General features: G+C 45.4%; 1 protein-coding gene across 1 annotated transcript; it reads left to right on the top strand.

Annotated features, from left to right (window-relative positions):
• Window positions 1-32,566: 32,566 nt before the first annotated feature.
• On the top strand, window positions 32,567-36,882 carry LOC308702583 (uncharacterized protein). The gene is made up of 2 exons (XM_081385540.1): window positions 32,567-32,883; window positions 35,456-36,882. Exons 1-2 carry the CDS (start codon window positions 32,881-32,883, stop codon window positions 36,536-36,538), a joined length of 1,086 nt encoding a protein of 361 aa, XP_081241666.1. The 5' UTR covers window positions 32,567-32,880; the 3' UTR covers window positions 36,539-36,882.
• The last annotated feature ends 34,967 nt before the right edge of the window (window positions 36,883-71,849 follow it).

Genomic DNA, 71,849 nt, shown 5'->3' on the forward strand with positions numbered 1-71,849 from the left:
TTTGTCTCCTCTCAGTAGTGACACATCTCCAAAACCGGTCCAGTGTGCGTCTTTGTCTCCTCTCAGTAGTGACACAGCTCCAAAACCGGTCCATTGTGCATCTTTGTCTCCTCCCAGTAGTGACACAGCTCCAAAACCGGTCCAGTGTGCGTCTTTGTCTCCTCAGAGTAGTGACACAGCTCCAAAACCGGTCCAGTGTGCGTCTTTGTCTCCTCAGAGTAGTGACACAGCTCCAAAAACAGTGCAGTGTGCGTCTTTGTCTCCTCAGAGTAGTGACACAGCTCCAAAAACAGTGCAGTGTGCGTCTTTGTCTCCTCAGAGTAGTGACACAGCTCCAAAGATGGTCCAGTGTGCGTCTTTGTCTCCTCAGAGTAGTGACACAGCTCCAAAACCGGTCCAGTGTGCGTCTTTGTCTCCTCAGAGTAGTGACACAGCTCCAAAAACAGTCCAGTGTGCATCTTTGTCTCCTCAGAGTAGTGACACAGCTCCAAAACCGGTCCAGTGTGCGTCTTTGTCTCCTCCCAGTAGTGACACAGCTCCAAAACTGGTCCAGTGTGAGTCTTTGTCTCCTCAGAGTAGTGACACAGCTCCAAAACCGGTCCAGTGTGCGTCTTTGTCTCCTCAGAGTAGTGACACAGCTCCAAAACCGGTCCAGTGTGCATCTTTGTCTCCTCAGAGTAGTGACACAGCTCCAAAACCGGTCCAGTGTGCGTCTTTGTCTCCTCAGAGTAGTGACACAGCTCCAAAAACAGTGCAGTGTGCGTCTTTGTCTCCTCAGAGTAGTGACACAGCTCCAAAAACAGTGCAGTGTGCGTCTTTGTCTCCTCAGAGTAGTGACACAGCTCCAAAGATGGTCCAGTGTGCGTCTTTGTCTCCTCAGAGTAGTGACACAGCTCCAAAACCGGTCCAATGTGCGTCTTTGTCTCCTCAGAGTAGTGACACAGCTCCAAAGATGGTCCAGTGTGCATCTTTGTCTCCTCCCAGTAGTGACACAGCTCCAAAACCGGTCCAGTGTGCGTCTTTGTCTCCTCCCAGTAGTGACACAGCTCCAAAACTGGTCCAGTGTGCGTCTTTGTCTCCTCAGAGTAGTGACACAGCTCCAAAACCGGTCCAGTGTGCGTCTTTGTCTCCTCAGAGTAGTGACACAGCTCCAAAACCGGTCCAGTGTGCATCTTTGTCTCCTCAGAGTAGTGACACAGCTCCAAAACCGGTCCAGTGTGCATCTTTGTCTCCTCAGAGTAGTGACACAGCTCCAAAAACAGTCCAGTGTGCATCTTTGTCTCCTCAGAGTAGTGACACAGCTCCAAAACCGGTCCAGTGAGCATCTTTGTCTCCTCAGAGTAGTGACACAGCTCCAAAACCGGTCCAATGTGCGTCTTTGTCTCCTCAGAGTAGTGACACAGCTCCAAAACCGGTCCAATGTGCGTCTTTGTCTCCTCAGAGTAGTGACACAGCTCCAAAGATGGTCCAGTGTGCATCTTTGTCTCCTCCCAGTAGTGACACAGCTCCAAAACCGGTCCAGTGTGCGTCTTTGTCTCCTCCCAGTAGTGACACAGCTCCAAAACTGGTCCAGTGTGCGTCTTTGTCTCCTCAGAGTAGTGACACAGCTCCAAAGATGGTCCAGTGTGCGTCTTTGTCTCCTCAGAGTAGTGACACAGCTCCAAAGATGGTCCAGTGTGCGTCTTTGTCTCCTCCCAGTAGTGACACAGCTCCAAAACCGGTCCAGTGTGCGTCTTTGTCTCCTCCCAGTAGTGACACAGCTCCAAAACCGGTCCAGTGTGCGTCTTTGTCTCCTCAGAGTAGTGACACAGCTCCAAAGATGGTCCAGTGTGCGTCTTTGTCTCCTCCCAGTAGTGACACAGCTCCAAAACCGGTCCAGTGTGCGTCTTTGTCTCCTCCCAGTAGTGACACAGCTCCAAAACTGGTCCAGTGTGCGTCTTTGTCTCCTCAGAGTAGTGACACAGCTCCAAAACCGGTCCAGTGTGCGTCTTTGTCTCCTCAGAGTAGTGACACAGCTCCAAAACCGGTCCAGTGTGCATCTTTGTCTCCTCAGAGTAGTGACACAGCTCCAAAACCGGTCCAGTGTGCATCTTTGTCTCCTCAGAGTAGTGACACAGCTCCAAAACCGGTCCAGTGTGCATCTTTGTCTCCTCAGAGTAGTGACACAGCTCCAAAACCGGTCCAGTGTGCATCTTTGTCTCCTCAGAGTAGTGACACAGCTCCAAAACCGGTCCAGTGTGCATCTTTGTCTCCTCAGAGTAGTGACACAGCTCCAAAAACAGTCCAGTGTGCATCTTTGTCTCCTCAGAGTAGTGACACAGCTCCAAAACCGGTCCAGTGAGCATCTTTGTCTCCTCAGAGTAGTGACACAGCTCCAAATCCGGTCCAATGTGCGTCTTTGTCTCCTCAGAGTAGTGACACAGCTCCAAAGATGGTCCAGTGTGCGTCTTTGTCTCCTCCCAGTAGTGACACAGCTCCAAAACCGGTCCAGTGTGCGTCTTTGTCTCCTCAGAGTAGTGACACAGCTCCAAAACCGGTCCAGTGTGCGTCTTTGTCTCCTCAGAGTAGTGACACAGCTCCAAAGATGGTCCAGTGTGCATCTTTGTCTCCTCAGAGTAGTGACACAGCTCCAAAAACAGTGCAGTGTGCGTCTTTGTCTCCTCAGAGTAGTGACACAGCTCCAAAGATGGTCCAGTGTGCGTCTTTGTCTCCTCAGAGTAGTGACACAGCTCCAAAACCGGTCCAGTGTGCGTCTTTGTCTCCTCAGAGTAGTGACACAGCTCCAAAAACAGTCCAGTGTGCATCTTTGTCTCCTCAGAGTAGTGACACAGCTCCAAAACCGGTCCAGTGTGCGTCTTTGTCTCCTCCCAGTAGTGACACAGCTCCAAAACTGGTCCAGTGTGCGTCTTTGTCTCCTCAGAGTAGTGACACAGCTCCAAAACCGGTCCAGTGTGCGTCTTTGTCTCCTCAGAGTAGTGACACAGCTCCAAAAACAGTGCAGTGTGCGTCTTTGTCTCCTCAGAGTAGTGACACATCTCCAAAAACAGTGCAGTGTGCGTCTTTGTCTCCTCAGAGTAGTGACACAGCTCCAAAGATGGTCCAGTGTCATCTTTGTCTCCTCAGAGTAGTGACACAGCTCCAAAACCGGTTCAGTGTGCGTCTTTGTCTCCTCAGAGTAGTGACACAGCTCCAAAAACAGTCCAGTGTGCATCTTTGTCTCCTCAGAGTAGTGACACAGCTCCAAAACCGGTCCAGTGTGCGTCTTTGTCTCCTCCCAGTAGTGACACAGCTCCAAAACCGGTCCAGTGTGCGTCTTTGTCTCCTCCCAGTAGTGACACAGCTCCAAAACTGGTCCAGTGTGCGTCTTTGTCTCCTCAGAGTAGTGACACAGCTCCAAAACCGGTCCAGTGTGCATCTTTGTCTCCTCAGAGTAGTGACACAGCTCCAAAACCGGTCCAGTGTGCGTCTTTGTCTCCTCAGAGTAGTGACACAGCTCCAAAACCGGTCCAGTGTGCATCTTTGTCTCCTCAGAGTAGTGACACAGCTCCAAAGATGGTCCAGTGTGCGTCTTTGTCTCCTCCCAGTAGTGACACAGCTCCAAAACCGGTCCAGTGTGCATCTTTGTCTCCTCCCAGTAGTGACACAGCTCCAAAACCGGTCCAGTGTGCGTCTTTGTCTCCTCCCAGTAGTGACACAGCTCCAAAACCGGTCCAGTGTGCGTCTTTGTCTCCTCAGAGTAGTGACACAGCTCCAAAGATGGTCCAGTGTGCATCTTTGTCTCCTCAGAGTAGTGACACAGCTCCAAAGATGGTCCAGTGTGCGTCTTTGTCTCCTCCCAGTAGTGACACAGCTCCAAAACCGGTCCAGTGTGCATCTTTGTCTCCTCCCAGTAGTGACACAGCTCCAAAACCGGTCCAGTGTGCATCTTTGTCTCCTCCCAGTAGTGACACAGCTCCAAAACCGGTCCAGTGTGCGTCTTTGTCTCCTCAGAGTAGTGACACAGCTCCAAAACCGGTCCAATGTGCGTCTTTGTCTCCTCAGAGTAGTGACACAGCTCCAAAGATGGTCCAGTGTGCGTCTTTGTCTCCTCCCAGTAGTGACACAGCTCCAAAACCGGTCCAGTGTGCATCTTTGTCTCCTCAGAGTAGTGACACAGCACCAAAGATGGTTCAGAGTGCATCTTTGTCTCCTCAGAGTAGGGACACAGCTCCAAAGATGGTCCAGTGTGCGTCTTTGTCTCCTCCCAGTAGTGACACAGCTCCAAAACCGGTCCAGTGTGCATCTTTGTCTCCTCAGAGTAGTGACACAGCTCCAAAGATGGTCCAGTGTGCGTCTTTGTCTCCTCCCAGTAGTGACACAGCTCCAAAACCGGTCCAGTGTGCATCTTTGTCTCCTCAGAGTAGTGACACAGCTCCAAAGATGGTCCAGTGTGCATCTTTGTCTCCTCAGAGTAGTGACACAGCTCCAAAACCGGTCCAGTGTGCATCTTTGTCTCCTCAGAGTAGTGACACAGCTCCAAAACCGGTCCAGTGTGCGTCTTTGTCTCCTCCCAGTAGTGACACAGCTCCAAAACCGGTCCAGTGTGCGTCTTTGTCTCCTCAGAGTAGTGACACAGCTCCAAAACCGGTCCAGTGTGCGTCTTTGTCTCCTCCCAGTAGTGACACAGCTCCAAAACCGGTCCAGTGTGCGTCTTTGTCTCCTCAGAGTAGTGACACAGCTCCAAAGATGGTCCAGTGTGCATCTTTGTCTCCTAAGAGTAGTGACACAGCTCCAAAACCGGTCCAGTGTGCGTCTTTGTCTCCTCCCAGTAGTGACACAGCTCCAAAACCGGTCCAGTGTGCATCTTTGTCTCCTCAGAGTAGTGACACAGCTCCAAAACCGGTCCAGTGTGCGTCTTTGTCTCCTCCCAGTAGTGACACAGCTCCAAGACCGGTCCAGTGTGCATCTTTGTCTCCTCAGAGTAGTGACACAGCTCCAAAACCGGTCCAGTGTGCGTCTTTGTCTCCTCAGAGTAGTGACACAGCTCCAAAACCGGTCCAGTGTGCGTCTTTGTCTCCTCAGAGTAGTGACACAGCTCCAAAAACAGTCTAGTGTGCATCTTTGTCTCCTCAGAGTAGTGACACAGCTCCAAAAACAGTCCAGTGTGCATCTTTGTCTCCTCAGAGTAGTGACACAGCTCCAAAACCGGTCCAGTGTGCGTCTTTGTCTCCTCAGAGTAGTGACACAGCTCCAAAGATGGTCCAGTGTGCGTCTTTGTCTCCTCCCAGTAGTGACACAGCTCCAAAACCGGTCCAGTGTGCATCTTTGTCTCCTCCCAGTAGTGACACAGCTCCAAAACCGGTCCAGTGTGCATCTTTGTCTCCTCCCAGTAGTGACACAGCTCCAAAACCGGTCCAGTGTGCGTCTTTGTCTCCTCAGAGTAGTGACACAGCTCCAAAACCGGTCCAATGTGCGTCTTTGTCTCCTCAGAGTAGTGACACAGCTCCAAAGATGGTCCAGTGTGCGTCTTTGTCTCCTCCCAGTAGTGACACAGCTCCAAAACCGGTCCAGTGTGCATCTTTGTCTCCTCAGAGTAGTGACACAGCTCCAAAGATGGTTCAGAGTGCATCTTTGTCTCCTCAGAGTAGGGACACAGCTCCAAAGATGGTCCAGTGTGCGTCTTTGTCTCCTCCCAGTAGTGACACAGCTCCAAAACCGGTCCAGTGTGCATCTTTGTCTCCTCAGAGTAGTGACACAGCTCCAAAGATGGTCCAGTGTGCGTCTTTGTCTCCTCCCAGTAGTGACACAGCTCCAAAACCGGTCCAGTGTGCATCTTTGTCTCCTCAGAGTAGTGACACAGCTCCAAAGATGGTCCAGTGTGCATCTTTGTCTCCTCAGAGTAGTGACACAGCTCCAAAACCGGTCCAGTGTGCATCTTTGTCTCCTCAGAGTAGTGACACAGCTCCAAAACCGGTCCAGTGTGCGTCTTTGTCTCCTCCCAGTAGTGACACAGCTCCAAAACCGGTCCAGTGTGCGTCTTTGTCTCCTCAGAGTAGTGACACAGCTCCAAAACCGGTCCAGTGTGCGTCTTTGTCTCCTCCCAGTAGTGACACAGCTCCAAAACCGGTCCAGTGTGCGTCTTTGTCTCCTCAGAGTAGTGACACAGCTCCAAAGATGGTCCAGTGTGCATCTTTGTCTCCTAAGAGTAGTGACACAGCTCCAAAACCGGTCCAGTGTGCGTCTTTGTCTCCTCCCAGTAGTGACACAGCTCCAAAACCGGTCCAGTGTGCATCTTTGTCTCCTCAGAGTAGTGACACAGCTCCAAAACCGGTCCAGTGTGCGTCTTTGTCTCCTCCCAGTAGTGACACAGCTCCAAGACCGGTCCAGTGTGCATCTTTGTCTCCTCAGAGTAGTGACACAGCTCCAAAACCGGTCCAGTGTGCGTCTTTGTCTCCTCAGAGTAGTGACACAGCTCCAAAACCGGTCCAGTGTGCGTCTTTGTCTCCTCAGAGTAGTGACACAGCTCCAAAAACAGTCCAGTGTGCATCTTTGTCTCCTCAGAGTAGTGACACAGCTCCAAAACCGGTCCAGTGTGCGTCTTTGTCTCCTCCCAGTAGTGACACAGCTCCAAAACCGGTCCAGTGTGCGTCTTTGTCTCCTCAGAGTAGTGACACAGCTCCAAAAACAGTCTAGTGTGCATCTTTGTCTCCTCAGAGTAGTGACACAGCTCCAAAACCGGTCCAGTGTGCGTCTTTGTCTCCTCAGAGTAGTGACACAGCTCCAAAGATGGTCCAGTGTGCGTCTTTGTCTCCTCCCAGTAGTGACACAGCTCCAAAAACAGTCCAGTGTGCATCTTTGTCTCCTCAGAGTAGTGACACAGCTCCAAAACCGGTCCAGTGTGCGTCTTTGTCTCCTCAGAGTAGTGACACAGCTCCAAAGATGGTCCAGTGTGCGTCTTTGTCTCCTCCCAGTAGTGACACAGCTCCAAAACCGGTCCAGTGTGCATCTTTGTCTCCTCAGAGTAGTGACACAGCTCCAAAGATGGTCCAGTGTGCATCTTTGTCTCCTCAGAGTAGTGACACAGCTTCAAAGATGGTCCAGTGTGCGTCTTTGTGTCCTCCCAGTAGTGACACAGCTCCAAAACCGATCCAGTGTGCGTCTTTGTCTCCTCCCAGTAGTGACACAGCTCCAAAACCGGTCCAGTGTGCGTCTTTGTCTCCTCAGAGTAGTGACACAGCTCCAAAACCGGTCCAGTGTGCGTCTTTGTCTCCTCAGAGTAGTGACACAGCTCCAAAAACAGTGCAGTGTGCGTCTTTGTCTCCTCAGAGTATTGACACAGCTCCAAAAACAGTGCAGTGTGCGTCTTTGTCTCCTCTCAGTAGTGACATAGCTCCAAAACCGGTCCAGTGTGCGTCTTTGTCTCCTCAGAGTAGTGACACAGCTCCAAAAACAGTGCAGTGTGCATCTTTGTCTCCTCAGAGTAGTGACACAGCTCCAAAACCGGTCCAGTATACGTCTTTGTCTCCTCCCAGTAGTGACACAGCTCCAAAACCGGTCCAGTGTGCGTCTTTGTCTCCTCAGAGTAGTGACACAGCTCCAAAAACAGTCTAGTGTGCATCTTTGTCTCCTCAGAGTACTGACACAGCTCCAAAACTGGTCCAGTGTGCGTCTTTGTCTCCTCAGAGTAGTGACACAGCTCCAAAGATGGTACAGTGTGCGTCTTTGTCTCCTCCCAGTAGTGACACAGCTCCAAAAACAGTCCAGTGTGCATCTTTGTCTCCTCAGAGTAGTGACACAGCTCCAAAACCGGTCCAGTGTGCGTCTTTGTCTCCTCAGAGTAGTGACACAGCTCCAAAGATGGTCCAGTGTGCGTCTTTGTCTCCTCCCAGTAGTGACACAGCTCCAAAACCGGTCCAGTGTGCATCTTTGTCTCCTCAGAGTAGTGACACAGCTCCAAAGATGGTCCAGTGTGCATCTTTGTCTCCTCAGAGTAGTGACACAGCTTCAAAGATGGTCCAGTGTGCGTCTTTGTGTCCTCCCAGTAGTGACACAGCTCCAAAACCGATCCAGTGTGCGTCTTTGTCTCCTCCCAGTAGTGACACAGCTCCAAAACCGGTCCAGTGTGCGTCTTTGTCTCCTCAGAGTAGTGACACAGCTCCAAAACCGGTCCAGTGTGCGTCTTTGTCTCCTCAGAGTAGTGACACAGCTCCAAAAACAGTGCAGTGTGCGTCTTTGTCTCCTCAGAGTATTGACACAGCTCCAAAAACAGTGCAGTGTGCGTCTTTGTCTCCTCTCAGTAGTGACACAGCTCCAAAACCGGTCCAGTGTGCGTCTTTGTCTCCTCAGAGTAGTGACACAGCTCCAAAAACAGTGCAGTGTGCGTCTTTGTCTCCTCTCAGTAGTGACACATCTCCAAAACCGGTCCAGTGTGCATCTTTGTCTCCTCTCAGTAGTGACACAGCTCCAAAACCGGTCCAGTGTGCATCTTTGTCTCCTCCCAGTAGTGACACAGCTCCAAAACCGGTCCAGTGTGCGTCTTTGTCTCCTCAGAGTAGTGACACAGCTCCAAAACCGGTCCAGTGTGCGTCTTTGTCTCCTCAGAGTAGTGACACAGCTCCAAAAACAGTGCAGTGTGCGTCTTTGTCTCCTCAGAGTAGTGACACAGCTCCAAAAACAGTGCAGTGTGCGTCTATGTCTCCTCAGAGTAGTGACACAGCTCCAAAGATGGTCCAGTGTGCGTCTTTGTCTCCTCAGAGTAGTGACACAGCTCCAAAACCGGTCCAGTGTGCGTCTTTGTCTCCTCAGAGTAGTGACACAGCTCCAAAAACAGTCCAGTGTGCATCTTTGTCTCCTCAGAGTAGTGACACAGCTCCAAAACCGGTCCAGTGTGCGTCTTTGTCTCCTCCCAGTAGTGACACAGCTCCAAAACTGGTCCAGTGTGCGTCTTTGTCTCCTCAGAGTAGTGACACAGCTCCAAAACCGGTCCAGTGTGCGTCTTTGTCTCCTCAGAGTAGTGACACAGCTCCAAAACCGGTCCAGTGTGCATCTTTGTCTCCTCAGAGTAGTGACACAGCTCCAAAACCGGTCCAGTGTGCGTCTTTGTCTCCTCAGAGTAGTGACACAGCTCCAAAAACAGTGCAGTGTGCGTCTTTGTCTCCTCAGAGTAGTGACACAGCTCCAAAGATGGTCCAGTGTCATCTTTGTCTCCTCAGAGTAGTGACACAGCTCCAAAACCGGTTCAGTGTGCGTCTTTGTCTCCTCAGAGTAGTGACACAGCTTCAAAGATGGTCCAGTGTGCGTCTTTGTCTCCTCAGAGTAGTGACACAGCTCCAAAGATGGTCCAGTGTGCATCTTTGTCTCCTCAGAGTAGTGACACAGCTCCAAAACCGGTCCAGTGTGCATCTTTGTCTCCTCAGAGTAGTGACACAGCTCCAAAACCGGTCCAGTGTGCGTCTTTGTCTCCTCCCAGTAGTGACACAGCTCCAAAACCGGTCCAGTGTGCGTCTTTGTCTCCTCAGAGTAGTGACACAGCTCCAAAGATGGTCCAGTGTGCATCTTTGTCTTCTCAGAGTAGTGACACAGCTCCAAAACCGGTCCAGTGTGCGTCTTTGTCTCCTCCCAGTAGTGACACAGCTCCAAAACCGGTCCAGTGTGCGTCTTTGTCTCCTCAGAGTAGTGACACATCTCCAAAACCGGTCCAGTGTGCGTCTTTGTCTCCTCAGAGTAGTGACACAGCTCCAAAACCGGTCCAGTGTGCGTCTTTGTCTCCTCAGAGTAGTGACACATCTCCAAAACCGGTCCAGTGTGCGTCTTTGTCTCCTCAGAGTAGTGACACAGCTCCAAAACCGGTCCAGTGTGCGTCTTTGTCTCCTCAGAGTAGTGACACAGCTCCAAAAACAGTGCAGTGTGCGTCTTTGTCTCCTCAGAGTAGTGACACAGCTCCAAAAACAGTGCAGTGTGCGTCTTTGTCTCCTCTCAGTAGTGACACAGCTCCAAAACCGGTCCAGTGTGCGTCTTTGTCTCCTCAGAGTAGTGACACAGCTCCAAAAACAGTGCAGTGTGCGTCTTTGTCTCCTCTCAGTAGTGACACATCTCCAAAACCGGTCCAGTGTGCGTCTTTGTCTCCTCTCAGTAGTGACACAGCTCCAAAACCGGTCCATTGTGCATCTTTGTCTCCTCCCAGTAGTGACACAGCTCCAAAACCGGTCCAGTGTGCGTCTTTGTCTCCTCAGAGTAGTGACACAGCTCCAAAACCGGTCCAGTGTGCGTCTTTGTCTCCTCAGAGTAGTGACACAGCTCCAAAAACAGTGCAGTGTGCGTCTTTGTCTCCTCAGAGTAGTGACACAGCTCCAAAAACAGTGCAGTGTGCGTCTTTGTCTCCTCAGAGTAGTGACACAGCTCCAAAGATGGTCCAGTGTGCGTCTTTGTCTCCTCAGAGTAGTGACACAGCTCCAAAACCGGTCCAGTGTGCGTCTTTGTCTCCTCAGAGTAGTGACACAGCTCCAAAAACAGTCCAGTGTGCATCTTTGTCTCCTCAGAGTAGTGACACAGCTCCAAAACCGGTCCAGTGTGCGTCTTTGTCTCCTCCCAGTAGTGACACAGCTCCAAAACTGGTCCAGTGTGAGTCTTTGTCTCCTCAGAGTAGTGACACAGCTCCAAAACCGGTCCAGTGTGCGTCTTTGTCTCCTCAGAGTAGTGACACAGCTCCAAAACCGGTCCAGTGTGCATCTTTGTCTCCTCAGAGTAGTGACACAGCTCCAAAACCGGTCCAGTGTGCGTCTTTGTCTCCTCAGAGTAGTGACACAGCTCCAAAAACAGTGCAGTGTGCGTCTTTGTCTCCTCAGAGTAGTGACACAGCTCCAAAAACAGTGCAGTGTGCGTCTTTGTCTCCTCAGAGTAGTGACACAGCTCCAAAGATGGTCCAGTGTGCGTCTTTGTCTCCTCAGAGTAGTGACACAGCTCCAAAACCGGTCCAATGTGCGTCTTTGTCTCCTCAGAGTAGTGACACAGCTCCAAAACCGGTCCAATGTGCGTCTTTGTCTCCTCAGAGTAGTGACACAGCTCCAAAGATGGTCCAGTGTGCATCTTTGTCTCCTCCCAGTAGTGACACAGCTCCAAAACCGGTCCAGTGTGCGTCTTTGTCTCCTCCCAGTAGTGACACAGCTCCAAAACTGGTCCAGTGTGCGTCTTTGTCTCCTCAGAGTAGTGACACAGCTCCAAAGATGGTCCAGTGTGCGTCTTTGTCTCCTCAGAGTAGTGACACAGCTCCAAAGATGGTCCAGTGTGCGTCTTTGTCTCCTCCCAGTAGTGACACAGCTCCAAAACCGGTCCAGTGTGCGTCTTTGTCTCCTCCCAGTAGTGACACAGCTCCAAAACCGGTCCAGTGTGCGTCTTTGTCTCCTCAGAGTAGTGACACAGCTCCAAAGATGGTCCAGTGTGCGTCTTTGTCTCCTCCCAGTAGTGACACAGCTCCAAAACCGGTCCAGTGTGCGTCTTTGTCTCCTCCCAGTAGTGACACAGCTCCAAAACTGGTCCAGTGTGCGTCTTTGTCTCCTCAGAGTAGTGACACAGCTCCAAAACCGGTCCAGTGTGCGTCTTTGTCTCCTCAGAGTAGTGACACAGCTCCAAAACCGGTCCAGTGTGCATCTTTGTCTCCTCAGAGTAGTGACACAGCTCCAAAACCGGTCCAGTGTGCATCTTTGTCTCCTCAGAGTAGTGACACAGCTCCAAAACCGGTCCAGTGTGCATCTTTGTCTCCTCAGAGTAGTGACACAGCTCCAAAACCGGTCCAGTGTGCATCTTTGTCTCCTCAGAGTAGTGACACAGCTCCAAAACCGGTCCAGTGTGCATCTTTGTCTCCTCAGAGTAGTGACACAGCTCCAAAAACAGTCCAGTGTGCATCTTTGTCTCCTCAGAGTAGTGACACAGCTCCAAAACCGGTCCAGTGAGCATCTTTGTCTCCTCAGAGTAGTGACACAGCTCCAAAACCGGTCCAATGTGCGTCTTTGTCTCCTCAGAGTAGTGACACAGCTCCAAAACCGGTCCAATGTGCGTCTTTGTCTCCTCAGAGTAGTGACACAGCTCCAAAGATGGTCCAGTGTGCATCTTTGTCTCCTCCCAGTAGTGACACAGCTCCAAAACCGGTCCAGTGTGCGTCTTTGTCTCCTCCCAGTAGTGACACAGCTCCAAAACTGGTCCAGTGTGCGTCTTTGTCTCCTCAGAGTAGTGACACAGCTCCAAAGATGGTCCAGTGTGCGTCTTTGTCTCCTCAGAGTAGTGACACAGCTCCAAAGATGGTCCAGTGTGCGTCTTTGTCTCCTCCCAGTAGTGACACAGCTCCAAAACCGGTCCAGTGTGCATCTTTGTCTCCTCAGAGTAGTGACACAGCTCCAAAAACAGTCCAGTGTGCATCTTTGTCTCCTCAGAGTAGTGACACAGCTCCAAAACCGGTCCAGTGAGCATCTTTGTCTCCTCAGAGTAGTGACACAGCTCCAAAACCGGTCCAATGTGCGTCTTTGTCTCCTCAGAGTAGTGACACAGCTCCAAAACCGGTCCAATGTGCGTCTTTGTCTCCTCAGAGTAGTGACACAGCTCCAAAGATGGTCCAGTGTGCATCTTTGTCTCCTCCCAGTAGTGACACAGCTCCAAAACCGGTCCAGTGTGCGTCTTTGTCTCCTCCCAGTAGTGACACAGCTCCAAAACTGGTCCAGTGTGCGTCTTTGTCTCCTCAGAGTAGTGACACAGCTCCAAAGATGGTCCAGTGTGCGTCTTTGTCTCCTCAGAGTAGTGACACAGCTCCAAAGATGGTCCAGTGTGCGTCTTTGTCTCCTCCCAGTAGTGACACAGCTCCAAAACCGGTCCAGTGTGCGTCTTTGTCTCCTCCCAGTAGTGACACAGCTCCAAAACCGGTCCAGTGTGCGTCTTTGTCTCCTCAGAGTAGTGACACAGCTCCAAAGATGGTCCAGTGTGCGTCTTTGTCTCCTCCCAGTAGTGACACAGCTCCAAAACCGGTCCAGTGTGCGTCTTTGTCTCCTCCCAGTAGTGACACAGCTCCAAAACTGGTCCAGTGTGCGTCTTTGTCTCCTCAGAGTAGTGACACAGCTCCAAAACCGGTCCAGTGTGCGTCTTTGTCTCCTCAGAGTAGTGACACAGCTCCAAAACCGGTCCAGTGTGCATCTTTGTCTCCTCAGAGTAGTGACACAGCTCCAAAACCGGTCCAGTGTGCATCTTTGTCTCCTCAGAGTAGTGACACAGCTCCAAAACCGGTCCAGTGTGCATCTTTGTCTCCTCAGAGTAGTGACACAGCTCCAAAACCGGTCCAGTGTGCATCTTTGTCTCCTCAGAGTAGTGACACAGCTCCAAAACCGGTCCAGTGTGCATCTTTGTCTCCTCAGAGTAGTGACACAGCTCCAAAAACAGTCCAGTGTGCATCTTTGTCTCCTCAGAGTAGTGACACAGCTCCAAAACCGGTCCAGTGAGCATCTTTGTCTCCTCAGAGTAGTGACACAGCTCCAAATCCGGTCCAATGTGCGTCTTTGTCTCCTCAGAGTAGTGACACAGCTCCAAAGATGGTCCAGTGTGCGTCTTTGTCTCCTCCCAGTAGTGACACAGCTCCAAAACCGGTCCAGTGTGCGTCTTTGTCTCCTCAGAGTAGTGACACAGCTCCAAAACCGGTCCAGTGTGCGTCTTTGTCTCCTCAGAGTAGTGACACAGCTCCAAAGATGGTCCAGTGTGCATCTTTGTCTCCTCAGAGTAGTGACACAGCTCCAAAGATGGTCCAGTGTGCGTCTTTGTCTCCTCCCAGTAGTGACACAGCTCCAAAACCGGTCCAGTGTGCATCTTTGTCTCCTCCCAGTAGTGACACAGCTCCAAAACCGGTCCAGTGTGCATCTTTGTCTCCTCCCAGTAGTGACACAGCTCCAAAACCGGTCCAGTGTGCGTCTTTGTCTCCTCAGAGTAGTGACACAGCTCCAAAACCGGTCCAATGTGCGTCTTTGTCTCCTCAGAGTAGTGACACAGCTCCAAAGATGGTCCAGTGTGCGTCTTTGTCTCCTCCCAGTTGTGACACAGCTCCAAAACCGGTCCAGTGTGCATCTTTGTCTCCTCAGAGTAGTGACACAGCTCCAAAGATGGTTCAGAGTGCATCTTTGTCTCCTCAGAGTAGGGACACAGCTCCAAAGATGGTCCAGTGTGCGTCTTTGTCTCCTCCCAGTAGTGACACAGCTCCAAAACCGGTCCAGTGTGCATCTTTGTCTCCTCAGAGTAGTGACACAGCTCCAAAGATGGTCCAGTGTGCGTCTTTGTCTCCTCCCAGTAGTGACACAGCTCCAAAACCGGTCCAGTGTGCGTCTTTGTCTCCTCAGAGTAGTGACACAGCTCCAAAACCGGTCCAATGTGCGTCTTTGTCTCCTCAGAGTAGTGACACAGCTCCAAAGATGGTCCAGTGTGCGTCTTTGTCTCCTCCCAGTTGTGACACAGCTCCAAAACCGGTCCAGTGTGCATCTTTGTCTCCTCAGAGTAGTGACACAGCTCCAAAGATGGTCCAGTGTGCGTCTTTGTCTCCTCCCAGTTGTGACACAGCTCCAAAACCGGTCCAGTGTGCATCTTTGTCTCCTCAGAGTAGTGACACAGCTTCAAAGATGGTCCAGTGTGCGTCTTTGTCTCCTCAGAGTAGTGACACAGCTCCAAAGATGGTCCAGTGTGCATCTTTGTCTCCTCAGAGTAGTGACACAGCTCCAAAACCGGTCCAGTGTGCATCTTTGTCTCCTCAGAGTAGTGACACAGCTCCAAAACCGGTCCAGTGTGCGTCTTTGTCTCCTCCCAGTAGTGACACAGCTCCAAAACCGGTCCAGTGTGCGTCTTTGTCTCCTCAGAGTAGTGACACAGCTCCAAAGATGGTCCAGTGTGCATCTTTGTCTTCTCAGAGTAGTGACACAGCTCCAAAACCGGTCCAGTGTGCGTCTTTGTCTCCTCCCAGTAGTGACACAGCTCCAAAACCGGTCCAGTGTGCATCTTTGTCTCCTCAGAGTAGTGACACAGCTCCAAAACCGGTCCAGTGTGCGTCTTTGTCTCCTCCCAGTAGTGACACAGCTCCAAGACCGGTCCAGTGTGCATCTTTGTCTCCTCAGAGTAGTGACACAGCTCCAAAACCGGTCCAGTGTGCGTCTTTGTCTCCTCAGAGTAGTGACAAAGCTCCAAAACCGGGCCAGTGTGCGTCTTTGTCTCCTCAGAGTAGTGACACAGCTCCAAAAACAGTCCAGTGTGCATCTTTGTCTCCTCAGAGTAGTGACACAGCTCCAAAACCGGTCCAGTATGCGTCTTTGTCTCCTCCCAGTAGTGACACAGCTCCAAAACCGGTCCAGTGTGCGTCTTTGTCTCCTCAGAGTAGTGACACAGCTCCAAAAACAGTCCAGTGTGCATCTTTGTCTCCTCAGAGTAGTGACACAGCTCCAAAACCGGTCCAGTGTGCGTCTTTGTCTCCTCAGAGTAGTGACACAGCTCCAAAGATGGTCCAGTGTGCGTCTTTGTCTCCTCCCAGTAGTGACACAGCTCCAAAAACAGTCCAGTGTGCATCTTTGTCTCCTCAGAGTAGTGACACAGCTCCAAAACCGGTCCAGTGTGCGTCTTTGTCTCCTCAGAGTAGTGACACAGCTCCAAAGATGGTCCAGTGTGCGTCTTTGTCTCCTCCCAGTAGTGACACAGCTCCAAAACCGGTCCAGTGTGCATCTTTGTCTCCTCAGAGTAGTGACACAGCTCCAAAGATGGTCCAGTGTGCATCTTTGTCTCCTCAGAGTAGTGACACAGCTTCAAAGATGGTCCAGTGTGCGTCTTTGTGTCCTCCCAGTAGTGACACAGCTCCAAAACCGATCCAGTGTGCGTCTTTGTCTCCTCCCAGCAGTGACACAGCTCCAAAACCGGTCCAGTGTGCGTCTTTGTCTCCTCAGAGTAGTGACACAGCTCCAAAACCGGTCCAGTGTGCGTCTTTGTCTCCTCAGAGTAGTGACACAGCTCCAAAAACAGTGCAGTGTGCGTCTTTGTCTCCTCAGAGTAGTGACACAGCTCCAAAAACAGTGCAGTGTGCGTCTTTGTCTCCTCTCAGTAGTGACACAGCTCAAAAACCGGTCCAGTGTGCGTCTTTGTCTCCTCAGAGTAGTGACACAGCTCCAAAAACAGTGCAGTGTGCGTCTTTGTCTCCTCTCAGTAGTGACACATCTCCAAAACCGGTCCAGTGTGCATCTTTGTCTCCTCAGAGTAGTGACACAGCTCCAAAACCGGTCCAGTGTGCGTCTTTGTCTCCTCTCAGTAGTGACACAGCTCCAAAACCGGTCCAGTGTGCATCTTTGTCTCCTCAGAGTAGTGACACAGCTCCAAAACCGGTCCAGTGTGCGTCTTTGTCTCCTCAGAGTAGTGACACAGCTCCAAAACCGGTCCAGTGTGCGTCTTTGTCTCCTCAGAGTAGTGACACAGCTCCAAAAACAGTTCAGTGTGCGTCTTTGTCTCCTCAGAGTAGTGACACAGCTCCAAAAACAGTGCAGTGTGCGTCTTTTTCTCCTCAGAGTAGTGACACAGCTCCAAAGATGGTCCAGTGTGCGTCTTTGTCTCCTCCCAGTTGTGACACAGCTCCAAAACCGGTCCAGTGTGCGTCTTTGTCTCCTCAGAGTAGTGACACAGCTCCAAAGATGGTTCAGAGTGCATCTTTGTCTCCTCAGAGTAGGGACACAGCTCCAAAGATGGTCCAGTGTGCGTCTTTGTCTCCTCCCAGTAGTGACACAGCTCCAAAACCGGTCCAGTGTGCATCTTTGTCTCCTCAGAGTAGTGACACAGCTCCAAAGATGGTCCAGTGTGCGTCTTTGTCTCCTCCCAGTAGTGACACAGCTCCAAAACCGGTCCAGTGTGCATCTTTGTCTCCTCAGAGTAGTGACACAGCTTCAAAGATGGTCCAGTGTGCGTCTTTGTCTCCTCAGAGTAGTGACACAGCTCCAAAGATGGTCCAGTGTGCATCTTTGTCTTCTCAGAGTAGTGACACAGCTCCAAAACCGGTCCAGTGTGCGTCTTTGTCTCCTCCCAGTAGTGACACAGCTCCAAAACCGGTCCAGTATGCGTCTTTGTCTCCTCCCAGTAGTGACACAGCTCCAAAACCGGTCCAGTGTGCGTCTTTGTCTCCTCAGAGTAGTGACACAGCTCCAAAAACAGTCCAGTGTGCATCTTTGTCTCCTCAGAGTAGTGACACAGCTCCAAAACCGGTCCAGTGTGCGTCTTTGTCTCCTCAGAGTAGTGACACAGCTCCAAAGATGGTCCAGTGTGCGTCTTTGTCTCCTCCCAGTAGTGACACAGCTCCAAAAACAGTCCAGTGTGCATCTTTGTCTCCTCAGAGTAGTGACACAGCTCCAAAACCGGTCCAGTGTGCGTCTTTGTCTCCTCAGAGTAGTGACACAGCTCCAAAGATGGTCCAGTGTGCGTCTTTGTCTCCTCCCAGTAGTGACACAGCTCCAAAACCGGTCCAGTGTGCATCTTTGTCTCCTCAGAGTAGTGACACAGCTCCAAAGATGGTCCAGTGTGCATCTTTGTCTCCTCAGAGTAGTGACACAGCTTCAAAGATGGTCCAGTGTGCGTCTTTGTGTCCTCCCAGTAGTGACACAGCTCCAAAACCGATCCAGTGTGCGTCTTTGTCCCCTACCAGCAGTGACACAGCTCCAAAACCGGTCCAGTGTGCGTCTTTGTCTCCTCAGAGTAGTGACACAGCTCCAAAACCGGTCCAGTGTGCGTCTTTGTCTCCTCAGAGTAGTGACACAGCTCCAAAAACAGTGCAGTGTGCGTCTTTGTCTCCTCAGAGTAGTGACACAGCTCCAAAAACAGTGCAGTGTGCGTCTTTGTCTCCTCTCAGTAGTGACACAGCTCCAAAACCGGTCCAGTGTGCGTCTTTGTCTCCTCAGAGTAGTGACACAGCTCCAAAAACAGTGCAGTGTGCGTCTTTGTCTCCTCTCAGTAGTGACACATCTCCAAAACCGGTCCAGTGTGCATCTTTGTCTCCTCAGAGTAGTGACACAGCTCCAAAACCGGTCCAGTGTGCGTCTTTGTCTCCTCTCAGTAGTGACACAGCTCCAAAACCGGTCCAGTGTGCATCTTTGTCTCCTCAGAGTAGTGACACAGCTCCAAAACCGGTCCAGTGTGCGTCTTTGTCTCCTCAGAGTAGTGACACAGCTCCAAAACCGGTCCAGTGTGCGTCTTTGTCTCCTCAGAGTAGTGACACAGCTCCAAAAACAGTGCAGTGTGCGTCTTTGTCTCCTCAGAGTAGTGACACAGCTCCAAAAACAGTGCAGTGTGCGTCTTTGTCTCCTCAGAGTAGTGACACAGCTCCAAAGATGGTCCAGTGTGCGTCTTTGTCTCCTCAGAGTAGTGACACAGCTCCAAAACCGGTCCAGTGTGCGTCTTTGTCTCCTCAGAGTAGTGACACAGCTCCAAAAACAGTCCAGTGTGCATCTTTGTCTCCTCAGAGTAGTGACACAGCTCCAAAACCGGTCCAGTGTGCGTCTTTGTCTCCTCCCAGTAGTGACACAGCTCCAAAACTGGTCCAGTGTGCGTCTTTGTCTCCTCAGAGTAGTGACACAGCTCCAAAACCGGTCCAGTGTGCGTCTTTGTCTCCTCAGAGTAGTGACACAGCTCCAAAAACAGTGCAGTGTGCGTCTTTGTCTCCTCAGAGTAGTGACACATCTCCAAAAACAGTGCAGTGTGCGTCTTTGTCTCCTCAGAGTAGTGACACAGCTCCAAAGATGGTCCAGTGTCATCTTTGTCTCCTCAGAGTAGTGACACAGCTCCAAAACCGGTTCAGTGTGCGTCTTTGTCTCCTCAGAGTAGTGACACAGCTCCAAAAACAGTCCAGTGTGCATCTTTGTCTCCTCAGAGTAGTGACACAGCTCCAAAACCGGTCCAGTGTGCGTCTTTGTCACCTCCCAGTAGTGACACAGCTCCAAAACCGGTCCAGTGTGCGTCTTTGTCTCCTCCCAGTAGTGACACAGCTCCAAAACTGGTCCAGTGTGCGTCTTTGTCTCCTCAGAGTAGTGACACAGCTCCAAAACCGGTCCAGTGTGCATCTTTGTCTCCTCAGAGTAGTGACACAGCTCCAAAACCGGTCCAGTGTGCGTCTTTGTCTCCTCAGAGTAGTGACACAGCTCCAAAACCGGTCCAGTGTGCATCTTTGTCTCCTCAGAGTAGTGACACAGCTCCAAAGATGGTCCAGTGTGCGTCTTTGTCTCCTCCCAGTAGTGACACAGCTCCAAAACCGGTCCAGTGTGCATCTTTGTCTCCTCCCAGTAGTGACACAGCTCCAAAACCGGTCCAGTGTGCGTCTTTGTCTCCTCAGAGTAGTGACACAGCTCCAAAGATGGTCCAGTGTGCATCTTTGTCTCCTCAGAGTAGTGACACAGCTCCAAAGATGGTCCAGTGTGCGTCTTTCTCTCCTCCCAGTAGTGACACAGCTCCAAAACCGGTCCAGTGTGCATCTTTGTCTCCTCCCAGTAGTGACACAGCTCCAAAACCGGTCCAGTGTGCATCTTTGTCTCCTCCAAGTAGTGACACAGCTCCAAAACCGGTCCAGTGTGCGTCTTTGTCTCCTCAGAGTAGTGACACAGCTCCAAAACCGGTCCAATGTGCGTCTTTGTCTCCTCAGAGTAGTGACACAGCTCCAAAGATGGTCCAGTGTGCGTCTTTGTCTCCTCCCAGTAGTGACACAGCTCCAAAACCGGTCCAGTGTGCATCTTTGTCTCCTCAGAGTAGTGACACAGCTCCAAAGATGGTTCAGAGTGCATCTTTGTCTCCTCAGAGTAGGGACACAGCTCCAAAGATGGTCCAGTGTGCGTCTTTGTCTCCTCCCAGTAGTGACACAGCTCCAAAACCGGTCCAGTGTGCATCTTTGTCTCCTCAGAGTAGTGACACAGCTCCAAAGATGGTCCAGTGTGCGTCTTTGTCTCCTCCCAGTAGTGACACAGCTCCAAAACCGGTCCAGTGTGCATCTTTGTCTCCTCAGAGTAGTGACACAGCTCCAAAGATGGTCCAGTGTGCATCTTTGTCTCCTCAGAGTAGTGACACAGCTCCAAAACCGGTCCAGTGTGCATCTTTGTCTCCTCAGAGTAGTGACACAGCTCCAAAACCGGTCCAGTGTGCGTCTTTGTCTCCTCCCAGTAGTGACACAGCTCCAAAACCGGTCCAGTGTGCGTCTTTGTCTCCTCAGAGTAGTGACACAGCTCCAAAACCGGTCCAGTGTGCGTCTTTGTCTCCTCCCAGTAGTGACACAGCTCCAAAACCGGTCCAGTGTGCGTCTTTGTCTCCTCAGAGTAGTGACACAGCTCCAAAGATGGTCCAGTGTGCATCTTTGTCTCCTAAGAGTAGTGACACAGCTCCAAAACCGGTCCAGTGTGCGTCTTTGTCTCCTCCCAGTAGTGACACAGCTCCAAAACCGGTCCAGTGTGCATCTTTGTCTCCTCAGAGTAGTGACACAGCTCCAAAAACAGTGCAGTGTGCGTCTTTGTCTCCTCAGAGTAGTGACACAGCTCCAAAAACAGTGCAGTGTGCGTCTTTGTCTCCTCTCAGTAGTGACACAGCTCCAAAACCGGTCCAGTGTGCGTCTTTGTCTCCTCAGAGTAGTGACACAGCTCCAAAAACAGTGCAGTGTGCGTCTTTGTCTCCTCTCAGTAGTGACACATCTCCAAAACCGGTCCAGTGTGCATCTTTGTCTCCTCAGAGTAGTGACACAGCTCCAAAACCGGTCCAGTGTGCGTCTTTGTCTCCTCTCAGTAGTGACACAGCTCCAAAACCGGTCCAGTGTGCATCTTTGTCTCCTCAGAGTAGTGACACAGCTCCAAAACCGGTCCAGTGTGCGTCTTTGTCTCCTCAGAGTAGTGACACAGCTCCAAAACCGGTCCAGTGTGCGTCTTTGTCTCCTCAGAGTAGTGACACAGCTCCAAAAACAGTGCAGTGTGCGTCTTTGTCTCCTCAGAGTAGTGACACAGCTCCAAAAACAGTGCAGTGTGCGTCTTTGTCTCCTCAGAGTAGTGACACAGCTCCAAAGATGGTCCAGTGTGCGTCTTTGTCTCCTCAGAGTAGTGACACAGCTCCAAAACCGGTCCAGTGTGCGTCTTTGTCTCCTCAGAGTAGTGACACAGCTCCAAAAACAGTCCAGTGTGCATCTTTGTCTCCTCAGAGTAGTGACACAGCTCCAAAACCGGTCCAGTGTGCGTCTTTGTCTCCTCCCAGTAGTGACACAGCTCCAAAACTGGTCCAGTGTGCGTCTTTGTCTCCTCAGAGTAGTGACACAGCTCCAAAACCGGTCCAGTGTGCGTCTTTGTCTCCTCAGAGTAGTGACACAGCTCCAAAAACAGTGCAGTGTGCGTCTTTGTCTCCTCAGAGTAGTGACACATCTCCAAAAACAGTGCAGTGTGCGTCTTTGTCTCCTCAGAGTAGTGACACAGCTCCAAAGATGGTCCAGTGTCATCTTTGTCTCCTCAGAGTAGTGACACAGCTCCAAAACCGGTTCAGTGTGCGTCTTTGTCTCCTCAGAGTAGTGACACAGCTCCAAAAACAGTCCAGTGTGCATCTTTGTCTCCTCAGAGTAGTGACACAGCTCCAAAACCGGTCCAGTGTGCGTCTTTGTCTCCTCCCAGTAGTGACACAGCTCCAAAACCGGTCCAGTGTGCGTCTTTGTCTCCTCCCAGTAGTGACACAGCTCCAAAACTGGTCCAGTGTGCGTCTTTGTCTCCTCAGAGTAGTGACACAGCTCCAAAACCGGTCCAGTGTGCATCTTTGTCTCCTCAGAGTAGTGACACAGCTCCAAAACCGGTCCAGTGTGCGTCTTTGTCTCCTCAGAGTAGTGACACAGCTCCAAAACCGGTCCAGTGTGCATCTTTGTCTCCTCAGAGTAGTGACACAGCTCCAAAGATGGTCCAGTGTGCGTCTTTGTCTCCTCCCAGTAGTGACACAGCTCCAAAACCGGTCCAGTGTGCATCTTTGTCTCCTCCCAGTAGTGACACAGCTCCAAAACCGGTCCAGTGTGCGTCTTTGTCTCCTCCCAGTAGTGACACAGCTCCAAAACCGGTCCAGTGTGCGTCTTTGTCTCCTCAGAGTAGTGACACAGCTCCAAAGATGGTCCAGTGTGCATCTTTGTCTCCTCAGAGTAGTGACACAGCTCCAAAGATGGTCCAGTGTGCGTCTTTGTCTCCTCCCAGTAGTGACACAGCTCCAAAACCGGTCCAGTGTGCATCTTTGTCTCCTCCCAGTAGTGACACAGCTCCAAAACCGGTCCAGTGTGCATCTTTGTCTCCTCCCAGTAGTGACACAGCTCCAAAACCGGTCCAGTGTGCGTCTTTGTCTCCTCAGAGTAGTGACACAGCTCCAAAACCGGTCCAATGTGCGTCTTTGTCTCCTCAGAGTAGTGACACAGCTCCAAAGATGGTCCAGTGTGCGTCTTTGTCTCCTCCCAGTAGTGACACAGCTCCAAAACCGGTCCAGTGTGCATCTTTGTCTCCTCAGAGTAGTGACACAGCACCAAAGATGGTTCAGAGTGCATCTTTGTCTCCTCAGAGTAGGGACACAGCTCCAAAGATGGTCCAGTGTGCGTCTTTGTCTCCTCCCAGTAGTGACACAGCTCCAAAACCGGTCCAGTGTGCATCTTTGTCTCCTCAGAGTAGTGACACAGCTCCAAAGATGGTCCAGTGTGCGTCTTTGTCTCCTCCCAGTAGTGACACAGCTCCAAAACCGGTCCAGTGTGCATCTTTGTCTCCTCAGAGTAGTGACACAGCTCCAAAGATGGTCCAGTGTGCATCTTTGTCTCCTCAGAGTAGTGACACAGCTCCAAAACCGGTCCAGTGTGCATCTTTGTCTCCTCAGAGTAGTGACACAGCTCCAAAACCGGTCCAGTGTGCGTCTTTGTCTCCTCCCAGTAGTGACACAGCTCCAAAACCGGTCCAGTGTGCGTCTTTGTCTCCTCAGAGTAGTGACACAGCTCCAAAACCGGTCCAGTGTGCGTCTTTGTCTCCTCCCAGTAGTGACACAGCTCCAAAACCGGTCCAGTGTGCGTCTTTGTCTCCTCAGAGTAGTGACACAGCTCCAAAGATGGTCCAGTGTGCATCTTTGTCTCCTAAGAGTAGTGACACAGCTCCAAAACCGGTCCAGTGTGCGTCTTTGTCTCCTCCCAGTAGTGACACAGCTCCAAAACCGGTCCAGTGTGCATCTTTGTCTCCTCAGAGTAGTGACACAGCTCCAAAACCGGTCCAGTGTGCGTCTTTGTCTCCTCCCAGTAGTGACACAGCTCCAAGACCGGTCCAGTGTGCATCTTTGTCTCCTCAGAGTAGTGACACAGCTCCAAAACCGGTCCAGTGTGCGTCTTTGTCTCCTCAGAGTAGTGACACAGCTCCAAAACCGGTCCAGTGTGCGTCTTTGTCTCCTCAGAGTAGTGACACAGCTCCAAAAACAGTCTAGTGTGCATCTTTGTCTCCTCAGAGTAGTGACACAGCTCCAAAAACAGTCCAGTGTGCATCTTTGTCTCCTCAGAGTAGTGACACAGCTCCAAAACCGGTCCAGTGTGCGTCTTTGTCTCCTCAGAGTAGTGACACAGCTCCAAAGATGGTCCAGTGTGCGTCTTTGTCTCCTCCCAGTAGTGACACAGCTCCAAAACCGGTCCAGTGTGCATCTTTGTCTCCTCCCAGTAGTGACACAGCTCCAAAACCGGTCCAGTGTGCATCTTTGTCTCCTCCCAGTAGTGACACAGCTCCAAAACCGGTCCAGTGTGCGTCTTTGTCTCCTCAGAGTAGTGACACAGCTCCAAAACCGGTCCAATGTGCGTCTTTGTCTCCTCAGAGTAGTGACACAGCTCCAAAGATGGTCCAGTGTGCGTCTTTGTCTCCTCCCAGTAGTGACACAGCTCCAAAACCGGTCCAGTGTGCATCTTTGTCTCCTCAGAGTAGTGACACAGCTCCAAAGATGGTTCAGAGTGCATCTTTGTCTCCTCAGAGTAGGGACACAGCTCCAAAGATGGTCCAGTGTGCGTCTTTGTCTCCTCCCAGTAGTGACACAGCTCCAAAACCGGTCCAGTGTGCATCTTTGTCTCCTCAGAGTAGTGACACAGCTCCAAAGATGGTCCAGTGTGCGTCTTTGTCTCCTCCCAGTAGTGACACAGCTCCAAAACCGGTCCAGTGTGCATCTTTGTCTCCTCAGAGTAGTGACACAGCTCCAAAGATGGTCCAGTGTGCATCTTTGTCTCCTCAGAGTAGTGACACAGCTCCAAAACCGGTCCAGTGTGCATCTTTGTCTCCTCAGAGTAGTGACACAGCTCCAAAACCGGTCCAGTGTGCGTCTTTGTCTCCTCCCAGTAGTGACACAGCTCCAAAACCGGTCCAGTGTGCGTCTTTGTCTCCTCAGAGTAGTGACACAGCTCCAAAACCGGTCCAGTGTGCGTCTTTGTCTCCTCCCAGTAGTGACACAGCTCCAAAACCGGTCCAGTGTGCGTCTTTGTCTCCTCAGAGTAGTGACACAGCTCCAAAGATGGTCCAGTGTGCATCTTTGTCTCCTAAGAGTAGTGACACAGCTCCAAAACCGGTCCAGTGTGCGTCTTTGTCTCCTCCCAGTAGTGACACAGCTCCAAAACCGGTCCAGTGTGCATCTTTGTCTCCTCAGAGTAGTGACACAGCTCCAAAACCGGTCCAGTGTGCGTCTTTGTCTCCTCCCAGTAGTGACACAGCTCCAAGACCGGTCCAGTGTGCATCTTTGTCTCCTCAGAGTAGTGACACAGCTCCAAAACCGGTCCAGTGTGCGTCTTTGTCTCCTCAGAGTAGTGACACAGCTCCAAAACCGGTCCAGTGTGCGTCTTTGTCTCCTCAGAGTAGTGACACAGCTCCAAAAACAGTCCAGTGTGCATCTTTGTCTCCTCAGAGTAGTGACACAGCTCCAAAACCGGTCCAGTATGCGTCTTTGTCTCCTCCCAGTAGTGACACAGCTCCAAAACCGGTCCAGTGTGCGTCTTTGTCTCCTCAGAGTAGTGACACAGCTCCAAAAACAGTCTAGTGTGCATCTTTGTCTCCTCAGAGTAGTGACACAGCTCCAAAACCGGTCCAGTGTGCGTCTTTGTCTCCTCAGAGTAGTGACACAGCTCCAAAGATGGTCCAGTGTGCGTCTTTGTCTCCTCCCAGTAGTGACACAGCTCCAAAAACAGTCCAGTGTGCATCTTTGTCTCCTCAGAGTAGTGACACAGCTCCAAAACCGGTCCAGTGTGCGTCTTTGTCTCCTCAGAGTAGTGACACAGCTCCAAAGATGGTCCAGTGTGCGTCTTTGTCTCCTCCCAGTAGTGACACAGCTCCAAAACCGGTCCAGTGTGCATCTTTGTCTCCTCAGAGTAGTGACACAGCTCCAAAGATGGTCCAGTGTGCATCTTTGTCTCCTCAGAGTAGTGACACAGCTTCAAAGATGGTCCAGTGTGCGTCTTTGTGTCCTCCCAGTAGTGACACAGCTCCAAAACCGATCCAGTGTGCGTCTTTGTCTCCTCCCAGTAGTGACACAGCTCCAAAACCGGTCCAGTGTGCGTCTTTGTCTCCTCAGAGTAGTGACACAGCTCCAAAACCGGTCCAGTGTGCGTCTTTGTCTCCTCAGAGTAGTGACACAGCTCCAAAAACAGTGCAGTGTGCGTCTTTGTCTCCTCAGAGTATTGACACAGCTCCAAAAACAGTGCAGTGTGCGTCTTTGTCTCCTCTCAGTAGTGACATAGCTCCAAAACCGGTCCAGTGTGCGTCTTTGTCTCCTCAGAGTAGTGACACAGCTCCAAAAACAGTGCAGTGTGCATCTTTGTCTCCTCAGAGTAGTGACACAGCTCCAAAACCGGTCCAGTATACGTCTTTGTCTCCTCCCAGTAGTGACACAGCTCCAAAACCGGTCCAGTGTGCGTCTTTGTCTCCTCAGAGTAGTGACACAGCTCCAAAAACAGTCTAGTGTGCATCTTTGTCTCCTCAGAGTACTGACACAGCTCCAAAACTGGTCCAGTGTGCGTCTTTGTCTCCTCAGAGTAGTGACACAGCTCCAAAGATGGTACAGTGTGCGTCTTTGTCTCCTCCCAGTAGTGACACAGCTCCAAAAACAGTCCAGTGTGCATCTTTGTCTCCTCAGAGTAGTGACACAGCTCCAAAACCGGTCCAGTGTGCGTCTTTGTCTCCTCAGAGTAGTGACACAGCTCCAAAGATGGTCCAGTGTGCGTCTTTGTCTCCTCCCAGTAGTGACACAGCTCCAAAACCGGTCCAGTGTGCATCTTTGTCTCCTCAGAGTAGTGACACAGCTCCAAAGATGGTCCAGTGTGCATCTTTGTCTCCTCAGAGTAGTGACACAGCTTCAAAGATGGTCCAGTGTGCGTCTTTGTGTCCTCCCAGTAGTGACACAGCTCCAAAACCGATCCAGTGTGCGTCTTTGTCTCCTCCCAGTAGTGACACAGCTCCAAAACCGGTCCAGTGTGCGTCTTTGTCTCCTCAGAGTAGTGACACAGCTCCAAAACCGGTCCAGTGTGCGTCTTTGTCTCCTCAGAGTAGTGACACAGCTCCAAAAACAGTGCAGTGTGCGTCTTTGTCTCCTCAGAGTATTGACACAGCTCCAAAAACAGTGCAGTGTGCGTCTTTGTCTCCTCTCAGTAGTGACACAGCTCCAAAACCGGTCCAGTGTGCGTCTTTGTCTCCTCAGAGTAGTGACACAGCTCCAAAAACAGTGCAGTGTGCGTCTTTGTCTCCTCTCAGTAGTGACACATCTCCAAAACCGGTCCAGTGTGCATCTTTGTCTCCTCTCAGTAGTGACACAGCTCCAAAACCGGTCCAGTGTGCATCTTTGTCTCCTCCCAGTAGTGACACAGCTCCAAAACCGGTCCAGTGTGCGTCTTTGTCTCCTCAGAGTAGTGACACAGCTCCAAAACCGGTCCAGTGTGCGTCTTTGTCTCCTCAGAGTAGTGACACAGCTCCAAAAACAGTGCAGTGTGCGTCTTTGTCTCCTCAGAGTAGTGACACAGCTCCAAAAACAGTGCAGTGTGCGTCTATGTCTCCTCAGAGTAGTGACACAGCTCCAAAGATGGTCCAGTGTGCGTCTTTGTCTCCTCAGAGTAGTGACACAGCTCCAAAACCGGTCCAGTGTGCGTCTTTGTCTCCTCAGAGTAGTGACACAGCTCCAAAAACAGTCCAGTGTGCATCTTTGTCTCCTCAGAGTAGTGACACAGCTCCAAAACCGGTCCAGTGTGCGTCTTTGTCTCCTCCCAGTAGTGACACAGCTCCAAAACTGGTCCAGTGTGCGTCTTTGTCTCCTCAGAGTAGTGACACAGCTCCAAAACCGGTCCAGTGTGCGTCTTTGTCTCCTCAGAGTAGTGACACAGCTCCAAAACCGGTCCAGTGTGCATCTTTGTCTCCTCAGAGTAGTGACACAGCTCCAAAACCGGTCCAGTGTGCGTCTTTGTCTCCTCAGAGTAGTGACACAGCTCCAAAAACAGTGCAGTGTGCGTCTTTGTCTCCTCAGAGTAGTGACACAGCTCCAAAAACAGTGCAGTGTGCGTCTTTGTCTCCTCAGAGTAGTGACACAGCTCCAAAGATGGTCCAGTGTGCGTCTTTGTCTCCTCAGAGTAGTCACACAGCTCCAAAACCGGTCCAGTGTGCGTCTTTGTCTCCTCAGAGTAGTGACACAGCTCCAAAAACAGTCCAGTGTGCATCTTTGTCTCCTCAGAGTAGTGACACAGCTCCAAAACCGGTCCAGTGTGCGTCTTTGTCTCCTCCCAGTAGTGACACAGCTCCAAAACCGGTCCAGTGTGCGTCTTTGTCTCCTCCCAGTAGTGACACAGCTCCAAAACTGGTCCAGTGTGCGTCTTTGTCTCCTCAGAGTAGTGACACAGCTCCAAAACCGGTCCAGTGTGCGTCTTTGTCTCCTCAGAGTAGTGACACAGCTCCAAAACCGGTCCAGTGTGCATCTTTGTCTCCTCAGAGTAGTGACACAGCTCCAAAAACAGTCCAGTGTGCATCTTTGTCTCCTCAGAGTAGTGACACAGCTCCAAAACCGGTCCAGTGTGCATCTTTGTCTCCTCAGAGTAGTGACACAGCTCCAAAACCGGTCCAGTGTGCATCTGTGTCTCCTCAGAGTAGTGACACAGCTCCAAAAACAGTCCAGTGTGCATCTTTGTCTCCTCAGAGTAGTGACACAGCTCCAAAACCGGTCCAGTGTGCATCTTTGTCTCCTCAGAGTAGTGACACAGCTCCAAAACCGGTCCAATGTGCGTCTTTGTCTCCTCAGAGTAGTGACACAGCTCCAAAACCGGTCCAATGTGCGTCTTTGTCTCCTCAGAGTAGTGACACAGCTCCAAAGATGGTCCAGTGTGCGTCTTTGTCTCCTCCCAGTAGTGACACAGCTCCAAAACCGGTCCAGTGTGCATCTTTGTCTCCTCCCAGTAGTGACACAGCTCCAAAACCGGTCCAGTGTGCGTCTTTGTCTCCTCCCAGTAGTGACACAGCTCCAAAACCGGTCCAGTGTGCGTCTTTGTCTCCTCAGAGTAGTGGCACAGCTCCAAAGATGGTCCAGTGTGCATCTTTGTCTCCTCAGAGTAGTGACACAGCTCCAAAGATAGTCCAGTGTGCGTCTTTGTCTCCTCCCAGTAGTGACACAGCTCCAAAACCGGTCCAGTGTGCATCTTTGTCTCCTCCCAGTAGTGACACAGCTCCAAAACCGGTCCAGTGTGCATCTTTGTCTCCTCCCAGTAGTGACACAGCTCCAAAACCGGTCCAGTGTGCGTCTTTGTCTCGTCAGAGTAGTGACACAGCTCCAAAACCGGTCCAATGTGCGTCTTTGTCTCCTCAGAGTAGTGACACAGCTCCAAAGATGGTCCAGTGTGCGTCTTTGTCTCCTCCCAGTAGTGACACAGCTCCAAAACCGGTCCAGTGTGCATCTTTGTCTCCTCAGAGTAGTGACACAGCTCCAAAGATGGTTCAGAGTGCATCTTTGTCTCCTCAGAGTAGGGACACAGCTCCAAAGATGGTCCAGTGTGCGTCTTTGTCTCCTCCCAGTAGTGACACAGCTCCAAAACCGGTCCAGTGTGCATCTTTGTCTCCTCAGAGTAGTGACACAGCTCCAAAGATGGTCCAGTGTGCGTCTTTGTCTCCTCCCAGTAGTGACACAGCTCCAAAACCGGTCCAGTGTGCATCTTTGTCTCCTCAGAGTAGTGACACAGCTTCAAAGATGGTCCAGTGTGCGTCTTTGTCTCCTCAGAGTAGTGACACAGCTCCAAAGATGGTCCAGTGTGCATCTTTGTCTCCTCAGAGTAGTGACACAGCTCCAAAACCGGTCCAGTGTGCATCTTTGTCTCCTCAGAGTAGTGACACAGCTCCAAAACCGGTCCAGTGTGCGTCTTTGTCTCCTCCCAGTAGTGACACAGCTCCAAAACCGGTCCAGTGTGCGTCTTTGTCTCCTCCCAGTAGTGACACAGCTCCAAAACCGGTCCAGTGTGCGTCTTTGTCTCCTCAGAGTAGTGACACAGCTCCAAAGATGGTCCAGTGTGCATCTTTGTCTCCGCAGAGTAGTGACACAGCTCCAAAACCGGTCCAGTGTGCGTCTTTGTCTCCTCCCAGTAGTGACACAGCTCCAAAACCGGTCCAGTGTGCATCTTTGTCTCCTCAGAGTAGTGACACAGCTCCAAAACCGGTCCAGTGTGCGTCTTTGTCTCCTCCCAGTAGTGACACAGCTCCAAGACCGGTCCAGTGTGCATCTTTGTCTCCTCAGAGTAGTGACACAGCTCCAAAACCGGTCCAGTGTGCGTCTTTGTCTCCTCAGAGTAGTGACACAGCTCCAAAACCGGTCCAGTGTGCGTCTTTGTCTCCTCAGAGTAGTGACACAGCTCCAAAAACAGTCCAGTGTGCATCTTTGTCTCCTGAGAGTAGTGACACAGCTCCAAAACCGGTCCAGTATGCGTCTTTGTCTCCTCCCAGTAGTGACACAGCTCCAAAACCGGTCCAGTGTGCGTCTTTGTCTCCTCAGAGTAGTGACACAGCTCCAAAAACAGTCCAGTGTGCATCTTTGTCTCCTCAGAGTAGTGACACAGCTCCAAAACCGGTCCAGTGTGCGTCTTTGTCTCCTCAGAGTAGTGACACAGCTCCAAAGATGGTCCAGTGTGCGTCTTTGTCTCCTCCCAGTAGTGACACAGCTCCAAAAACAGTCCAGTGTGCATCTTTGTCTCCTCAGAGTAGTGACACAGCTCCAAAACCGGTCCAGTGTGCGTCTTTGTCTCCTCAGAGTAGTGACACAGCTCCAAAGATGGTCCAGTGTGCGTCTTTGTCTCCTCCCAGTAGTGACACAGCTCCAAAACCGGTCCAGTGTGCATCTTTGTCTCCTCAGAGTAGTGACACAGCTCCAAAGATGGTCCAGTGTGCATCTTTGTCTCCTCAGAGTAGTGACACAGCTTCAAAGATGGTCCAGTGTGCGTCTTTGTGTCCTCCCAGTAGTGACACAGCTCCAAAACCGATCCAGTGTGCGTCTTTGTCTCCTCCCAGTAGTGACACAGCTCCAAAACCGGTCCAGTGTGCGTCTTTGTCTCCTCAGAGTAGTGACACAGCTCCAAAACCGGTCCAGTGTGCGTCTTTGTCTCCTCAGAGTAGTGACACAGCTCCAAAACCGGTCCAGTGTGCGTCTTTGTCTCCTCAGAGTAGTGACACAGCTTCAAAAACAGTGCAGTGTGCGTCTTTGTCTCCTCTCAGTAGTGACACAGCTCCAAAACCGGTCCAGTGTGCGTCTTTGTCTCCTCAGAGTAGTGACACAGCTCCAAAACCGGTCCAGTGTGCATCTTTGTCTCCTCAGAGTAGTGACACAGCTCCAAAAACAGTGCAGTGTGCGTCTTTGTCTCCTCTCAGTAGTGACACAGCTCCAAAACCGGTCCAGTGTGCGTCTTTGTCTCCTCAGAGTAGTGACACAGCTCCAAAACCGGTCCAGTGTGCGTCTTTGTCTCCTCCCAGTAGTGACACAGCTCCAAAGATGGTCCAGTGTGCATCTTTGTCTCCTCAGAGTAGTGACACAGCTCCAAAACCGGTCCAGTGTGCGTCTTTTTCCCCTCCCAGTAGTGACACAGCTCCAAAACCGGTCCAGTGTGCATCTTTGTCTCCTCCCAGTAGTGACACAGCTCCAAAACCGGTCCAGTGTGCATCTTTGTCTCCTCCCAGTAGTGACACAGCTCCAAAACCGGTCCAGTGTGCATCTTTGTCTCCTCCCAGTAGTGACACAGCTCCAAAACCGGTCCAGTGTGCATCTTTGTCTCCTCAGAGTAGTGACACAGCTCCAAAACCGGTCCAGTGTGCGTCTTTGTCTCCTCCCAGTAGTGACACAGCTCCAAAGATGGTCCAGTGTGCATCTTTGTCTCCTCAGAGTAGTGACACAGCTCCAAAGATGGTCCAGTGTGCGTCTTTGTCTCCTCAGAGTAGTGACACAGCTTCAAAACCGGTCCAGTGTGCGTCTTTGTCTCCTCCCAGTAGTGACACAGCTCCAAAGATGGTCCAGTGTGCGTCTTTGTCTCCTCAGAGTAGTGACACAGCTCCAAAACCGGTCCAGTGTGCGTCTTTGTCTCCTCAGAGTAGTGACACAGCTCCAAAACCGGTCCAGTGTGCGTCTTTGTCTCCTCCCAGTATACTCTCAGAAAATAAAGTACATAATTGTACCTTTAGGGGTACAATGGCTTGTCACTGGGGCTGTACCCTCAAGAGTACAATATTGTACCCTTGTGATTTGTATCTTAAGAGACCAGTCTTGTACCTGTGGTGACAATTTTGTACCTTTATTTAACAGTACAAAAATGGACCCTTCAAAAATGGTACAAAATTGGCTTTGACGGGGTACAATCGTTGACTATAATGAGATTTATATATTTATAATACACACATGCTGAATTAAAATCAGAATTTTTTTAATCCTTTTCATTTTCACATTTTCCAACATTTCATTTTAAACTCAATGTCTAACTGTAACATATAAATTATTATCATCATTTGTCATTTGCCTGAAAGTCAATTTCCTCTCCTTTCATCTCGACGTCGGTTACTTCTATGCCTGCTTCTGATATTTTCTGAAGGACCTCCTCAGTTGAAAGTCCTGTAAGAACCATGAGTAACCGTGGTATGACTATTTCTCCACCGATGGCCAAAGAAAGAAAGACCGCAAACTGGACTTTCTTTTAAATTGAGATTCAAGCAGCCAATCAGTGCTGGCTCTACATACACTCGCAGAAAATAAAGTACATAATTGTACCTTAAGGGGTACAATGGCTTGTAACTGGGGCTGTACCCTCAAGGGTACAATATTGTACCTTAACCTTTAAAAGAAACGGTACATATATGTACCTTTTAATGCTTTTTGACCCTCAAAAAGGTACATATATGTACCTTGAGGTCCAACAGCAAACACTCCAGTGTTAATTGAACTCTCCAGACTCAAGAGTGTTAAAGTGTTAAAATATCAGTGTTAAATTAACACTCAAGAGTGTTAAAGTTAATGATCTAATTAAGTGATTCATTGAGTGATGATTGACCATTATTGAAGACACCTGATGTTAACAAGCAGAATCACTGAAGGAGAAAATGATGATCTACCCATCACTATGGTGTCTTAAAAATCTTTTTTTTTTCTCCTTCAGTGTTAAAATATGAGTGTTAAATTAACAAAATAAAGAGTGTTTAAGTTAATGTGTTGCTAGCATGTTTAGTATGTTTCATGAGTCATGAAGCATGCTATAATAATGCTGATGAAGATCTTTCTGTCTCTGCTGGATTCTCTGACGGATCTTCATCTGTGTCTCCTTCAGCTGTTTCTGGGGGACAAACCAATGACAGCGAATGACACATGAAACTACTATCACACAATAAGGGTTAAAGATCTAGCATGGTGAGTTTATACTGTAGATTCAAACCACAGATCAGTGAAGTTTGATGATATGACAATCATCATTTGAACTTTATGTTTTTGATTTATGTTGTTGATTACAGCATAACTGTGATTCTGCATAATATCCAGAATTTGAGATATTATATAACAGATTTCTTAAAAGTTTTTTTTTTTTTTTAATCTTCCTTTTAGGCACACACAGACATAAAGATTCAGTCTATGCATCTCAACAATGGTGATGAGCAGAATATTCAATTAGGAAAAGTAAATTACATAGACAATTCAGATCATAATTTATTCATACCGCAATGCATGATGGGAGCCATTAATGAGTTGTGATTGGTGGCAGCCACTGCAACATGCTTTATTATTGTCACCATTGTTGAGATTCACAGGCTGAATATTGATGTCTGTGTTTCTAAATAAATACATTTAAAAGTGTTTTGATCAGAACAATGTTTATTAAATATATTGGATTATAAGAAAAATGCTGATAATCATATGCTGTAGAATCACAGAGCTGCTGCTAACAAGTTACACCAAACAATCTCAATAAGTTTCATTTTTCAGATCACAGCATGATTATGTCAAAACATAACCAACACTATCAGATCACACTTTTTCTTTGTTCATTTGACTGTTATAAATCAATAACAGCAGACAAACAAAGTCTAAAGTTAATAATATACAGTAAGGGTCAAGAGCCCAACTAAAGCAAACACCCATCGCCATAACGGTGGCTTACAATTTGAGATTTTCTCCTTCAGTGATTCTGCTTGTTAACATCAGGTGTCTTCAATAATGCTCAATCATCACTCAATTAATCCCTTAATTATCTCATTAACTTCAACAATCTTGAGTGTGGACTCATATACACTCTCAGGAGAGTTCATTTAACACTGGAGTTTTTGCTGTGTAGTAAATGCCGCTCCATCTGAAAGCAGGTGAAGGCGATTTACTACTAATCAAGGAACCGGCTTTACTGAGAAGAGGCGCATATCAATGTCATGCGATATATCGCCCAGCCCTAATAGACATATGACAGAAATAAAGTCAGTCTAGTTAGTAATAAGTGAAGCTGGTAATTCTGTTTGTGGAGTTGTTTAATCCTCCTCTGATGAGATCTTCACAGATTTAATGTCTTTTTATCTTCATCTGATTTAATTTAAGGCTGTGGTTGAAGTCAGTTGTAGTTCTACTGTTTCTATTTCCTTCAGTGATTCTGCTTGTTAACAACAACAGGTGTTCATCACTAATGCTCAATCATCACTCAATTGATCACTTAATTGTCTCATTAACTTTAACACTGCTTCAGTGTTACTTTAACACCATGTAGAGTGGGACCATATGTGCTCTGAGCAATGTTAATTTAACACTGGGGAATTTACTGTGTAGCTGTTGCCTCGTTACTGTCGTGCAAAGGCAAAAGACCGTAACTTCGTTTTTAGTTCGAAAATTAGTTATTTATATTTTTGTAGCCTGTGTATTTTGTCATCAGTCCCTATAATCGATCGCAAAGGATTATGCAGAGTTGACAGAAAAATGTTATACATGCGTAGCAGATGAATACAACAAAGAATTAAAGCCCCGCCTCACCTAGTTCGGGTACCGGACCTGGTTGAAACACTCATGCATCTAGCTGGCAGAGTGCCAAAACTTCGCCGGCGCCTTCACCCCCGCCCTGAACACGGTCGAGCCAACGCTGGACTTATTTCTCTATGGAGGTATTTTGTCATGTCAAATGTATTAATAATGCCATCAGAATGCAACCAAAGCAAATGATAGCAATAAGTAGATGGCTATAAATAATTGTAAATCATACAAAATAAATGCCATGATCACTAGATTTTAGGTGTTACTATAATGGTTTTGTTTATGGTGATCAGCAACAAAATATTGATAAAGTGGAAGTTACTGCCTTTTGCTTTAGCATGACTTCTCAGTTTTTTCTGACAATACAAAGGCAGAGTACAGTAACTTTAAAATAGTGGTCAAAAGTCTCAAAAGTTTGAGCTCAAGATTTCCAGTGTCCTACTTATAATTAATTTGGCGAGACAACTAAAAATCTTTAAAGTCTTTTTTCTCAGTTCCACACTCTAGCGACTTAAGGTCTTTTGCCTTTTTAGGGCAGATTAGATTGCTAGTCAGTTTATTTTACATAGATAGCAGTGCTAAATGTTTGGGATTGAACTAACGTTACAATTTGATATCAAAACGTTAACTGAACTGTTGCCTACCTCATAATGTTTAGGCTTGAAGTTTGACACATTGTACAAATCTGATGTGTACTCACAGATCTCTTGATGCAAGTTTGTCACATTAAAATTTAAGCTAGATTTACATTGAAGCTTCAAGTTTATTTCTATTTTATTTGTACTGTTTGGGTATCAGTGCTAAAGAGCTGATGAAAACAAAGGCATTTGTGAAATAAAATTTATTATCAAGGTAAGTTGAAAAATATGGACAATTTATAGTTGTCACCATAAACTGTCCATATTTTCTATATAAGTATTGTGACACCGATGACTGTAATACATACAAATATGTAACTGTTATTTAAACTTTGTTAAAGGTGCAGTTTGCAGTGTCCAAAGGTCTGACTGGATTGTCCTGCACAGATGAGCAGCGCCACTGGAACTCAGGGACACAGCGCAATTTAGTCCCCAAAAGGTTGAGCAATATATGTTTCAGACACCACAAAGAAAGTTCTGCCTCTGAGAACATCCTGCCCATCTCTCCATCTCTGCCGCCAACCCCTGCCTACAGCTCACATGAAGCACTGAAGATGAGCTTAGAAGTCGCCAATGTTCCAGTTGGCAGCCTTCTGCACAAATGCATCTCTGCTGAACCAGATCAAATTCCAGCAGCTCCCACACAGCTCCAGCAGCCTCATAGTGAACATGGAACGGACATACAGTGCCAGAAATGCATGTCATTTTATGATATGTACATTAAATTAGATGGGGATAAATGTGCCAGTTTGGAAAAGTTCACTAAAATGCAGAGTGCCTCCCACTTGTGGTTTGATGCACGTAAATTAAGAGTAACTGCTAGCTCTGCAAAAAAGGTCCCTGTGCGTGCATCTACTAAGCCATATAATTTTCTTAGAGAGCACTTGTTTCCTATGTTCCATGGGAACACTGCAACCAGGTATGGCCAGGAGAATGAGGAGGTGGCCTACGCATGGATGGAGAGCTGTGGGTTTATAGTTGAGAAGAGAGGCACTGTAGTTAGTGTCACAGAACCATGGCTTTCTGCAAGCCCAGATGGCGTGGTTAACTCCACAGAGCTGCTGGAGATTAAATGTCCTGTTCTGGCCAAGAACTGTGCATCTCTGGCTGAAGTGTTTTCCAGCAAGCTCACAGATGTGAAGATGGTGGACGGGGTTCCACAGCTGCAACCAAATGGATCCCGTGGTTACTACCTTCAAGTCCAACTAGGTATGTTTTGTACAAGACTAGAGAAATGCAAGTTGCTTGTCTGGGCTCCATCTGAGAAATGTGTCATTGATGTGCCATTTGATTTGGAGTATTGTTCACAAGTTCTACCTAAACTCAAGTCCTTCTATTTTAGTCACATGCTGCCAAGGATTGTAGATGAGTTTCTGTCAGGCAGACTCATACTGTGCCATAAATATGTACATATGTGTAAATAGGCTCAGGTTCTAGTCTTTAACCTGCTGTATGGCACCAGCTGTCCTGTGTCTGTGTTGATGTGTGATGATACCTAACTCTTAATAATTGTTCCACTGACCCTTTGTTAGCCTAGTTCCTTGGTGTTTTTCTTTTTATAGCTAGTGCTCAGTTTTGCACATGAAGGTGATGTTTTAACGTTTTAATAGTAATTGTGATTATAATTAATATGTATAATAAATTAAATGGCCTACAAATAATGCCATAGGTGAAATGTTTAAATTTAGTGATGTTTTACCATTTAAAAAGTGAATAATTGTAATTACATTCAATGTAAACAAATGACATGTTAATAAATTCCATTAGTGAAATACTGTATCTTCTTGCCAGTTTATGTACATAAAATACACTTTTTTAGTTATTTACGTGTGGTTAGGACATCCACTCGATCAAAATATGACTAAATACAACAAATTAAAATGAAAACAGATTGAAAATTTTAATAATACACATTTTAGTTGGACAAGTTAAATATCATGTTTTTGTATCTGTAAACATTTAAATAGTCTAAAAATAAGTTAATACAATACTTGAAAAGTTATTACAAAATTGAAAAGTCATTACAAAATTAAAAACATCAAGTTGCCAAACACAATAACTATTTAGTATAAAACCTGAGATTCAAAACACATTCTTGTGCATTATAATTCCATTGGTTTACAGTTTACTGTAAAATAACTAATCAGCAGTGCAGAATAGAGATACCTGAAAAATAAAATGTTAAAGACAAATCATATGTGCAAATGATAGTACAATCAAGACACTGCAGGCTGTCAAATAATTATTTACAAATATTAAGCTACAGTGGAAATCAGGATCTTTTTGATATGTAAACTTCCATGCTCAATCAGCATCCTCGTGGATGATTTCCCCCTGCATGTTTACAATGGCTGCACAGATTCTGAGGATTTTGTCCATTTTGTGTGCCAAATTGATGGGTACAGTCTGGGAGATTATTTTGAACACTTTGAGCCTCCTGATTACTCTTTCCACATGTATGCGCACATTTGCAATCCTCCTTGTGGCAGTTACATCCTCATCAGACAACTGCCCTCCTTTATGAGTGAACGCTGGTAGAACAAGGTTAACCTTTCTCTCAAACAGCAGATCTCTGATGGTAAAGCCTCTGTCTGCCATCACTTCATCGCCGGGACGAAGATACTCCAGGAAGCCAGACTCCTGAGTGATGAACTTGTCACTACACCTGCCTCCATATGCAGGAGAAATGAACATAACAAGCCCACACGGGGCAATAGCAACTAAATACTTTAAAGTATTGCTGTAATAATAATGACTCGCCTCTGGAGTCAAGGTTGTGTGGTTTCTGCAGGGTGGTCTCAGTGCAGTCAATGATGCAGGTGGTGTTGGGGAAGTTATCCCTGAAGCACTGAGGCATTGTGCTCCGGATTGTCTCCCGTGGCAGCCAAGGAATGTAGATTCTCATGTGCTCCTCCATTGTGTCTATCCAGTAGGAAAAGATCCTGCTCACTAACCCCTGGGACACAGCAAAGCGTTCTGCGAGATCACCCTGGAGTAGATTCAACTTAAGTTTCATCATGGTCATCAATATTTGATCCATTACGTGCATCTGAAAGTTTGCTTTATAGAACTGTTCCAGATATTTAACATGATCAAAAAAGCCACTGAGAGAAAGGCCTGTGTACAACACACAGCTAGTGTCATTCTTCAGGATGACATGGGCAAGGGGTTCTTCTCCACCACATTGTGTTTCTCTGTCGCATACATCCTTCACCTTTTCTCCTAATATATAGGTGTGATCCATCAGTGCCTGAACCTCCCACTGAGTGTCAGCATCTTTATGCATAGGTGACTCTGACTGAGGGACGGTCTGGTCAGCCTCCTCATCACAGTGGCTGTCATCTGCCAAACACAAGACCACATAAGTGCACAACCAGTTTAGCAAACACCATAAAACATACCTAGACTACTTACAACTATGATAAAACCAAGCTAAGAGCAACACCTGTATTAGTGCTCATTCAAATAATCATATTGCACAAATTGCTTCCAATTTTTACAAATGCCCTGGGCTAGCAGGGATGAAAAAAATACAAATATATCAATAAATATACAGAGAGAACAAACTTTGTAACGCTTTGATTACAGCCCAGAAAGTACTGCAAATGGTGAATAAAGATAATGTTCAGAAATTACTAATTATTTATTTGTATTGAATTATGTTGTATAGCTGTGTTTTCCTGTGTTCGTAGTCAAAACTCAAAAATGAGTTTATATTTAATTATTAAAAATTGCCATTATTTTATATGAAAGAGTTTTTTAATTGTATTTTATTTCGAAAATATTTTAGTTTGTCTTGTATATTTTTTTTATTAGATCAGATAACATTTTAAGCTGTCATATGTCATGTTACAATGTGCCCCTCACATGTTACAATGTACCCCACCTATGGGGCATGTTGTCACAGTGGAAACATAAAACAGCGTTACTTTGTGCCCCGCTCTCCCCTATGTTTTTATGTTTCCACTGTTCGATAGCGCCCACGCCTCACACACACACACACACACACACACACACACACACACACACACACACACACACGCACAAATGTATTAGTAAACACTTTGCGACTTTCCGATCCCGATCGCGCCCGCGATCATAAGATTATAAGAAAACTGCTGATAATCATATGCTGTAGAATCACAGAGCTGCTGCTAACAAGTTACACCAAACTATCTCAATAAGTTTCATTTTTCAGATCACAGCATGATTATGTCAAAACATAACCAACACTATCAGATCACACTTTTTCTTTGTTCATTTGACTGTTATAAATCAATAACAGCAGACAAACAAAGTCTAAATTTAATAATATACAGTAAGGGTCAAGAGCCCAACTAAAGCAAACACTGATCACCATAATGGTAACTTACAATTTGTGATTTTCTCCTTCAGTGATTCTGCTTGTTAACATCAGGTGTCTTCAATAATGCTCAATCATCACTCAATTAATCCCTTAATTATCTCATTAACTTCAACAATCTTGAGTGTGGACTCATATACACTCCCAGGAGAGTTCATTTAACACTGGAGTTTTTGCTGTGTAGTAAATGCCGCTCCATCTGAAAGCAGGTGAAGGCGATTTACTACTAATCAAGGAACCGGCTTTACTGAGAAGAGGCGCATATCAATGTCATGCGATATATCGCCCAGCCCTAATAGACATATGACAGAAATAAAGTCAGTCTAGTTAGTAATAAGTGAAGCTGGTAATTCTGTTTGTGGAGTTGTTTAATCCTCCTCTGATGAGATCTTCACAGATTTAATGTCTTTTTATCTTCATCTGATTTAATTTAAGGCTGTGGCTGAAGTCAGTTGTAGTTCTACTGTTTCTCTTTCCTTCAGTGATTCTGCTTGTTAACAACAACAGGTGTTCATCACTAATGCTCAATCATCACTCAATTGATCACTTAATTGTCTCATTAACTTCAACACTGCTTCAGTGTTACTTTAACACCATGTAGAGTGGGACCATATGTGCTCTGAGCAGTGTTAATTTAACACTGGGGAATTTACTGTGTGGATGCAACATGCACACACACAAATTAGAAAAAACATCCCAGAAACACCTGCTATGAGTGTACCCCATGACATGATCTGTTATTACATATTAATTAATTTATATTTATGTATAACTTTAATTTGTTGTTAAACTTTAGAAATAAAAGTGGAGTTATCACTGGCAACAACATTATGACTTGTTTTTTTGTTTTGTTTTGTTTTGTTTTGTTTTTGCAGCTGGAAACCCCAATCCTTTTGCAGTCAAACCAAGTTATCACCTTTGGGATCCCTGGATTGGACCGAATAGGAAGTCTGGCTCTGTCTTAAATACAGAATGGGAGAAAGTACATTCATCAAATCCTAATCCTGCATCTGAAGTTCCAGTAACTGCAGGGCTGCCAACTTTTGAGTTTAGCTTGGAGTGAGATTATTTTTTTTCGGGGTTATGTAAAAACAAATATTGCATCACAATAAGTGTAATTGTGATTGTCAAAACATTTAGTAACTAAATAGAATTTTATGAAGTTTAGTGACAACATGTTACAATGTTTACATTGTACAATGACTGGTACACTGTCAGAAATAGGGGTACAGCAGGAGTCCATTTCTGTCCCCCAAGGTACATATATGTACCTTTTTGAGGGTCAAAAAGGTACATATATGTCCCCAAGCATTAAAAGGTACAAATATATACCGTTTCTTTTAAAGGTTAAGGTACAATATCAAAAGACAGCCTCTGCTAAGTAATTTTATTTTATTTTTTGTAAAAAAAAAAAATTTTTAAAAAAGGTTTTAATGATACCTTAATCATTTAAGGTAGATTTTAACTTATCACTATATTAGAGTAGCCTTGAAATAAAGGAAATAAAAGTTTTGTAAGTCAATTTACTGATATTAAATCATTATAACACAGCAAAAACTCCAGTGTTAAATGAACTTTCCTGGGAGTTTATTTGGCTCCAGACACAAGAGTGTTAAAGTGTTAAAATATGAGTGTTAAATTAACGATCAAGAGTGCTAAAGTTAATGAGCTAATTAAGTGATTCATTGAGTGATTATTGAGCAATATTGAAGACACCTGATGTTAACAAGCAGAATCACTGAAGGAGAAAATATATTTTTTTAAGACACCGTTATGGTGATCAGTGTTTGCTTTAGGTGGGTCTTTTGACCCTTAAACTGTTAACGTTAGGTTTTGTTTGGCTGTTGTATCTGAGTTATAATGGCTAGATGAACAAAGAGATAAGTTGATCAGGTGGTGTTGGTTATGTTTTGACTTAATCATAATTTGACCTGAATCACTGACCTCATTTAAAGTCTAATCTCTGACTTAAATGTATATTGTTGATTACAGCATCACTGTGATTCCACAGTAGCCTGGCAAGCCAGACGTACATCAAGATGTTTAGTCTGGAAACTCACCATAGACACGGTCAATCTGATGGGCGGGGTAAACGGCTGTCTTTCAAATTCCCTCTGCACGCAATAGGACAGCGCTTCAACCAACCAGAGCGTTCTCCCACCAGCGGAGCTTAGTTGATAGATTCAACTTTTAAATCTGGCCGACAAAACTACGAACACATCTTCCTTTTTTTAAGAATGACTTAAGTGCCGTTCTTTGCTCTTTTCTCAAAGAAAAACTTAACTCCAACTCCTCCAGAGTTGCGGCCAAAGCCGATTCGAAAGACCGTTGTTCTCCAGCAGCCGTCATTCTTTGTTTTCAAGTGGCAGGTAACCGTCGCAACTCTGTCGTCATATGTTAAGCCCGCCCCCGCCTACTCTATACACGACGTGATTGGCCTGACCCAATTTAGGTTTTTGCAGCAAAAAGGTCTATTGAGAGTGTCTAGACCCACCCTGGCTGCAAAATAATTTTGCTGCCGCTAGGGTGCGTCTAGATTTCTAGGCTAATTCCACAGCATAAGATCCAGAATTTTTGAAATAATCTAAAGGATTTCTTAAAAGTTGATCTGATAAAACAAATCTTTCTTTTAGGCACACACAGACATCAAGAATCCGTGTATGAATCCCAACAATGGTGACAAACAGAATATTCAATTAGGGAAAGGAAATTAGTAAGACAATTCAGATCATAATTTATTCATACCGCAATGCATGATGGGAGCCATGAATGAGCTTTGATTGGTGGCAGCCAGGATGCACTGCAACATGCTTTATTATTGTCACCATTGTTGAGATTCACAGGCTGATTATTGATGTCAGTGTTTCTTCGTAAAGTAATTTTCAATGTCTTTTGATCAGAACAACTTTTAAGAATTTTTGGATTATATTGAAAATGCTGAAAATCTTTTGCTGTAGAATCACAGTGATGCTGTAATCAACAATATACATTTAAGCCTGAGATTAGATTCTAAATGAGTTCAATGATTCAGGTTAAATTATGATTATGTCAAAACATAACCAACACCACCTGATCAACTTTTCTCTTTGTTCATCTGGCAGTTATAACTCAGATACAACAGCCAAATAAATTCTAAAGTTAATGATTTAAGGGTCGAGAGCCCAACTAAAGCAAACACTGATCACCATAACGGTGTCTTAAAAAATTCAATTTTCTCCTTCCGTGATTCTGCTTGTTAACATCAGGTGTCTTCAATAATGCTCAATCATCACTCAATGAATCACTTAATTAGATCATTAACTTTAACACTCTTGAGTCTGGAGTCATATAAACTCCCAGGAGAGTTCAATTAACACTGGAGTTTTTGCTGTTGGACCTCAAGGTACATATATGTAACTTTTTGAGGATCAAAAAGCATTAAAAGTTACATATATGTACCGTTTCTTTTAAAGGTTAAGGTACAATATTGTACCCTTGAGGGTACAGCCCCAGTGACAAGCCACTGTACCCCTAAAGGTACAATTATGTACTTTATTTTAAGACATAAAATCTTAAATTGAGATTCAAGCAGCCAATCAGGGCTGGCTCTACATATACGTTCTCGTCAGGGCCGTAAAACACAGAGAAGTGACGTTGTGGATGGGAGAAACCCACCCAAATTAACTTTGGTTAAACAGGTGTATGATAATTTGGGTAAATGTATAAGCTAGATTTATGCTTTTATAATAATCTATCTATCTATCTATCTATCTATCTATCTATCTATCTATCTATCTATCTATCTATCTATCTATCTATCTATCTATCTATCTATCTATCTATCTATCTTATCTATCTATCTTATCTATCTATCTTATCTATCTATCTATATTTATAAATTAAAATAATAAAAAGAAATAAGAATAATTAAAACAGTTTAGAAAAATAAAAAATAAAATACAGTACAGTACAGTACAAACAGTCGGACGAACATTGGCACAGTGCTCATTCATTAAATGCATAGCTAAACAGAAGTGTTTTGAGTCTGGATTTGAAAGTGACTACAGTAGGAGCACGTCTGATCTCCTCTGGAAGCTGGCTCCAGCTGCGGCTGGCATAATAGCTAAAAGCGGACTCGCCATGCTTAGAGTGAACCCTTGGTATTTCTAGCTGATGTGAACCTAATGATCTGAGTGATCTGTTGGGTTTATATTCAGTGAGCATATCTGCAATGTATTGAGGTCCTAGGCCATTAAATGATTTATATACCAGTAATAATACTTTAAAATCAATCCTAAATCTAACTGGGAGCCAGTGTAAAGACCTGAGGACTGGTGTGATATGTTCATATTTTCTGGTTCTGCTCAGAATCCTGGCGGCAGCGTTCTGTATGAGCTGCAACTGTCTTATGGTCTTTTTGGGAAGGCCAGTGAGGAGTCCATTACAATAATCCACCCTGCTGGTGATGAAAGCATGCACAAGTTTCTCTAAGTCTTGTCTGGAAACAAAGCATCTAATTCTTGCAATATTTTTCAAATGATAGTATGCTGATTTAGTTATTGCTTTGACATGACTACTGAAACTAAGGTCTGACTCTAGTGTCACACCAAGATTCCTGACTTGATGTTTAATTGTTTGACCCCTAGAGTGAAGGTATGCGTTCACCTTGAGAACTTCATCTTTGTTTCCAAATGCAATGACTTCAGTTTTGTCTTTGTTTAACTGAAGAAAGTTTTGACACATCCAACTGTTGACTTCATCAATGCATTGGCACAGGGAGTCAATGGGGCTGTAATCGTTAGGCGATAGGGCTAAGTAGAGCTGTGTGTCGTCTGCATAGCTGTGGTAAGCAATTTGGTTCTTTCTCATTATTTGGCTCATTGGGAGCATATACAGGTTGAACAGGAGTGGCGCAAGAATCGAGCCTTGAGGGACTCCGCATGTCATGGATGTCCACTCAGACTTATGATCTCCTATACTCACATAATAACCTCTCCCATCTAAGTATGACCTGAACCATTTTAGGACTATCCCAGAGAGCCCGACCCAGTTTTCCAGCCTGTCAAGAAGTATGTTATGATCGACAGTGTCAAATGCAGCACTGAGGTCGAGTAGTACCAGCACTGATAATTTGCCTGAATCAGTATTTAAGCGAATATCGTTTATTATCTTTATGAGCGCTGTCTCTGTGCTGTGGTGCGGTCGGAAACCAGATTGAAAATTGTCAAAGTATCCATTCGAGCATAAGAATTTGTTCAGCTGATTGAAGACAACTTTTTCAATGATCTTGCCTATGAAAGGAAGATTTTAGATCGGCCTATAGTTGCTTAATACGGTCTTATCCAGATTGTTCTTTTTCAGGAGGGGCTTGACAACTGCAGTTTTCAGGGAGTTTGGAAAACTCCCAGAGAGAAGTGAGGCATTTACCACTTCTAGAAGATCTGCTTCTACACTGTTTAACACACTTTTGAAAAATGATGTGGGAAGTGTGTCAAGAGCACAGGTTGATGTTTTAAGGTGCTGTACGGTTTCTTCCAAAATTTTGCCATCAATTTCTTTGAAGTCAGACATAGTAACTACTTTCTCAGGTGGTTTGATCTGTCTAACCCCAGGGCAACTCAAGGATGTGCTGATCACCTTTCTGATATTATTGATTTTCTCAGAGAAGAAAGAAGCAAACTCACTGCACTTGTTGTCTGAGAGCATTTCACTGGGAATCTGGCTTGGGGAGGTTTGTCAGTCTCTCTACAGTAGCAAAAAGAGTGTGTGTGTTGTTTAAATTACTGTTTATAATATTTGAGAAGAAAGTCTGTCTAGCTTTGCCTAGTTCCATATTAAAAGCATGGATGCAGTCTTTGTAGATGTTATAATGGACTACAAGTTTTGTCTTCAGCCACATGCGCTCTGCTTTTCTGCATTGTCTTTTCATATTTTGCACTGCTGTTGAGTTTCTCCAAGGTGCTTTTTGTCTGCCACTCTTCTTCCTGACTTTAACAGGAGCAATATCATCAATTACAGTTTTAACTTTTGAGTTAAAGGAATCAAGGAGAAAATCAACAGAGTCTGCAGATATGCTTGGTGTTAAGGATATAGCCTTCATAAATAGTACACTAGTGTTCTCATTTAAGCATCTCTTCTTGACAGACACAGATCTAGCTTCAGTGGCAGGAGAGATCAATATATCAAAGAAAATACAGAAATGATCAGACAGTGCTACATCCTTAATAACAATCGATGAAATGTTTAGACCCTTACTGATGAGTAAATCTAGAGTGTGTCCACGATTGTGTGTGGGTCCATGTACATGCTGAGTCAGATCAAAAGTTTTTAAAACAGTATTGATTTATTTTGCCATATTGGTTTCTGCATTATCTATGTGGATGTTTAAATCTCCAGCAATGGCAAAACAGTCAAACTCTGAGGTAATTGTTGATAACAGTTCTGTAAAGTCCTCAGCAAAGGCTGGAGAGTATTTTGGAGGCCTGTAAATAATGATAAGTAAAATGCGTGGAGCACCTTTTAACACAATACCCAGATATTCGAAAGACAAGTAATTCCCAAATGATATTTGCTTACATTGATAGATATCTTTAAAAAGAGCAGCTAGACCCCCACCTCTCTTAACAGCTCTGCAGACACTCAAAAAGAGAGATCGATGTCCCCATCACTGTGTTTGTGTGGGCTATGCCACCCAGTTGAATCAGCAGTGGAGAGTATGTGCTGCCGTGAGGTGAACGTGGAATAGCTCGACCTGCGACCGGCTGATCTGACGTGCCTGAACCCGTTTGTTTTGCGAATAGCTTATTCTCATTTCAGGCAGGATCACGGTCCCCTTGAAGTCAGCACACACGAGTATGTTTACAGTTGAGTTATTTTATCCATAATTTTTTTATCAAATAAAACATACATCCAACTTTTCTGTAGTTGTGTAAGGCATCTATAGTTATGACTAAGCCGGTAACTCTACTAGTGAGTTCCTCTTATGACATCACGCCCCATCTAGTGAAAGGGAGCGGGAGCGGTTAAAACCACTGTTAAAAGTGCCAACTTTTCATATTATATTCAGCATTTTGGTATAAAAAACAATGGTGGGCGGTTCTTATCTTTATGTTTAATAAACACATTGCATTATCTTCATGAAAAATTTAACCTGCAATTTACACTTTAACAGGCTTATTAAGGCTGAGACGACTCCATATTTAATGTACATGTGGGCCAGATCATCATTCCACATGTGCCAGATGTGGGCCGGATCTGGGCCGGCACAATGTTGTTATCTGAGATACGTTATCCGAGCACTAACATGAATGACTGATGTAACATTAAAGTTTTAAGAGACCTACACAATAAAACACAAAACTACATATTTTGAACACCCAGTAGAATATACACATCAATAATTATTCATACTTACAGGTTGTGATTCTGAGGAGCAAGTTGGTCCAAATAAACTACTGACCCATCTTTCACGTGCAAGCACTTGCAAATCCCGCGTTGAAGGGCGGGTTAAGATTTCCGAGAGTGGACAGCGTAGAACATTATGCAGATTTGTTAGTTAGTGACGTGTTGTCGTAACTGATAGGGATTCGAATTCCTGACGACCCGTTTAGGCGGATCAGAATCGATTCTTTCTTTCTGGAGACTATAACTTTATTTATCGATCACTTCCAACTTTATAACTTTGCTGAACATTTATATTCACATATATGTTACACACTGCATGAAAGGGAATATTCATTATATTGTATATTCAAATATTCAATATACAATAAACATGCAAGGGAAACAAAAGACCGGCAGACAAACCTGGCATACAAAAAAAAAAAAAACACACATAGATAGGAAAAGATCATAATACTTAATAATACTAATAAACTGGAAAAGTAGCAATTTTATTGTTAATTGAATAGATAGTACTCAATATCTTAGGTGCACTAAAGTTTTTTTTTTTATGAACAAGAATCAATTATTGAGCAAATAAATTAAAAATCTGTGTTCAAAACGGTCTCCTTGCCACAGGTAATGGTTTATAATTAGAGCTTTCTGGTAGGATTTTATGGGAAATGTTAGATTTACTTCATTCATCTTTGCATTGTTACTTCACTAAATAAAGAGAAGATTGTCCGGCCTTTCCAGTGTGTGTGTATTTTTAAGGTGGTTGGTGTGTTCATTTTGACAGCTTGTAGCCATAACTAATGAGCAACATTATTAACACAATGAATCATTCAAAAAGGCAACCGTCTGAGGAATCACCTGTTGTTAAAACAAAGAAACCTCATTCAATGGCATGTGTCTGTAAGCTTGTAAAGATAAAGTTCCCACATGAACAAATAGGCTACTATAGTATTTTATAGTAAAATAACTCTAGTAAATATAGTGTTTTGAACCTAATATGGACCATATATGGTTCAAAAACACTACAGTATTTACTAGAGTAATTTTACTATATCATACTATAGTATTTTTTCATGTGGGTTGCCTTGCTCTCTATCAGTAACTGACTGGCACATGCAGCATGTGTGTACAAAGGTCCCGAAAAAAAAGAAAAAAAAAACGGTTTTAAAGGCAAAGGGTGGTCTGTTACGATCTCCGTTTGTTTTTCCTTTGTTTTGTCCCTCCCTTGTTTGTCTTGGTGTTTTTCTGGGCATGTGCGCGCGCTCTTTCTGTCTCCAGGTGGATGCACCTGTTTGGGATTTGCCTGATGGAAGCAAAGAGTATAGAAGCCCAAGAGGCAAAACTCAGAACGCTCCATAGCAACAGTTGCCCCCATGACGTGACGGCGCGGCCGCCATTATGGACTGAAAACTGAAGGAAAACGCCGAAAAATAATGGGAGTCAATGGCACTGAAAAACTTAACATAACAAAAACTTAACATAACTTAATTTTTTCTGGCCGTCATATCTAAATATGAAAACAATTTAAAATACATTAATGAGGATGACCGACGTTAAATGACAGAAAATATACGTCTATGTGTTGGTTATGCATGGCCTAATTACCCTTAGGAAAATAGTATTTTGGGACAAAATATTACTATAGAAGTACTATAAGACTACTATAGAAATACTATAGCGGCTCTAGGATATTATAGAGGTATTACAGAACATAACATACTTCTGTGATGTTCTGTAATACCTCTATAATATTTTTAAGCTGCTATAGTATTTATATAGTAGTCTTATATAAGACTATAGTATACTATAGTAATGGGATATACTACAGAAGTACGATATCGTACTTCTGTAGTATGTCCCAAATAACTATAGTATTCCTATAAGATTACTATAATATTTTGTCCCAAAATACTATAAGATTCCTATATAGTACTTTTTCGTAAGGGTATGTCCCCCACCGAATCGGCTTCATTAGCCTACCACTTACGGTTTGCAAAGATACAATTATAAAATTACTGCAAACCTTTAATCTATCAATATTTATGTTCTATTATGCATTTTCCTTGTTATATGAATAACAGAAATTCATGAAATAATATATAGGCAGACACACAGTAATAAGATATTTATTCAAATGTTGATTTTGAAATTAGTGAACATCACCATATATATGTATATATCACCATATATAATAAATAAATAACATTATAAATGAACATTTTTAAAGACTTTTCTTTTACATAGAATATCACAAAATATTAACAACTTGTTTTTTCAACATCTTCAGTGAAAGTGCACACAGTGAACGTTTCAATGGCAAGAAAAAAAACAATCTATGAATGTCCTATTACAGGCGGAAAGGTACAAAAAAGATGTGCAATCTAGCAAGTGCACACATGAACTATAAACACCTACTAAAATGGATTTTGCCATTGACTGGCGCTAACAATTTCAGCAGCTTTCAGTCCATAATGGCGGACGCGCCTCCGCAGCGCCATCTACAGACTGTTACCCATAACACAACAGAGTTTCGCCTCTTGGGCTTCTATACTCTTTGATGGAAGTGATTTGTATAAAACGCCAACGAGGAGGAAAAAGGAGTGCGTCTTCAGATCTTGTGGGCTAACCAGCAAACAATTTGTCTTTAGTAGCTGTATATCTGTTAACTGTTGTCCGTACTGTTTAGTACGGTGGCCGAGAGAGCTCAACGCGCTGCAACTGAAGAAAACACATGCAAATAGAAAAAACACCCGCAAATTAAGAAAACATCTTCATCAGTTTCACAACACATGTGTGCTCCAAATACTCACAACATAACCAAATACAGAAACGCGCTGCAAAAGTTCACAACACAACCAAATACAGAAACGCGCTGCAAAAGTTCACAACACAACCAAATACAGAAACGCGCTGCAAATAGGACAGAACACAACGGAAATGTTTCCGGGGAACCCAATAAGTGACGGACGGATGGCTGGGACGTGCTTATTGCTCGTGAGCTTTACCTATGCCCTACTCTCTTAAAAGAGCAGACGGCAGAGCCCTCGAATTGGGCACTTTGGAGGGAGCGGGGCACTTGTGTGCCATTATGTTGATGAAGGGAGCAACGAAAGACAACGTAATTTCCTCATTATTTTCACCTGGGATGTTCCCATGACAACGCAGCGCGTGTCCATCAGCTGATTAGCTGTTCTTACCAGAAATATAGTATTATTTCTGTTAACATAACTGTTGCAAATAAATATACATTTTATACAACAAAGTTTTTAAAATATGCGTTATATCTGTGTGTGAGTGTCTCAACTTTAAAACTTGCCGTCTCATATTGGACCCTAGCTGCATTCTAACATTTCTTATGAAACTTATTTTAACATAACATGACAAAATGTGTTCAATGTAACTCATGTATAGATTAATGTCTTTCCCTCATGTTCTTTTTCTCTCTCTTTATTTATTTATTTATTTTAGTCTTCAGCTCATTGTTCTTTTTAGTATTCTTATGACATTGAACATATTGTAAATACATTTTGTAAATACAATATTTACATATTGTAAATACATATTGTATACAAAGTTGTATGTCATAAACGTGTCATCTCTGTATGTTTTGCAAAAAAATAAATAATAATAAAAGTAGACAGCTGTAAGCACGTTCCAGCCGGGTCCGTCACTTTTTGGGTTCCCCGGAAACATTTCCGTTGTGTTCTGTTCTATTTGCAGCGCGTTTCTGTATTTGTTTGTGTTGTGAACTTTTGCAGCGCGTTTCTGTATTTGGTTATGTTGTGAGTATTTGGAGCACACATGTGTTGTGAAACAGATGAAGATGTTTTCTTAATTTGCAGGTGTTTTTCTATTTGCATGTGTTTTCTTCAGTTGCAGCGCGTTGAGCTCTCTCGGCCACCGTAGTTTAGTCCATTTACCGGATGAAATGTTCGTGGTTGTAACATCTGTTGTGAGTGAGTAAATAAATCATTGCAGTGATTCAGCCGTTCATTCGTTCTTCTTTATGCTACGAATGCTCTCTTCTCTCAGAGTCAATACATATTTGTGAGAGGTCGTAATAACATGGTCACACAGCAAAATTACATGTGTTAAATTAAGTTACCCTTATATGAGTCTCGCCCACAGCTGTTAATTATCCACATGGTTCGTCAAATCAGGTTCACTTTACAAGAGATGATTGGCCAATGACACGTGCTGTTAATGAGCTGCTTAGATGCACAACTGAGGTAAAGCCAACACAAATACATCTTTGAATATAACTAATTTACATTTTAATAAAACCTTAATATCCTGTTTTAATAAAACCTTAATAACCTGTTGCCATAATATCTTTTTAAAAACAAGTTTGGATGTAATAGTTGTTCATTTAGAGTTTAGAGCTAGTTTGAAATGTGAAGTTGTGTTTTTATGTTGTAGGGTTATCGCTGCGCTCCCTGCTCTTATCTATGCTGGTGTAACCCTGGCTAGGAAACTGAGCTTGTCAGTAATATTCTAAAGTAAACCCCAAAAGCCTAACTATGGAATAAGATATTACAGAAATTTAACATATATAAAAAAATAAAAAAAACTGATTAAAAGATAATAAGTATTAAAATCAGTACTTAACTGATTACAAATAAGGAAAATTAATGAAATGCGGAAATAACAGAATGCGGAAGTAGAATGTAAGATGCTTTGGTGATGCACGAGGTCAGGCGTAGAAAACACATAATTTGAGAAATGAACGACGATTGCAGATTTAGAAGTGGATTCATTCTCTTTGGTATATTTCTTGAATCATCCTTAAGATTTGCAAACCAGTAAGTGCATTTCACAATATAATTCGTACAAACACCACACAATCTGCAAAAGCCTGTAACTTTCTTAAAATCCTTAGTTCATCTCTCAAAAGTAAGCATTTATGTTAAAGGTGAACTAAGTTTTTTTTACCTTAACTGAACAGCTTCGGAGTCATTGGAATGGTTATATTACTTATTTTGAGTTGAATGGTGGTCGTTTCGCACCCCCCTGGTGCCCGTGAGCGGAAAATACGCACTTGCAACTTTGAGCCGGCGGGCCGCCGGCCGCGTTAGGAAGTATCACGTGATATCAGGTCTCGCGATGTAAACAATTGCTTTACGGCCAAAAGAAATCTGCTAAAATGCTGTCATTATTGCGCTCCCTCACGCTGTTCGAACCCGAATGAAGAAGACGTTTTAAAGAATGTCCCATCTGCTTTGATGTCGTTGATCTACTAGCCTCTGGTGGCTGAGAATCACCAACGAGTTTTTACAACAGTGTTGTCAAATATCTATTCCGAAGCTGTGGGGGAGCTCTAGAGAGAAACCTGTGAGCAAAAAGCGAGAATACAGCGAAGAAATCCCGAAGCTACTGAGTGCTGCTTTAATGAACAGATCAGTGCCATCAGAATGACAAGTCCTTGTGTCATTGTTCACAAACACGATAGTCAAAATGCTTAGTCTTCTTGTCAATATAACAGTGTACTCTGTCAGTTTTTTCAGATGTAAACTATACCCACGATTTTGATGACAATGATTGAAAATTAGGGTTGGGCATCGTTTTGATTTGAACGATTCTGATTCCGATTCTTCCTTTCGATTTCGGTTCTTTTCGATTCTCGATTCCGATTCTTTGAGGGGTGGAGTCAAAATCTGTAACGTGCTCATTTCACAGAAGAAATTTTATTTTGATTCAATAATGAGTAAATTAGGAATGCCTCTGCACCAGACCAAAAAGCATTTATATATGCAGAACTTGCACCCTGGTCTGGACTCTCTGGATATGTATAAACTGTAGCGAATACGACTTTGGGTAAATTTGAATTAGCTCAAGAATATAGGGAATTGTGGAAATATTAATAAGTATTAATAATTCATAAGTCGCATGTACCTTTATTTTATCAATTATAGAGATTAACTGGTTCTGTAACTGATCTAATCGTTATTCGTCCAGCGAATAAAGGTGAGATTATCACAGTTAAGAAGGGTTATCTCTTTACAAACTCCAAGAAAGTTTGATCTCCTGGCCACGGACATCAAATCTTCTGAGTTTATTAATTAAAACTACTGAATGTAGTCTAATATCGAGCTTGTAGCTGGATCTTTTGTTTCATTGACTTTAGAATGGTGGGTTTTCAAACACAGAGACAGTGAAAAGTATAAATGGATTTTAATAAATGTGACTAAAAATTATATGAGCTACGAATAGAAACGTACGTAAAAATGCAAACAATAAACACAAACAAACATTTAAACAATAATAACATACGTGATAAGAATAAAATGAAATGAAAGAAAGAAAGAAAGAAAGCTAGTAATTGTTACATACAGAAACCTAAAAGCCGGACCCCAGAAAAGCAGCTATTATCAGATAAATATACTTGCAAGTCTGTTCTCTGTTTGGTTGATGCTGAAAGCGCGGACGAGGTCCTGTTTCGACTGCGTCTTCCGGTGTCGCGGGAAGCTTGAAAAGGCTCACTGAAATGTAACGTTACCGAGAAAGTTCGTCTTCATCTTCCGTGAAGGAAGAGGCAAATATAACTTAGTTGCAAAGGAACGGCTGCTACGACTCGAACATGTGTTTGTCCGAGGCCTTCCGGGATGTTCCTCGGGGAAGCGTCGCGCCGGTAGAAGAGGAGGAAGGATGAGAGCGAGGTGAGAGAGAGAGAGGTGAGAGAGCCCGCTGTGTTTTGAAGGAGCTCAAGTCACGCCCCCTTGCGTGCGTGACCCAATCGCCTGGGAGGACGTATTGTGGTCATGTCCTTTCATTTGGAAAGGTACACGCCTCTTCTAACTAATGCTGGCGGAATAAACTTCGTTCATAAACATTTATAAAACTGGTATTAATCAAATAATGCATCCTCTAATATTCTGTGCTAAATATTCAACACCGTTGTGTTCTTCTGAACAAAACAATACCGCGAATGACAATTCTGTTAGTCAACAACACAAAGAAACAGGATTTCTCGTGATTACATGCATATTAAACTGATTACATATCAATAAAGCTTATAGATATCGTATTTCGGGTATAAGTATCATAAGCACAGCAAGAAATACATTTTAAACATTTTAAAAAGGTAATTTTGACCACAAGTGGTCGGGCATGATAAGGAGTCTGTGTTTTGTGTGTGTGTATGCAGAGTCGTGCACACGTGGAACCGCGTGGCGAACTTTGTCCTTCGTTTTCAGTGTGAATATCTTCTTGAGTTGATGAGATTAACTCAGGGGACCTGACCGAGCATCTGCTAACACTGTTGTTTTGTTTTGAGGGGTTAATCAGTACCTTTTGTTTGTTGATTAGATTTGATTGATCAACACAAAGGCAGACCTGATCATCTGCTTTCCGTTACAGTCCCCCCTTGATGAGTTGATAGGGCGTGTATGGGCCTAGTTGACTCATCACGGTAACAATGGTCAGATGGCAGGTGGTTGCTAGGCTGATGACTCAGCTCAAATGAGGTTGAGGGGGGTCGATAGTGTGGGATCCCCCCTTTTCGGGGTTCCATAGGAAACCGCCGGACACGGCGTTGTGAGCTTGGCTGTGGATGTTCACATTTCGTTGAGGTAATGTGCTCTTTCGACGTTGCTGGGTTTAAGTCGAATGTACACTTTCGGAGTGTGAGTCCTGCTTTGGTAATCAGGACTCAGGGCTGCTCTCTCTCCATGCGATGCCGGATGCCGGATCTGGTGATGTCCGATTGTGGCTGCTTTCTAGCGAACCACCACAGCATCGTGGGTTTGGTGCTGCGGTGTTCAGCACATGATGTGTTCTCGGCACGCCTGACCCCCCTTTGTGCGCTGTGGCCTTACAAGCTGTGGCGCTGTGATGGCACAGGTGCACAATGCGTACTGAAGTCTTGTGAACGCAGCTTGTGCGTGGTGGCAGACAGTTGTCTGAGGCACTGGCTGCCAGTGAGCTCAGATGCCTTGCGAGGGTGGTGGAGGGGTAAGTGGCGGCATAGAAAAAGTCTGTTCTTCAGAGGCCCGCATGACCTTTTAACACAGCGGAGGTAGCGTAAGCAGCTCTGAGGCGTGCAGTGTAGTTGGTAAAGTTCGTTTTTGCTGTGTAGTCACTGCAATCGTGAGGGTGGTTGGTCTGTGTGTGGCGCAGACATTGGTCTGGTTACTCAACTGCAGTTCAGTCCAGGACCTTGAGGCAGCAGGTGTCAGTGTTCGTTTTCTGTGTCTGTGTCAGGCGTGGCTGCACTGTCTTCATCTGTTGTGTAAGAAGACTCTGGCTCACCAGTGTTCTGGGGAGAGTGGTTCCAGGTTCGACGGTCTGGGCTTGGAGTTCTGGACGGCTTTGTGTGTGTGCCAGGTCCTCCAGGGCCTCTGTGGCCTGGAGCTGTAGTGCGGCTGTCTTTTGCTGCAGGTCGGCGTTGGTCCTTTCGCTGGCCCGGGCCTTGATGACGAGGTTGAGTGCGAGTTCTCCGAAGATTTTAGCCAGCTGCTCATGGTCGTACTTCTGGGTTGGATCGTAGGTCTCAAACTGGTCCAGGTACTGTGGGTCAGCGGCGTCCTGGGGCAGAACCATTGCCGTCATTTCTCTCAGCCATGTTTCGAGAGTGTGCCAGCGGACTGGGTGACTGGATGAGCTCGACATCTTTGCTTACTGTGGTGAGAGAAGCACAGCACACACAAAAAGAGACAGAATGCAAGTTTGTTTTAGGGTCAAATGAGCTATACTCGTACGGCTAGGCCGTTTATGAGAATTTCGGGGCTAACTGATGCCGACAGTTAGCGGAGCCAATTTCGTGGGTATGGATAAAGCCCACAATAGAGATTTTGACAGGCGGTAGCCTGGGGGTCGTCTAATGACGCCGGCTCTGATCGTTACTCTATTCACTTTCCTGGGGTCTCTCTTAGGTTCTGTCTGTAAGTGAAATGAGAGAAACAAATCACAACAGAAATGGAGAAAAATTTAAATAAAAACAAAGTTGAAGGTAGGGAAGATCAAAGGGAAACACAACACAAGGAAGTGAATTGGTCTGCAATGAAATGTCACAAGCAATAACACGGGGAGTGTTATAAAATAAAAATAAAGAGGCCTAAGCCTATAAACACTGACTGAGTTCTGCCAATAGATACACAATAAGGGATTAAGATGTTAGACTTAATGTAAATTAAGGCTTTCTGGTGTCATCAAATTGAGTAAATATGTATGCAGGAGTCCGAGGCAAAGGCTTTACTAAAATAGTGATACAACAAAAGGGAAATTATGATAACTGATGGTGATTTATCAGAATAACCTACCCCCTCCCTTTGGAGAAAAGAGGGAAGAGAAAAAAAAGAGAAAATTATCAATGAAAGAAAATGTGAATAACAACACAGGCTTGAGACGCAGGCAGAGGGATAGGCCCCGGCAGTGGGTTTGTGCCACTAGGGTGAGGGCCGTATGTCTTCTCAGTGGTCTTCCCTGGCTGATTAGACACAATTTTGAATTAAAATTCAAACTAGTTTGAATTGGAATTCAACTAAGCATGCAAGGGGAGGTTCAAAATAATAAAAATAAGGAAGGAAAGAAAATTAGAATGATGACAGTGATGTATCAATACTAAAATTAATTAAACTGAAATTCAGAATGACTTCCTATAATCCTTACAATAACACTGAAGTTATTAGTATTGATTATAAAAATAATCAAACGAAAAGGGTAGCAATGAGACACTTCAATTGCAGACTGGGGGTTAAACAGATATTGATAAGTCGACCCAAGATGGCCACACGGTGGCGTGCTTCTTCCTAGGAGGACCTATCAATGAACTGAGTGAATCAAATCTAAGTTTTTAATTTGAAAAGTTTTCTTTTTTTCCGAACTTAACTTAAAGTGTGACAGTCAAAAACAGAAAAAGGAATTGTCTAACTCCAAATAATATCAGCATAAGCTAAGCTTGAATGCAGTTAAGTATTTGAGAGAGAAAATGAATGCAGAGAGAAAAAGAAATTGAAAGCAGGTATTATCTTATAAAGCCACGAGATGGCGTAGTTGCGCTCGCGCAGGCTGACGTCAGTGGGAGGCGACACTCACGCAGGATGACGTCGGTGAGGGCACGTGATTTGAGAACTGCCACACACTAGAGGCTGCCCTCTAGTGTCGGTGACGTGATTCAGCAATTTAGACAGCAGATTTTTTTTTATCTGTGGAAATCACGAGTATTTCGCGCTCTGTTGCATGCGGAAAATTACACGAGTTTCATAACATGTGACTAACAGGAATTACACATCTATTTAATTACACATTATATATGAAACGGTTTAAATAAAACAGGCATTAAAACTTCCGTTTTTAATTAATCGAGCTGTGAGTAAACAGGCATTAGACTTCGGTTTACTTACACATTATACATGAAACGGTTTGAATAAACAGGGATTATCTTCTGTTTATTTCAGCTGTGAACAGGAATTTTTCTTCTTCTGTTTACTTACAGCTATGAACAGGTATTATCTTCTGTTCATTACAGGAACAGGGATTATTCTTCTGTTTTACTTAATTAGAGCTATGAGCACGACAGGAATTAGACATCTGTGAATTTAAGCCGTGAGCACACATGCATCAAACAGCTATGAGCAGGAATTATCATCTACTCATCTCCCATAAGCATTAATCAAAATAGCCCTTTTATGATTTTATGCGTAGGTTTTTCAAAATTGGTTCGCGACGCCAATGTCTAACCAGGAGTTTATCGTTAACGTTTTGTATAAGGCCTATTACGACTGAAAACTGAAGCACTGTTCAGATCAGGTTTACGTCCTCGTCCTAAAAGAGATCCTTCGTCTTCATTTAGTCGGTTTAAATCATATTACATGAACTAACTGTAAAGAGTTTCGCTTCGTCTTTACAGAGACACATGTAATATCATGAACTGCAGTTTTAGCACTTAACAGTGATTAAAAATGCTTAGACATTTTGAAACTGTTAATTTGAAGAGCTGAGCTGGCTTTGTGCCTATAACGTCAGCTGAGTGAGTTCGCGTTATAGCGACTTACCTCACAATTCAAAACGCGCGTGTAACGTTACAATTATTAATACCAATAATACACATTCACTGAAACTGAATTTTGCCCACCAAATAAAGTTTGAAACTGCCTAAAATAACTCCACCAAAATGTAGCGAATACGACTTTGGGTAAATTTGAATTAGCTCAAGAATATAGGGAATTGTGGAAATATTAATAAGTATTAATAATTCATAAGTCGCATGTACCTTTATTTTATCAATTATAGAGATTAACTGGTTCTGTAACTGATCTAATCGTTATTCGTCCAGCGAATAAAGGTGAGATTATCACAGTTAAGAAGGGTTATCTCTTTACAAACTCCAAGAAAGTTTGATCTCCTGGCCACGGACATCAAATCTTCTGAGTTTATTAATTAAAACTACTGAATGTAGTCTAATATCGAGCTTGTAGCTGGATCTTTTGTTTCATTGACTTTAGAATGGTGGGTTTTCAAACACAGAGACAGTGAAAAGTATAAATGGATTTTAATAAATGTGACTAAAAATTATATGAGCTACGAATAGAAACGTACGTAAAAATGCAAACAATAAACACAAACAAACATTTAAACAATAATAACATACGTGATAAGAATAAAATGAAATGAAAGAAAGAAAGAAAGAAAGCTAGTAATTGTTACATACAGAAACCTAAAAGCCGGACCCCAGAAAAGCAGCTATTATCAGATAAATATACTTGCAAGTCTGTTCTCTGTTTGGTTGATGCTGAAAGCGCGGACGAGGTCCTGTTTCGACTGCGTCTTCCGGTGTCGCGGGAAGCTTGAAAAGGCTCACTGAAATGTAACGTTACCGAGAAAGTTCGTCTTCATCTTCCGTGAAGGAAGAGGCAAATATAACTTAGTTGCAAAGGAACGGCTGCTACGACTCGAACATGTGTTTGTCCGAGGCCTTCCGGGATGTTCCTCGGGGAAGCGTCGCGCCGGTAGAAGAGGAGGAAGGATGAGAGCGAGGTGAGAGAGAGAGAGGTGAGAGAGCCCGCTGTGTTTTGAAGGAGCTCAAGTCACGCCCCCTTGCGTGCGTGACCCAATCGCCTGGGAGGACGTATTGTGGTCATGTCCTTTCATTTGGAAAGGTACACGCCTCTTCTAACTAATGCTGGCGGAATAAACTTCGTTCATAAACATTTATAAAACTGGTATTAATCAAATAATGCATCCTCTAATATTCTGTGCTAAATATTCAACACCGTTGTGTTCTTCTGAACAAAACAATACCGCGAATGACAATTCTGTTAGTCAACAACACAAAGAAACAGGATTTCTCGTGATTACATGCATATTAAACTGATTACATATCAATAAAGCTTATAGATATCGTATTTCGGGTATAAGTATCATAAGCACAGCAAGAAATACATTTTAAACATTTTAAAAAGGTAATTTTGACCACAAGTGGTCGGGCATGATAAGGAGTCTGTGTTTTGTGTGTGTGTATGCAGAGTCGTGCACACGTGGAACCGCGTGGCGAACTTTGTCCTTCGTTTTCAGTGTGAATATCTTCTTGAGTTGATGAGATTAACTCAGGGGACCTGACCGAGCATCTGCTAACACTGTTGTTTTGTTTTGAGGGGTTAATCAGTACCTTTTGTTTGTTGATTAGATTTGATTGATCAACACAAAGGCAGACCTGATCATCTGCTTTCCGTTACAAAACTAACTCAATGCATTAAAGCTTGCTTTAAAACACCATTGAGAATTTGTATCATTTTCCGGTCGCAGCTTAAAATGGTTTTAAGTTTTAAAAAAAGATGTTAAAATATGTTATATTTAGCATTTTATATGCATCTAATAGCTACCTTGCTTAGCACGCTATAAACATTCTCTATTCATATGAAAATACCCCAAATCGCGTTGGTCCACGTGAGATGATTGACAGCTGTAGGGTACCGTGAATGAGAGCGCGCTGATCACACACTGACACGAATCAGGAAGAGCAGAGACATAGCTCGCTGTGTTCACTGTTTGAGCTCTTCAGATCGCATAATGAATAGAAATGTGATAAAATTATGAAATATTTTACAAACATGTGATGATAAATCATTATTTCTCCAAATATGCGCACCATTGGACTAAAGCCTGTTTTATACTTCTGCGTCGAACTGCCGCCGTAGCTACGTCGTAGGCTGTGTGTAGCGCGCGTACCCTACGGCGTACCCTGACGTGCACCTCTCCAAAAATGTAACAACGCGTCAATTCTACGCGGACACAAGCGCGGTGATTGGTCTGCCAGAACCCCTCCCTCAGGGTTTCACATGCTCCCTAGATGCGCGTCAACGCGGACAACGACACAGAAGTATAAATTAAAACCAACACGTTGCCTACGGCGTATAGGCTCCGGCGTAGGTCCGACGCAGAAGTATAATGAGGCCTTAAGAGCCCTGGCGGATGCTATTGCGTATTTGAACACAAATAAACCGGAGAAGATGTGAATGACTGCTTTATAATTATGAATTTATGAGTGATGATTTTTATTCAAAATAACGAACGTTACCAAACAGAATCAAGGAATGGAACTACCTGTTTTATAATTATTATTTTGCACTCCTGGCGTTACTAATGTTGGTCGCGCAGGGTTGCCTGAGGAGAACGAAACAGTGGACCGCGCAGCACGTCGAACTAGCGCACTCCTTGTTAATTCTGTACACCATGATGCAGGCGTCGGTGTTTAGTCATATTTGTAGTGCATCTATTCCTCCCGTGCAAGAAATAAGTCACATGTATTGCACTGTGCCAACCCAGGCTTTTTTAAGGTGAAATAAAGCCACGCTTTTGAGCGCCGCTTACCAGCACGTAATGGCTGCAACAGAACAAGCGGGCGCGGGCGCGGCAAGCACTTCCAGAAATCCAGTGGCCACTATGGAAACCAAAACTTGCGCGTTTGGAACCGATGATCGGAATCGAAAACAAATTTTCTAAACGATTCCGATGGAATCGTTATTTTGGAACCGGTTCCAGTTGGAACCGGTTCTCGATGCCCAACCCTATTGAAAATTCACAAGACATGTACGACTTCTCCCTCTCCCTGATCCCTTCCTTTCCCCCGATTCAAGTCACTGAAAGTTCACTGAGAATGTATGTATATCACATATGACGTATTGTATGAATCTATTGTTTTTTCCCTTCATGTTTGGTATCATTTTAAAGGGTCATGAAACCCTAAACCAAATTTTCTGAGATTTCAACAGAGGTATGTGTGTTGAACACCATTGAAGACAATGTTAGCATCTGTTAGATTAAATAGTAGGGGGAAATGGTTAAATGTTATATTTTACCGCTATTTTCATCTTCCGGGTTTAAAATCTTCATCGTGTCCCCGACACAGGGTGTGAGGTGGCAGAGCACTATAGTACTTTGATGACTCATCGGTGTCTCATAATTATTCATGAGGCTGAGTTTTCTTATCCAATGAGAAGACACTTGGTCTTAATTATTCATGACACCACTTGGATCTTTCCAATGACAGACATGTCAAACTGTGATATCGCGAAGTAGATGAGAGAGGCTATCATGATGGGACGCAAGTGTTTTTTCGTGGTGCAAAAGTTCCAGTGCATCTTTCCTCGCGATGCTGCCCGGGCTGGACTCTGGCTGCGGGTGGTTGGTTGGCCATCAACCATGGACACATCTAAACTGTGTGTATAGCAGAGGTGTATAGTCCAGGGGTCAAAAACATGAGGAAAACGTACTCGGTTACTAACGTAACCTCGGTTCTCTCTAGAAGAGGGAACGAGTACTGCGTTTTATCAAAACGCTACGGGAAAAGTCTCTTTTCACGAAACACTGAAGCAAAAATTATCCTTTAATTTTTCATATATGTAAAACGCGTTGCGGCAGCAGCAGACAGCTGAAGCAAGACGGCTTGTCTGCTCATTGGCTGCTCTGCGGCAACTGCATAAGCCTATCGAGCGCAGGCTGATGCAACATCAGACCAATGAGGGCGCTTCGCGCCCTCCTCGCCACTTCCCGTCGAGACGGGCGTGGCTTACCTCTATAAAAGGAGCTCGAGAAGGCTGATTCACTTGATTTTGATCGCCGAAGCGAACCAGAGTGAACCAAACGCACGGCAAGGGAACGCAGTACTCGTTCCCTCTTCTAGAGAGAACCGAGGTTACGTTAGTAACCGAGTACGTTCTCTTACGAGAGTTCTCTCGTACTGCGTTGAAAACGCTACGGGAACCCCTTGCAAAACGCCGTGCGTGCTGGGATAAAAACACTGATCACCGGAAGCTATTTCAGGCATACAGTGCATAATCACCAGATAGACTCACACAGAGTCAGGGAATAAGGGGGGGAAGCCTTAATTCCCTATACTGTAGCGTCCGCAGGCTTAACATGACCTCACAGGGAGGGTCTAAAGACAGGAGGGGTTTCCTCCGTCCTTATATAGACATGTCCACAGACGCGAATATGACATCACATAGCCAGGGTAGGGAGCCTGCACTAATGTGGGAAAACGTGGGTCTTACACAGTTCTGCCCAGTATAGTCAGTAGCGCATTGCGCCTGTAATTAGATTACACCGAAAAAAGCTTAGCCTGTAAGGCGGGAACCTCTAGGTTATAAAACCTGATAAATGTAGACGGAGAGGCCCAGCCTGCCGCCGTACATACATCCTGTAAGGAAATCCCGCTGGACCAAGCCCACGAGGAGGCAACGCCTCTCGTAGAGTGCGCTCTGACTCCCAACGGGCATTGAATGCCCTTGGCAGTATAAGCCAGCGCTATGGCGTCAACTATCCATCTGGATAGACTTTGTTTCGAAACAGCCGTTCCTTTGGAACGTCCGCTGAACGAGACAAAGAGCTGCTCTGTCTGTCTAAAGGCAGCAGAGCGGGACATATAAGTTCTTAAAGCCCTAACAGGGCAAAGAAAACTCGAGTCCCCTTCCTCACTCGATGCCGGCAGGGCAGCCAGGGAAATGACCTGAGCCCATCAAAAACACTGTTTTGAAAGACAAATGTTTGAGGCTGATTGACTGTATAGGCTCGAAAGGGGCACCTTTCATGGCCGCCAGGACCGTAGAAAGGTCCCACATAGGGACTGACGGAGGTCTGGGTGGATTCAGTCTCCTAGCTCCCCTGAGCAAGCGGATGACTAAATCATTCCTTCCTAGTGACTGACCCAGCGTTGAACCGGAGAACGCTGAAATAGCCGCCACATACACTTTGAGCGTGGAAGGGGATCTGCCCTTATCCAACAGCTCTTGTAGGAAGGAGAGAACCTCCGTTACCTCACATTCGAGGGGTGAAAGGCTCCGAGCTGTACACCAGCCGGAGAAAACCGACCACTTTGAAGCGTAGAGTCGCCTGGTAGACGGTGCTCTAGCCTCCGTGATGGTATTCATGACTCCCTCTGCGAGACCAACGGGTATCCGTTGAGCGCCCACACATGAAGGGACCATAGTTCCGGGTGTGGGTGCCAGATCGAGCCCCTGGCCTGCGAAAGGAGATCTCTCCTCACCGGCACTGGCCATGGAGCGATGTCTGCTAACTGCATCAGAACTGGGAACCATGCCTGGTTCTTCCAGAACGGTGCTACAAGCAGCACTGGGCATTTCGTTTTCCTGACCCGTTCCAACACCTGAGGCAGGAGGGAGACGGGGGGAAAAGCGTATAGCGGGCAGCGCGGCCACCTTTGGGACAGCGCGCTGTCGGTCTTTGAAAAGAATGCGGGACAGTGAGCGTTTTCGCGGGACGCGAATAGGTCCACCTCCGCTTTGCCGAATCTCTCCCACAACAGCCGGACTGTTTGTGGGTGTAGAGACCATTCGCCCGTAGGAACGTTGTTCCTGGACAGTCTGTCCGGGCCCACATTCAGCAGCCCGGGCACATGTACTGCTCTCAGCGAGCGTAGGTTGTGCTGAGCCCATAGCAGGAGGCGTTTCGCCAGCCAGACCGCCCTGGCGATTTATGTAGGACACCACTGCCATGTTGTCCGAACGGACTATGACGTGTTGGTCCTTGATGTGGGGACAAAAACGCGTCAGCGCGTTGTGCACTGCCAGCATTTCTAGGCAGTTTATGTGTTGGAGCTTTTCCCGTTCCGACCATAGGCCGAAGGACGGTCTGCCCTCGAGCAGCGCTCCCCATCCCGAGGTGGATGCGTCCGTAGACACCATCCTCACCCTCGAGGAAGTCCCCAGGCTTACACCTGATTGGTACCAGTCGTTCGCCATCCAAGGCACCAGGGCTGTGACACAGTCCTGATCGACCTTGAGGCGTAAATGACCGGACACCCACGCTCTGCGCGGAACCCGCGCTTTCAACCAGAACTGCAGCGGGCGCATGCGGAGCAAGCCCAGCCGGAGAACTGACGATGCTGAGGCCATGAGACCCAGCATCCTTTGGAATTTTCTGAGCGGGGTGAAAGCGCTGCGGCGGAAAGACATCGCCGCGCGCTGAATGTTCAGCACACGCTGTGGCGACAGCCGCGCTGTCATAGACTGTGAGTCCAGAACTATACCCAGAAACGGAATCGTTTGGCTGGGGTTCAGTGAACTCTTCACCCAATTGACCGTGATACCAAGATTCTCGAGGTGATCGAGTAAAATGGCTCTGTGCTCTATGAGCTGAGATCGTGATTGGGCTAGGATCAACCAGTCGTCCAAATAGTTCAGCACTCGCATGCCTCTGAGTCTGAGAGGAGCGAGCGCTGCGCCCATGCATTTCGTAAAAGTACGAGGTGCCAGGGACAAGCCGAAAGGCAGGACTGTATACTGGTATGTCTGACCCTCGAAGGCGAATCTCAAGAATCGCCTGTGATGTGACGCTATCTGTATTTGAAAATACGCATCCTTCAGATCTATCGACATGAACCAGTCTTCTCGGCGAACATGCGCAAGAATTTTGCTGGTTGTGAGCATTCTGAAACGGCGTTTCACTAATACTCTGTTCAGTCGTCTTAGATCCAGAATGGGTCTGATACCGCCGTCCTTTTTGGGGACTAGAAAGTATCTGCTGTATATCCCCTGTTCGCTTTGAACTCGGGGAACAAGCTCTATCGCCCCTTTGCTTATCAGTTTTTATATTTCGGCGCGAAGTAGGTGTGCTACATTCAGCGGTACCGAAGTTTCGACGTGCGCTGTGAAGCGCGGAGGGCGTCGATAAAACTGTAGCGAGAAGCCTCTCTTTATAATGCCTAAGACCCAGTCCGAAACCCCTGGAAGCGCTGCCCATGCATCTGCATGGTTGGCTAAGGGCCGGATACAGAGCGCGCTCTGTTCGCCGTGCGACAGAGGTGCTACGGGGCTCACAAACATAGGCGTTATGCCTGCGGCATTTGAGGCGGGGGGCGCGCTTAATACAGCGGGCGGAGCGCTCGCCCTCGACCTTACAACAGTGTTTGACTGAGTGAGGGAGAGCTGCGCGAGCCCCATGGGACTCATGTGTGCGAGTAGATGTGGGCTGGGAGCGGGCACATTTACTGCTTGGGGCGCGCTGCTTGTGTAAGCAGCGCGCGCGATCACAGGTCTCGTTTTTACAGAGAGCCTGTGATCTGATAGACATAGTGTTCGTGGGCACTGAGTAGTGGGCACTTTTACTATGTGGGGGGCGCAATCGACCTGAGTCGATTTTATTTGCGCGAGCCCTGAGTGCAGGGCTGTGCTTATGTGTAGAGATGGGCACAGAGGAGTGGGCATCGACACTACATTTATAGCACCATCGGCCGTGGCCGGGACACCAGAAATCACACTCTTTTCAAGACATATCTGGGTAGCCGTAAAAACGGCTTTTGAGTGCAGGCAAACAGGCACTTGTGCAGGCTTGCGCTTTGCAGAAAACGCTGGGACAGCCGCGAAGCTTGGGGCTGAGACAGCGAGGCGCTTTGGTGGGAGGCCGGCCGCAACGGGACTCACACACCTGCGCTTTCCTAGGCGGGCTAGGACTTCTTCGGGGCCTCTGGTTTCACCACAATCCTCGGTCGCGGGGCGCCGGGCGCTCGATCGAGAGCGGGGTCTCGAGCTGCGCTGTTGAGGCTGCTGCGAAGAGGAGGCCGAAGGCGGGGTCTGAGGCTGTGAGGTTCGCGGGGTCCGTTTGTCTCGACCCGCCGCGGAACCAGAGCGCTTCGGTAGGAAGTGCTTGAAGGCTTGAGACGCTTTCTGGGCTTCGGTAAATCTCTCCACGAACTCGGAGAGAGAAGAACCAAAGAGGCCAGCGGAAGACAGCGGGGCGTCGAGAAACGCGATGCGCTCGGAATCGGCCATCTCCGTGAGCGTCAGCCATAAGTGCCTCTCAGCGACAGTGGCGGAAGCCATACAGCGTCCCATGGCTTGTGCGGCAGCTTTGGTGGCTCGGAGCGTGAGGTCCGAAGCACTCCTCAAATCCGCAATACAGACAGCATCAGGTCCAACCTCGTCCCATTTACGGAGGAGATCACCCTGGAAGATCTGTAATGTAGCCATGGTGTGTAGCGCTGACGCGGCTTGCCCAGCGGCGGAGAATATTCGCGCGAGCAGCGTCGACGTCATGCGGCAGGCTTTTGAAGGCAACACCGGTTTAGTCCGCCGTCCAGCAGAGGGCGGGCACAGATGGGTCGCTATAGCCTGTTCCACCGGCGGCAGAGAGAGGTAGCCTCGTTCATTCGCCTTGTCCAGTGAGGAGAATGCAGGCGACACAGATGAGCGCATACGCGCAGAGTAGGGCGCGTTCCAGGCCTTCGCAACTTCTTCATGTAACTCAGGAAGAAAAGGAGCGGGCTTAGATTCCGGAGAATTGCGCTCACCTGGGAGGAAGCTACCATCGAGCCGGGTGCGAGAGGGGGGCTCCGGTGCAGACCACTCGAGGCCGAGGCTCGCCGCGGCCAACGCGAGTACTCGCATGAGCTCCGTCTCGATGCTGGCTCTCACTGAGGGCTTTCGGGCAGGAGGCGCGAGGTCCTCAGAGCTCGCCCAATCCTGGCTGCCTGAAGCGAGGAGAGAACAGGAATCCTTTTCCCCTGACGTGGCCTCCGAAACAACTTCCTCTGATGAAGCGGCGGCAGGCTGCGGGCGCTGAGCATCAGGAAGTGATTCGGGGGAGGTCGGTGAAGCTGGCGGGCGAACCGGCGAGCTTGGTCGGGGTGGAGAGGGTTCCGGGACCCGCTGCGAGCGGCGCTTCTTACGGCGCGGCATCGCGGCGGAGAATGCAGGCTTCGAGAAGGATGCCAGGCGGGTCCTCAGAGCCACCATAGGCAAAAGCTCGCAGTGAGGGCAGCCGCCGTCAGCGAGCGCGAGCGCTGCATGGTCCTCACCGAGGCAGGAAACACAGATGACGTGGTCGTCTCCCCCGGCGAGTGGGGCTCTGCACGAGCCGCAGGATTTAGGCATCTTTAGAAAGACGGCGCTCTTTTAGGGGGTGAGTGCTACGAGAACACTCACACACACACACAAAACAGAGCACAATAAAGGATATGGGCGTCGGAAAGCGCAGCAGGTAACGGCTGTAGAAGGCGGCGTAGGCCAGCGGCTTCGAGGGCTCATCCCGCTGAAGTGCTTGCTTCAAACGACGCTGCTTCCGTGATCCAGCGATGCGTGCGCTTCGCTGAAGAGATTAAAATCAAGTGAATCAGCCTTCTCGAGCTCCTTTTATAGAGGTAAGCCACGCCCGTCTCGGCGGGAAGTGGCGAGGAGGGCGCGAAGCGCCCTCATTGGTCTGATGTTGCATCAGCCTGCGCTCGATAGGCTTATGCAGTTGCCGCAGAGCAGCCAATGAGCAGACAAGCCGTCTTGCTTCAGCTGTCTGCTGCTGCCGCAACGCGTTTTACATATATGAAAAATTAAAGGATAATTTTTGCTTCAGTGTTTCGTGAAAAGAGACTTTTCCCGTAGCGTTTTGATAAAACGCAGTACGAGAGAACTCTCGTAAGAGAACGATTGCCTTAAATTTCTCAAGGATGTTTTACTCAAAGTTGTAAGTCTCTAATATAAAAACATACAAAAGAGTGTTGGGACAATAATTAATGTGCATTAATTTGTATGTATTATACAGAAACTATGTATATATATATATATCACTGTAAAATGTAATACGTTGACTTTACTTAGAAAAAGTGAGGAAACCGATTGCCTTAAAATTTCCAAGTAAAGTAGTGTATTAATGTTTAGTTGGCACAACTTAATAACATTTGTATAGAAAACTTGTTAATCAAGTATACTCAAGCACTCTTGAATCAAAATCATTAGTTGTGTTAACTTCTCATTAGAGTTCACATTACTAGGAAAATATCAGGAAACCGATTGCTCTAAAAAAAGCAAGTAAAGTGAAATAGGAATAGTATGTGGTACTGACAAATGCTTAGTTAGTATAGTTCACTTACACAAGAGTTCTAGTAACTAAAAAATAACTGTAGAGAGTACTTGATAATTTACTTTAAATGAAATGTATTTGTCACCATGGTTGTGTTTTGCATGCTGAATGATGAAGTCTGTGTGAGTCAAGCATGATCAATTACAAGATTTTCACAAATATAGAGAGATTATATAAACCATAGACTGTAAAAAAAGATGGACGACGCCCCTTCGCTCTCTTCCATTGATGAGAACTGAAGCCGCCAGAGTCCCGATATGGCGCTGACATATTGGAACTTGAGTCTGCGCAGTAGCGATCTCGGGACCAGACCTGCGCAGGAGTAAGCAGGAAGTAAAGCCGCGAAATCAACGCTCCGCCCTCACTCTCGCAGAATGCACTCAGGGAGAAAGGATTCTGCACACTTTTTTAAAAATTGATTGCAGTACGACAAGAGGCTTGTTAAAATAAAGTAAATACAATCTCCTCAGTCCTCCGAAGATCCCGAAAAAATGTCCGTTGGTGCTTCAGTGACTACTTCGCTCAGAGAACCTGTCAATCACAGCTGTCAGTCATGACGTTACACCACCGCATCACGTAACTAACTAAAAAACAACTTATTTTTGAAACAGACACTTGAACTAACATCAGCGTGATAAAAACGACAGCAAATGAAAGAAACCACCTTTGGAAAAAAGATATTTGAAGTGTAATTTAATTGTTTAGTTGGTCTCACGTCCCGTTGAATAACATGGGGAGGCGGGGCTTATGACCTATACTAGGACCAGTCACCGGGGGGCGATCGAGACGTTTTGGCTTCACTTTTCAGGGCTTGTGCGGCACGCTTGATATAAACCCAATTAACTGTTTCAGAAGGTGTTTAGGCATAAACAGTAGCAGGAAAAAAATAAAAGATCACTAATTGACACAAGTTAAAATATACACCATTCATATTTTCTCTCACACACACAAATATATATATATATATATATATATATATATATATATATATATATATATATATATATATATATATATATGGGTGATTCTTCAATTGGGGGCTATTTTGCCATCTTACATTTTGATGAATGAAATTTGGTTGAATTTTGTTATAATTATGTCAAGACAATGTTTACATGCTTTGATGTAAAGATATAATAATGGCCGCGACTGAGCTTAAATATAATTTGAGTATTTTATATCTATTTGCCAACTGGCACTGCAAAACGTCATTCCCATCACAACATCAAAAAGTCTCATAATGCAAAGAATGTATCAAGGAGATCATTTAAACTCATTTATCTTGCAAACATTATTAACCTTCAACAATACGTATAAAAAAACAAAATGTTTCCATTCAGCGAATTACATATATTTTCTTGTTCTTACCATCAAAAGGTGTTTTTCTGTGTTCATCAAAGCACACTTTTGTTTAATTTCTGGAAAATTAATTTTAGATGTTTTTTCTTTGAATAGGTGGATGAGTATTTCATTAGGCTTTTCATTTAGTACCTCAAGATTGAACATAAAAGTTTTAAAGGTATTTTTGCTGTAAATTAAGCAACGTGGCGGTAATGACATACTGTTCTGGTAATGACATAGTGTTTTGGTAATGACATAAATGAAAAGTGCACTGATACATAAAGCAAATTTAAAGGCTTAAATAATGACTTCTGGTGAGTGTTGTTGAAAGAAATGGACAGATGTGAGGAGATATATATAAATATGACAACCATCAACTTGAACATGTTTATTTCAATCATGAAGAAACCATACAATATTTTCTAGAGAATCAATTGTCACAATGGGATAAAACAGCATAAAAATATCCTTCATAAACATTTCATAACTATGACTATTACCATTAGGTGAAATACTATATGTTTGGGTTAAAAACTCATAAAAGTTGCATTGGGTTAAAACTAACAATGCATAATGAAATGTGTTTGCTTTCAAACATGTTTTTGAACATTCAAAACGTGAATTAGAGATGATAAAGGGAGATGGATGGGATGTGGAGAGAAAGAGATACTGGGCCCTAGTTTAAATGACAGGCATAGTGTAGTCACTCAATGAGCAAAGTGTCAAAGAGCAATGCCATTGTGTGTCATGTGGGAGTATTGTGGTAACCCAATGTTTTTGCTTAGGATCTTGCTCATGGTATTAAAATAAGCTAATTTCATTTCATAAAGAATTGTCCTTGTTGTAAAATTAGGTTTTATTTAGAATTTAGACTTTGCACATGTCATTACCACCATCACTTGTCATTACCATCACAACAAGTTTTGTGTTGGTAATGACGTGTTGCGGTAATGACATTTTTTATTTTTTTTCAGGAAAAAAGATGCTAGGTCATGGATTTGCTAACATCACTCAGCAGCTAGTACAAAAATAACTTTAAATACACATAAATCATGTGAATATATATATACATTTATCAAAATACTGCTGTTACAGCATTTATGGTAATGACGCTGAATAAGTCTACTCCATGATCAGAAGGAATTCATGATTAAATTACTTACTTTTTCAGACATCAAATATCACTGTTCTTTCATGGCTGACATGTGCTCCTCTGCTACACTCTTAACCCGAATTAGTTGACTTTACTCGCAAATCGCGAGGAAACCCGTTGCCTTATACCACTTTAGTTTTTACACAAGCAGAAACTAAACATGTTGAGTTGTATTAACATGGAACCCTAACCTTTTACACAAGCTGAAACTAAACATGTTATGTTGTATTTACATGGTTTAGGATAATAGGTTTACTATTGGGTACCCAGCATGCATTGCAAGTGTCACCATTGATGAGATTCATATACATGTACAATTCTGTTGGATTTCCTGCTGTAAAATCACAGGAAAAGTCAAGTGCTACTGACTTTAGTGACTTACAATCTCTATTGATAACATCATCAACAGGCAGTTATAGTCAATTGATCACTTTACTCTTGGCTTTTTGCTATAACTATTGTGCCTTTTAAATTCACAGTTAAAGCAACCAGAGAAAATATAATGTTTAAATATCAAAGGCAAGAGCCCAACTAAAGCCAACACCTTTCACCATCATGGTGACTACAAATGAAACAATAAATAATCACCATCTAAACCTCTGTTGATTCTCAACAAGATCTTTTGTAGACGTCTGACAGAAATAAAGTCAGTCTGTTTAGTAATAAGTTAAGCTGGTAATGTTCGACTCTTCGGTTCAAACTTTAAATGGCGCACTCTGCGCACTGTCACCTGTTTAAATAGGCCACGCCCCTCCCTTACAGAAGCTTAACATAGCGAGTTATCTCAGCTTAACATGATTAGTGCAATGAATCTTTCAGCTAAATAGTTCCACCAAACTAATGTTGTTTAGTAATGATAGCAGGTTTTTACTAAACATAAAATAATAAGTAATGATTACTCGTAAGTTTAATTAGAAACAAAAACTGGGTTTACAGTGTAGTCTTCATTTCCATGGTTACGGCATAAACAAGTCTTACCCTCAAAAATATCCTTGTTGTAATCGTAGACTGTCGTGGTAATGACAGTATTGTTGTGGACAATACTAAATTGTTAAAAATATTCACAAATTCCACAGATATGAACCCGAATTATGCATCAAGTGCCTTTTTAAGTTACCTTTTAAACATATATTGTGATTTTTTAATGAATTGATAACATTTTATCACATTTTCAGAGCAGATAAGTTTTAAAGTCTGGGTT

Source organism: Scardinius erythrophthalmus, assembly GCF_964197995.2.
Source record: "Scardinius erythrophthalmus genome assembly, chromosome: 1".
Lineage (NCBI taxonomy): Eukaryota > Metazoa > Chordata > Actinopteri > Cypriniformes > Leuciscidae > Scardinius > Scardinius erythrophthalmus.